General features: G+C 39.1%; 5 protein-coding genes across 5 annotated transcripts; 1 reads left to right on the plus strand and 4 right to left on the minus strand.

The window, feature by feature from the left end:
• Window positions 1-3,504: 3,504 nt before the first annotated feature.
• On the minus strand, window positions 3,505-4,446 carry LOC113642738 (odorant receptor 131-2-like). The gene has a single exon (XM_027146354.1). The coding sequence runs from the start codon at window positions 4,444-4,446 to the stop codon at window positions 3,505-3,507; it is 942 nt and encodes a 313-aa protein (XP_027002155.1).
• A 10,737-nt stretch (window positions 4,447-15,183) lies between these two features.
• Window positions 15,184-16,734, minus strand: LOC113642736 (odorant receptor 131-2-like). Its single transcript, XM_047814110.1, has 2 exons — window positions 16,465-16,734; window positions 15,184-15,909 (listed from the first exon to the last, which is right to left on the minus strand). The coding sequence occupies exons 1-2, from the start codon at window positions 16,732-16,734 to the stop codon at window positions 15,184-15,186; spliced, it is 996 nt and encodes a 331-aa protein (XP_047670066.1).
• Window positions 16,735-25,455: 8,721 nt separating this feature from the next.
• LOC113642735 (odorant receptor 131-2-like) lies at window positions 25,456-27,691 on the minus strand. Its single transcript, XM_027146350.2, has one exon. The coding sequence runs from the start codon at window positions 26,905-26,907 to the stop codon at window positions 25,909-25,911; it is 999 nt and encodes a 332-aa protein (XP_027002151.1). The 5' UTR covers window positions 26,908-27,691; the 3' UTR covers window positions 25,456-25,908.
• Window positions 27,692-40,694: 13,003 nt separating this feature from the next.
• LOC113643164 (uncharacterized protein K02A2.6-like) lies at window positions 40,695-46,084 on the plus strand. Its single transcript, XM_027147264.2, has one exon. It carries the CDS (start codon window positions 41,982-41,984, stop codon window positions 45,276-45,278), a length of 3,297 nt encoding a protein of 1,098 aa, XP_027003065.2. The 5' UTR covers window positions 40,695-41,981; the 3' UTR covers window positions 45,279-46,084.
• Window positions 46,085-50,046: 3,962 nt separating this feature from the next.
• Window positions 50,047-50,940, minus strand: LOC113642734 (odorant receptor 131-2-like). Its single transcript, XM_027146349.2, has one exon. It carries the CDS (start codon window positions 50,902-50,904, stop codon window positions 50,047-50,049), a length of 858 nt encoding a protein of 285 aa, XP_027002150.2. The 5' UTR covers window positions 50,905-50,940.
• Between the last annotated feature and the right edge of the window lie 242 nt (window positions 50,941-51,182).

Here is a 51,182-nt window from a genome sequence, read left to right on the forward strand (position 1 = left end):
AGTGAGTTTAGTAAGTCCAAAAATGTGAATGAAGAATCAAGAGAGTAACAGTAGTATACTTCAGTTGGGTGTATTAAAATTTCAGTACAGTATGTCATATCATTGTTCTTTTGTGATTTTATCCCTAAATGTCACTAGAATACTCATGCCAATATATACCTATTTTTCTCCTTCATCTGCATTTCCATGTTGAAAATGCACCTTGGCTTCCAAGCCATGCTGACATAGATAAGGGATTAGAACCTAAGTCGGTAAAGTAAATTGGTCAAATCATCGATTTAGCCCTTTGTTCCACTAATCAAATGGCCCATGCTATAAGTTCCATACTGGCTATGATTGTAACAGAGAGGTGTTGGTGGCTCAGTCTCACAGGGATTAAGGAGAAGGATAATGCATTCTTCCTGGAAGCCACAATTTGGCTTCTATTTGGCTTCAAAAGTATCAGGAGGCTAATCAGCAGTTTGTGGTGGTCAAATAGCTAAAAATCCCACTTTCTGATTTAGCTGAAGAGATACCATGTGTTGGTACATGGACAACACTACATCAGGGTCTCTTACATCAACCAGGAAATTGTGGCTCCACCCGCACGCAAAGATATGGAATCTTTACTGTAAGTCCTAGTGGAAGTGTACTGTATTCTCTGGTTTTGCTTTGCATGTTGCATTTGTAGCTAAGAGTTTTTATGCCTTCCATGTGGATGGACATAGATAGCTCTGTTCCCAGAGTGTGAAGTGCTCAGAATAGCCGGTTTTCTGGTTATCTTGAAGGCCTACTGTCCGCTACACTTGCTTTGCCAGGTAAGGGCACTGAGAAATTATGTCCACTGCTCGAGCTTGTGGTGTCAGTCCTCCTCCCTGCTTGTCTGCTTTGGGAGATGGAACAGGGGCAATAAGGTCTCCCAGCAGCACTGGGTACTGGGGCACTGGTTAATAGAGGCTCAGTCCACTAGTGGTATTGCCTTGTCCAGTGCCCTAGCCAGGTTTGTTCCCCTCCAAGAAATTTGTGATGTGGCAGGTGGGTCCTTTATGCAAATCTTTGCCAGGTTCTATAAACTGGGCCTAAACCCCACTCCAGTGACCCAGGTCCTTTAGAGCTATTGATGTTCTGTTCCAAGTCTGCTTGTGCTCTCTAATGGCCTCTGGCACAGTCATGGACTGGTGTGTGGCAGCATGGGTATTGACGTTTCCATAGCATCAGCCATGATATAGCATAGAGTTCCCTCAAAAGGAAACTACACCAGGTTAGGTATGTAACTTGGGTCCCTGTCCAAGCCATTAAATTGGCGTCTGTGCAGACAGAGCTTCAGACACAACTTCCTCAATGAAGTATTCCCATATCACCCATTATGTAGCATTTCATTCTATTCTCAGGGAAGCCGTTTCCCGAAGAAGAACTATTATCAGGCAATGTTGAGCAGTCTGCACTGAATTGCTTCCTGAAACAGACAGTGGCATCCATGCTGGTGAATGTAATTATTTAAAAAAAATTGCATTATCGCTAAGCTAAATTAGTGCTTGTTTTGCTGTATTCCAGCCAAGTGCTTGGTTTTAACCCCACTGGCTCGGCTTCCAGAGCTCACATGGTGATTTCTGTGGGTTCAATAGTGGGTTCTGGATAATGTGGGAAAAGGCTACAAAATCCAGTTTGCCTTCCGTACTCCTCCTTCAGGTTGTGCTGCCCACTGTTGTTGGTACAGACTGAACCTCGTTCCTCCAAGAGGAACTTCTCTCACTTCTGAGGAAAGGGGACCTGCAGGTTCTGAATTGCACTCATAGTGAAGTTCAGGATTCTCACACTCAAGGTTATTGCATCCAAGATCAGGTCAGAGGAGTGGTTTGTGATGATAGACCTCAAAGATGCCTATTTCCACATAGACATTTTCCCAGAGCACAGGAGGTCCTTCAGGTTTGCTTTCGGGGGCAAAGTTTACCAGTATTGTGTTGTTCCTTTTGTGCTATCCCTTTCACTACGAACATTTTCAAATTGCATGAATTTGAATAGGGTCTACAGAAGGGCCCTTATCTCTCATGGCACATAAATTGCTTGGAGATAAGGGTCATGTTTCTAGCATTAAAACACTTTCTCCTACATCTCAGGACCTGTCATGTCTTAGTGCACACATACAGTGCTATGATGATTTCTTATATCAGTCATCAGGGCAGTCTGCTTTCTTTATGTGATGTAGATGCCCTTATATGGACTTGCTGGTGCAGAATTAATTCGTCACATGTCCTTCCCGGGCCATTAATTTGGCATGTGTGCACACAGAGCTTCAGACACACTTCCTCAAAACTGGTGTAGTTCTCCATTTATTTGGATCATTTGACAGGTCTCTTCAGGGGACAATAGCTAATTCATTAAAGTCATAGTCAGTGTTGACCATGTCATGTAAAAGGTATAGAGATTTGTCAATAAACCATTTTATATCATTGCAACAAACAGCTGTTTATGTAATTGTCCATATTTTTCTGATTGATGCCTATTTGGCAGAGGTACTGCAGCACCAACAAATGTTTACATTTAGGAAAATATTTGTATATATTGAAATCTGTTGTGTTTCTGTTGTCACAGTTGTTATTTAGGCCCTAATGAAAAACAAAACTGTAGAGGAGTGTATTATTCCCATGATTGTAATATATACCTTAAATATACCAGTGACTAGAGTAGACATAAACTGTAATTGTTGTGTTACACTTACTGTTTATACTTTATTTTATTGACAATACACTTTTTTATTCATCTAAACATCATATGCATTGACATGTAAAACATCTACATCTAAAACATATTCTTTTCTGTCAGAAAGTAAATAGAAAGTGGATGTTTATTGGTTAAATCTGCGTATGTTACATTCTTTTATCCTTGATGATGATTAACTAGAAGCTAAAATCCTCTTTAACCAGATTTATCTGTAAGTTTAGAGATAAGAATAAAACAACAACAACAACAACATAGTGTGATACCCATTTAAACACTGTAACAATAGCATCACAGAAAATTGTATGTGTATAACTCATTTTTGACTAAACGCCACAAAGAACCTTAAATTGAGGTCAGAATACCTATAAGAATAATTGTATTAGAATACAGCTAACACCAGGAAAAATATTTGTCCAAATCCTCAAAGAGGAAAAGTCAAGCTTGAAAGTAGCTGTTTAAAAAAAATGATGAAAAACTTATCCATATAGCTTGAGAAATCTTCAGTATAAAAATTCTAATTGTAAATACAGATATATATTTACTTATATATTCACAATCAGCTTGTTAGATGCACAACAGTGAATTCACTCAATAAAACATCTATTCTCCATTAAACATTCTCCTTCAACTCGTTTATTTAAAAACTGTTTCACCTTAGATTGCCATGTGTATGTAATGTTTTTGTATCAGAATATATAAAATCACATGAATCCATAATTACAATGCAGACTTTTAAAAATTAATGAAAAGGCTGAGTCTGTTATTAGAGATATTGATGCTTTTTTATTTTTATCCAGTTCATATCTAATTCATATTCGTTAATCTAACCTTTACAAGGACTATGTTACAGGAAAAGTAGCCTTTAATGTGTCTCACAAATTTCTGATCTCGAATTCCATAAATTAGAGGACTCAGAAGTCTTGGTACAATGTTTGTAAGCAGATAGTTAAAGAAGGTGATCTTAGTTCGATGAGATGGAAAAAATGGAATTAATAGCATATCCAAGACAGGTGTTATGTAAGACATCATGCAGAGTAGTAACTGGCAACCATGCAAAAGGATTGTATTTCGGGCCTTCTTAGCTGAATTTTGATGATGGCTAGATGAGGCAACTTTGGCTATAAAAAGAACTTTAAAGTAAGTATAGATTAAAGTTATCCATACAACAGACATGTATAGAGCCTGTGTAACAATGGTCTTTTGTGCATAATAAGCTGTGTTATACACAATAATTGGTTGGCAGAACGTAAGAGAATAAAAAAAAGTACTGGGTTGCATTGCAGTGATAATTACAATGTCTATTATTGCAGGGAAAGCTCCAATTCCCCAAAGCAAACAGATTAACATATAGGTCTTTTTCACAGTGCAGATCTGTGTATGATGCAGTGGTTTACAGATAGCAATGTAACGTTCTACTGCCATACCAGCTAAATTCAAAGGAGTATTTGTAAAAGTAGTTGATGCTATTGCTAATAGTGTACAACAAACTGAAACATTTATGTAAGGCCATGCATAAGTCAATACATACAAAGTTACAGATATGAAAATCATGAGAATGTCATTTATTACAAGGTTAATGTATAAAATGTATCTGGACTCACCATGAAATACAGTGTTACAGAAGAAAGTTACCACTAACATTCCATTTATGAAAATAATGATTATAGCAAGAGAAACAATGACAATATTTTTTGCAAAAGCTTCCTGATAATTGTCTGGAATTCTAAGTTGGTCTGTTATGTTCATTGCCACACTCTTCAGAAGACAATATCTCTGAGGAAAAATCAGGGGCATGTAATATGTAAATATCAATTAAAATTTTAACTTTTATAATATTAATTAATATTTTTTTTCAATAGAAGATGTAATCACCATTCTACCTTTTAGAAACAAGCTTTAGAACATTAACAGTTAAGTTCCATTTTCTTGTAGTTTCCTTATCCAGTTGGATGACTTCGGGTTGTGATAAGCACTGTTAGATTTCTAAAGCTCACTATTGTTTTATAATGTATGAGCATCTCGGGAATAAAGAGGTGTGCCCATGTGAAACATTCAGTTTCAGTACAGACTAATAACCTATTTAGCTTTTGACTGAATGGTTCAAAGTTTGACATGATTGCTGTTGGTTTCACATGTTTGAAAAAGACAAACTGCTTATATCTATATCTATAATAAACAGCTTATATAAGAATGTATTTTAAATCTGTCACAGGGTGTGATCATAAAGCCTTAGGGGATTTTATTAGATGGTTTCATATAAATGTGACTAACACATGAAAAACAATTAAACTTATGAAGTATACTAGAGCATGTTTCCAAAAATGTTGATGTCACTTATTGCTGCATAATATTAGATAATCAGTTCTGTCTAGTCAAGTGACTAGCTTCTTTATTAAATTTTCTCTAACATATAAAAAAAACTACAGGTGTATCTAGATATTATATCCACAGTAAATGCAAATCATAAAAATAGAGCATTGCTGAAGTGAACATTTATAGGCAAAATAGTAGCTGCACTGAGCTATTAAATCCACAGTGCATGAAATAGAACTTCCATACATCAAATAGCACAAACTGTAAGGGAATGGTGTTAAATTACTACTGTATGTAGTTTAAAATAATGTGGAAAAATAGAAATGTTAATATTATGTTATTATTGTTTTTTAAATAATGATCATTTAAACAAATGACAGAAGGCTAAAATGTATGTAATAAAGCTGCTTTCTCTTAGTTGTTCTCAGATTTAAATTATAGGTTTTAAGAGGAGGCAGTCTTAGTGACAGAAGGTTCCAGGCAGTTAATTTTCTTCTGTCTCCATAAGATGGCAGGGTAGCATTGTGTTAGCAGTGGAACTACAATATGGTATGGCAGCTGGCAAATTAAATTAATAAGACTTTCCCCAGATAGAACAAAATTCAGCTTGATATATGTTTTATGCAGTCTTTTCACCTCATCAAGTTTGTTTGAGTAAATGTGGCCTTCCTGTAAGCTTGAACCTGTCTCGATTCTGGGCAGTTGTACTCTGGCCCATATTATCAGCAAGCCATTTCTACTAACAGAATTGTATTTATTTGTTTTCCCACAATTCTGTGTAAACTCTAGAGACTGTTGTGTGTGAAAAAAACAGGACATCAGCAATTAGCTTTCAAGGTAACTCAACGCTGCTGATGCTATGGAAATCTTTGCTCAAGTCTGAAGCTCTGTGTGAATTCATGCTGGTTTATATGTTAGATCGTGTGACAAAGCGGAGAACGCAAGCAAGTCCATAAATGGTTATCTACAATATATCACATTAGTCCACATTCTTTGTCTTTAGGAAGCACTTTGTGTATGTATGTGTCTATTGTTTTACTGGTCTGTCTAAACTAGGGAAAAAGTACATATTAGGAGAGAGCAAGTTCAGTGCATCTGTGCTTCTGATATATTAAGGGGGACAACTCGCACTTTCTCTGTGTTAGATGAGCATGCACATGACTGCATGCATTGTGGAACCTTTCCTCTCTGTAAGCGTGTAACAGAATTAGGTGGATAATGATTGACAGTCGTGTTTACCTACTAGCAGTCGCAATTCCTATTTAAAAGTCGGGGACGTGTCACATCTGGATTATTTCCTTTCTGTTTGGCGGGGGGTAGCTGCAGCTTGCCTTTTGCCACTTTGGCTGGCTTGTTTTCCTTCAGTGTGCTCCAGTAGTGAATTGAACCACAATCGGTGGCTTATATGAATACTGCAAGTCAAGCAGAATGGTGTCCGTCGTAATGTACATTTGTTATTTACGGCATTTAGCAGACACCCTTATCCAGAGTGACTTACAACTGAGCAACTGAGGGTTAAGGGCCTTGCTCAGGGGCCCAGCAGTGGCAGCTTGGTGGACCTGGGGTTCGAACCCATGACCTTTTGATCAGTAGCGCAACACCTTAACCACTGAGCTACCACATCCATCCACATCCATGTAATGTCTGGGGGCATGTGTATTCTTCCTCTCTTCTTTTACAATTGTTACCTCCTATGCTTACAACATTGTGACAATTGGCTCATACTATTGTGAGACACATTTGCCATTGTTGCAGCCTTGCCCAGGTGTTTCTCACTCATTGTGAGGACGCCGTCACCTGTTGCTGCTATAACAGTGTTTCTGTTCTTCAATATCATGGCAATGTTGTTGTCTTCACAAAATTTGTAAGAGGGTTGTTGTCTGGTTTCTTAAAAGGTTTAATTTATTTTGTATTGTCTTTGGGAGTGTTCGGCAATTTATCTAAATTCCCGGAGTACGATCTGGGTTAGTGCTCATTACAACCTGTTTAACTCATTTGGAAGGTAATTTACTGGGTTGGCTTCTTTTCTAATGGTTATATTACTTGGGAAAGTAATATAACCATTATATTACTTGGGAAAGTCTGTTTAAGGGGATTTTTATGTTTTTCCATATTTGGTGTATTGTTGTCTTTAGTTGTCTTTAATTGAAGGAGTATGTTATTTTATTTGCTGATTAATCTCTTATTTGGTTTAGTGACTGGAGGCTCCCATAGGTGGAAGGATCATCTCTCCCTTTTAAGGTGGTGGTTTCTTCAGTGTGTGTTGCATACACTGTGTGTGCTAGCTTGATGTGAGTGCATGGGGACCTGTGTGAGGTGTACGTTTGCCTAGATGAACATGGGTATGTGGCAATGCCAATGGTTGAAAAGACACTTGCGAGCAATCTCTTCCCTTAAAAGCCTACATGGCCATCGACCAAGCTGGTGCAAAGCATGCTGAGAATGATAGTTTTGCAGGTGTACCAGGCTGGCCTGGTAAAGGAGCTCATCTGCAGTGAAAGGCTCACCAATAATGTCTGAACTCGATCAAGTCACAGAATTAGCCCTCTATGCCACAAAGCACCGGCCAAGCACCTATGCCATCGGCCATTCCATGGCTGCGCTGGTTACCATAGAAGGCAGCTAAAATCTGATGCCCCCAAAATTAGACACCCTAATTTCTCCTAAGGGTCTGTTCATATCTTGCCACATTGAGGAGCTAGAGCTATCAACCAGTAGGCACTGACCCCAGTCTGGCCTGCTGAGCCATTAAAAGCTCGCCCTGTAAAATCTGGGTGGCCCGGCAGCATTTGGGGTTAATCTGCACTTGGCAGCTGGGCACTGAGATGCAGTGCTTGCCCACATGAGCTCCATATGCCTTAGATGCAACTCAGTTTTCTTTTTCTCTGGGGATTGTTTGGGATTCAGCCAGATTGCGGGCCTGAAAGTCTCCCACTAAGGGGGATTCCATCCTTTTTGCCATAAGGTACATCTGGCTAGGCGAATGCCTTTCTGCCGCCCAGGCACAGAGGGCGTTCGGCTCATCCGCCTATTCCTTTGGGTCTGCTATGCATGAGACATTTTAACTCTGGCTGTGGAGCAAGGTTTTTTAACTCCTGCAGAGAAAAGTTCTCTTAATAATCTTATCATAATTAAAACTAATATATATATATATATATATATATATATATATATATATATATATATATATATATATATATATATATATATATATTTTAGCAAACTCATAGAAAATAACCAAAACAATCCCAGGTTTTATCACATTAGCCAGTTAATAGTGAGCACTTTATGAGATTCTTCACTGATAAAACTGAAAGAATCAGGAACAAAATAGTGGATGTTCAACCTGTGACAGCATCATGTGATCCAGTCACACCGAAAGTTCTACACTCACAACTACAGTGATTTACAAGTATAGGACAGATAGAGCCTTATAAACTTATTACTACAGCTAAATCAACAAAAAGATTGTTAGATCAAATTCCAACTAAATTACTGAAAGAAGTGAGTAGGTGAGTCTCTTCTTAATAATATTAACTCGCGTTAATTTTTGGTCCCTAAATCCTGTTGGCAGTTATCAAGCACCTTATTAAGAAACCTAATTTAGATCCTAATGAATTATCAAATTGCAGACCCATTTCAAACCTTCTGTTTAAGTCTAAAATAATAAACATACTATTTTAGACATATTAAGAAGGAGAACAATATCTTTGAAAGTTTCAGTCAGGTTTCAAGCCCCATCATAGCACAGAAACTGCACTTAAAGTTACAAATGACTTAACGTCGGACCAAGACTGCATCTCACAATTAGTCATACTTGATCTTACTGCTGCATTCAACACTATAGATCATCAAATTGTACAAGACCACTTGCAAAATTACAGGCTTTAAGATGGTTTAGATCCTACCTATCTGATCAATACCATTTCGTAGATTTAAATGGAGAATCCTCCAGTTTATTGTGAGCTAATCATGTGGTCCCTAAAGGATCAGTTTTAGGACCTCTGCTTTTCTCAATATACATGCTTCCCTTGGGAAACATCATTAGAAGGCATGGGATTAGTTTCCATTGTTATGCTGCTGATACCCAGTTACATATCTCATCAAAACCAGATGAAATATCTAAATTGTCAAGGTTAACCAAGTGTGTTCAAGATATAAAAGATAGGATGACCTGTAATTTTCTTTTATTAAATTCAGATAAGATGGAAATACTACTTATCGGTCCAAAAACCAGTACACAGAAGCTCTCACAATTCAACTTCCATTAATAGGAATGTAGTGTTACTACTAGCTTGACAGTGAATGACATGAGTGTTATATTAGACAACAACTTGTCTTTTGAACATCATACCGCCCATATTAAAAAACAGCCTTCTTCCAGCTTAGAAATATTGCCAAGCTAAGAAACATCCTATCTGTATCTGTTGCTGAGAAGCTCGTTCATGCATTCATGACCTCTATCCATTATTAGGTGGTTGTCCTGCATCTTCAATAAATATGCTACAGTTAGTCCAAAGATCGAGAAAATATGATCATATAACCCCAATTTTTTCATATGTACACTGGCTACCTGTTAAGTTTAGAATTGATTACAAACTGCTGCTACTTGTGTACAAGGCTCTGAATCATAGGTCACTAACAGGCGGACTGCGGTCCGGGTCCGGACTCAGAAGCTGTACAATCCAGACCCGGACCTACAGCCAAAACAAAAGGTTCTCTTTCATCATCTTGTGTTTGAGATCCACCTATGGGAAAGGCATCCGTTCCTGACCTCTACAGAAGCATCCAATTGCACCAAGTCTGGCTTGACAGACAGGAGCGCGTGCCAAAGGCAGGTAAGGTAACGCCCCTTATCCGAGTGCTTAATGCATATCGCTTGATCAGCCACCGCCGGACGTGCTTGTCCTCAGCCAGGTTAGCCTCATGAGCCGCCCATGCTCGCACAACCCTTTTTTTCTGTAGGCTGCCCGCCTGCTTTTTTGCCTTTTTTTCCTCCCTATGGTGCTCTCCCTACGGGCGTACATGAACAGGACGAACTCTTTTCGGGGGAGCAATCAGCACTTCATCTCTTGGGCCCTGCCGAACACGGGAAAACCCATGTCTAAGCAACACCTCTCTCGCTGGATTGTAGAAGCTAACTCCTTAGCGTATGAGTCTAGGGGTGTGCAGCCTCCAGATGGCTATGGTAGTCAATACAATAATGGTAGTGGAAACGCACAGACCAATTGCATGCGAGTTAAGTCATCCCACGTGATACCACTTAGCCAATCAAATCTGTGCATTCCTGAAGTAAACACTGTGACTCAACAGCACAAGACAGATGAGAGAGAATTAGACAAAGTTACACATGAAAGAAAGATAGCGATACATGTAGAAAACAATGGGACAGAAACAGACGAGTGAGACAGAAAAAGGGAGAGAAACAGACGAGTGAGACGGAGAAAGGGAGAGAAACAGACGAGTGAGACGGAGAAAGGGAGAGAAACAGACGAGAGACGGCGCAAGGGCGAGAAACAGACGAGTGAGATGAAGAAAGGAAGAGAAACATACGAGAGACGGAGAAAGAAAGAATAAAGAACAAATTACGCTCTCCAAAAAAAGAAAAGTGGACAGCGAAAACATTTACTCCAGAATGGACAGACTCATGGCCGTGGCACTTATTAAAAGTGGCAATGTGAAACAACATTATGAGACAAAACATAAAGGTTTTGAACAAACATATCTACTCAAATCTGAAGACAGCGTCCCTGAGACAGCTTTCCCAGGTCTGAGGAAAGTAGCCCTATACATCCTGACCATGTTTCGCTCTACATACAACTGCGAGGGAGCTTTCTCTACAATGAACATAATCAAATCTAAATAGGGTCACTAATGAGTACCTCCACATGTGTATGAGAAGGCCCTGACTCCATTCAAGCCCAGGTTAAACCCTAACCCAAGCCAAGCTAGAGCTCAGTTCTCTCACTGAGATATAAAAGGGAATGTTAAGCACTTTATTTAAATATTTTCACATTTTATTTATTTTCTCTTATTTTGAAATGTAGCCCTACTTATATTTATTTAATGAGAGAACTTTATACATATCTCCAATCATACATATGTTCAGTTATATGTTACGATCTGGGCTACAGCTAAATAGGAGCATCAGTCATCCATCTGTTCCTCGTTCGATGCTTTTTCTGTGGGATTCCACAAGGTGTTTGACTCCACTTTACCTAAAATATATGCCATTTAAGCAATATTTGAGTCATCCCAGGAGACCCGCTCGGTGGCTGAGTATGCTGTGGACTTCCTCATGGCTGTCGGGGGCAGTGGGTGGAGCCCCACAACCCTCTATGATGCCTTCTATCAAGGCCTAGATCCACAGGTGAAGGATGAAATCACTGCATGTGAACTTCCCTACGAGCTTGATGACCTGATTTATTTGGCTACCCGGTTCGATCACCGAATTTGTGAACAACGAAAGGAGGGACACTCAGCAGGGCACTTCACCATTTCCTGTCTAGCAAAAGGCAGGGCTCACCTATGAAGGAGAAGCCAGCAGTAAGCCTCTGGTGCTCAGCCTCTCCCAAGCCATTTCTCAAATCCCAATTTCATATAAAGGACCAGGACCACAAACTTGCTGTCTTTCTAGACCCTGGAGCCAACGGCGAGTTCCTTAATGAGGAATTAGTATGTCAACTGGGTGTTGAGACCAGACCTCTACCGGCCGTTCTCCAGGTATAGGCCTTAGACAGCCATGTTCTCTACTGGGCTAACCACTGCAATAAACCCCTGTTGGTATCTAGCCCCAGTAAACACAACGAGTGCATCTCCTTCCTTGTCATTCCCTTGCCACACGCTCCTGTCATGTTTGGATTGCCTTGGCTTCAAATGCATAACCGCATCCAATCATTTGTGTCAACTAGGACCCACAAATTCAGGAAAAAGCAGATAGCCCGCAACTGTTGGCCCATGGCCAGAATTTCAGCCATATTTCCTGGAAAGGATGGCCATGTAAGAAAGGTTGAAGTCACAACGACTGACCAAGGCAATATAAAAACCTTTCTAAGGCCAATTGTAGAAATTGTTGTTTTTCTACCGAAAGACTGATCTAGAGACTAAGGTTTAGCACACTTACTGTACAAGTTCATAGGTCAGATGGGGAGTGTGTTGTCCTTTAAGGACTTTAATATTCAAATATCTGCTTTAAATATTTTTGGTAAATATTCTCATGTAAAAATGTGAAGTTCATTATTACTTGTCTTTTATCTAACTCATTTGTAATAAAGTATATTATTTGTTTTATGTGATAAGCCACTTCCTGTGTGGTCACATCCTGTTAGTGCTCTGTTCTCCATGAAAGCAATGAGACAGACATGGTGTACTCTCTATAATAATCGCATCCAATAAAAAGCATCATAGAGGCAATGCCGTAAGTTCATTAATATGACATTGGACATGTTAAATATCATATACAGTATTATTTATGATTTGTTAAAAAGGTGATGTTTTGCTAAAGGTGAGGTTGCTAAAAATGTTTGTTTACCATTGTGTCCAAGCTTTCAGCGATGCAAATAGCTAATGGTAGTTTGTGTTTTTTAGTCATGTGTAATGCAATTTTAGCCAAGACACTGGACACTGAATATTGTTGTATTGTTTTATTACAGTGTTAACTGCAAACGTTAATGCGAAAGAGTGACAGTAAATGTTCCATCTTACTACAACTCTGTCTTCATTGGCTACGGTTTAACTTGGTGTTTAGTCAGAGTTTCAAGACACTCCACGAGAACACTACAACACCAGTAATGACTGGTATCATCTGCAAACTCTATTATCTTGGTATTATATTCATCTTTGTATAAAGATATGTATCGTTAATTGAATTGTATTGAAGATGGAAGTGCTGAAACACTCCCTCCAAAAACTCAGAGGCTACCTTTGGTGTTACCCTTCATCAATCATTAGGGCTGTCTGTGTTTGCACTCTCTGTTTAGGTTGGTAGAACCACATCTGGCCCTAGGTAGAGACCAGATTTCTTTTGTTGATCACAATTTATACTCGTGTAGCAAGCTTCCTGCTGAAGCAGGGGCTGTCAGTTGTCCTGAAGGGGTACTCTAAGCCCCCTTTAAGCCACTGGTGTCAGCCTCTGTGGGGTTTCTGACCCTGTAAATGGCTCTGCTACTAGCCAGGTGTCCAGTCTTTCTGTAGACCTTTCGCCCTCTGTCCCACGAGTTGGCAGAGCAGGAGAGACTGCACCTGATTTGCCCAGTTCATTTTCTCTGCACTGCATTGCTTGAGCATGTGGTGTATTTCCTTTCCCTTTTTGTCCACTTTGGCAGCCTAAACAATAGCAAACTGGTCTCCAACCCTTATCAGGTTCTGCAACCTGGACCTGGACCCCACTCCTGGGTCCTGGGTTTTACTGGGCTAATGGACTTCCAGGAAAGACATTTGAGGTGTAACAGCAATTGTACTGGCATTTCAATAGCGTTAAGTTCCCTCGAACTGTGAACGAGATTCTGCTTTGCTGGCCACACTCTGGGCATCCAATCATGCTTCCTTCATACATAGAAGCTGGAATTTTGCTGGTGTTAGATTTCATACATTTAACATGGCAAGCGGTGAAAACAGGCATTACAAGCACACCCTTTTTAAAATGTGTATGGTATGGGGAAATTTTGGCCTTTTTGTTGTTTCCTGTATATGATAACCGTATGGTGCAGCTGGCTTTATTTGTCTCAAAAATCTTTATTACTGTGTACACTTCTTTGCAGTTTAGTTTATTTTAGGAGAAACTAAGTGCACTTGTAAATAATGTGAAGTGAGATGTTTAAAGCACAATAATGCTTTTTTAAAAAAAAACAAACATTACTATGCTTTTTAAATACTTTTAAACCGTTTAGATGTTTAGGCATGTTATCTGCCCATTGTAATTAGTTGTAAACTTTTATAGGAACCTTGGCATAATTGTAAACATTAAAAAAAATATTTTAAAACAAGTGCATTTTTTAAATAAAAAATTTCAAGCGTATTTATCTTAAAGTTATGTAAGTCTAACATGCTATAATATTTAATATACTATAATATTATTACATAATATTAGTATGTTTAGGAGCCAATGTTGTGAATGCATTTCGGGCTGTCACCAGGTGGGGTCAGTGTGTGCACAGAGGGTTTTTAAACGAGTGTTTCTTACAGGTAGAGGAAGTTGGCTTGGTACACGTACAGTTTTTTAGCACACAAACTATAAGAGCAACACACTGGATATCCACTTTCATCTTCAAAGATTGTAAATATATGTTTGCATTATGATCAATACATTAGTCAAGTTAAAATCTACTACAAAGGTCTTTTGGTGTGCGTAAAGCGTGCGTTGTTTATCCAAGCCATCAGCAACTATAGGAGCTGTTTGGAACAGACAAAATTCAGTATGGTTTATATTCAGTAAAATACAAGGCAAAGAAATGCACATATGCAAATTAAAGACAGCCTGTTTAATAGCAGTTGCAAAATATATAAGAATTAGGATATATGAAATAGTGCATAATACAGTATTAATGGATGGTATATTAGTGAAAACATGTACAATACAAACCTTTTGGATCTCTGGATCCAGCAAATTATACTCAAGTTTCTCATCTGAGCATTGGTTTATTTTATTTTATTACAATTTTATTTTATTACTATTGATATTAATAAACCCAGTAGCCGAACCTTATAATAAATCGATTTTAAAAGGTACAGTAATGTTTAATCTTGACGTTGCCTTTACTAATATTTAAGTACATATTCACACCAGATTCATTACTCAATGTGACACTGCACTAGTTTCAGTAACAGGAAACATTAGTGACCATTAGTGACCCTTATTAGAAAGAAGCTTATTACACACATTTTTTATGCAAACCTTTTTTCAAATGAGCTCTCTGCTCTGAAGGTTTCAATCACAGGCCACCGTTCGTTATGACGTCCATTTACTTGATCGGATGATGGAAACTAAGCAAGTTTGTGTTTCTAAAACCAAGAAGGGTCTGTAGATCATTATTATTTACTAATACTAATAATAATAATAATAATAATAATAATAATAATATAGTTTTACTATTTCACAATCCTTTTACAGTATCCTTACTTCCCCTGTTCGTAATGATGTTCAATATATTGGATATAGAGTATCAATGACATTTATACCCTAAAATTCAGTTTTTGGGGCAAGTGTTCAGTAGTTTTCACTCTGTTGACCCTATAAAGATACCTGATCCAGTATTTTCTAAATTTCTCATCTCTGACCCCATAGATTATCGGGCTCAAGAACCGTGGGATGATGTAAACCAGCAGAAAGTTGATGTATCGTATCTCCAGTCCATATTGTGGAAACAACTGGATTAGAGGTGCCTGCATGGATGGCACCACAAAAGCCAGCATGCAGAGCAACAGTTGCACACCATGGAGCAGCACCGTGTTCCGTGCCTTTTTCACAGAAACCAGGTCAGTGGATGCTGCTCGTGCTGTCAACATGATTTTACAATATGTGTAGAGCAAGGCCAAAAAGACAAAGGAAAAATAGACACTGTCAAAAGCACAATTCTTGTAGTAGATGGAGTGGTCACGGAAGAGCATTGAGTGGTCACAAAATATAAAGCTTTTAAAAAAAGATGCTGGCTCTTTAGTAAGAGTTATAAAGAGGTCTGTGAGAGGTGGTGTAATGCTTAGAACAAGGATAATCCCAATGATCCAGATGGTGCGTGGCACTGTGCACATGTGGCTATAATGGAGGGGAAAGCAAATGGAAACGTAGCGTTCAATGGCCATCCCAGCAAGGATGAGCGGTGTAGATCGTGTTGTTAGAACAGCTATCATGATGAGTGGGCAACAGGCAGACACCAGGATCTTGGAGAAAGCATAACTCACCTGGGTAAATGACATTTTGAAAAGGAATAACACTTTTTATGTAAGTACAATAGCACAGCACATTCAGTAACAAACAGATTTTGTACACAGGACTGAGACTGAACATCATAATAAAAATAAATTTGGACTTTATTTTGAAATACACACAATGATTTTGACAGAATGGAAAACATAATAAAAACTTTTTTTTTTTAAAAAAAAAAGCAAATTGCACAGCTTCAGATTTAGTTTGCTTTCTTTGAATACTCCCATGTATTCTTTATAATGTCATGTCTCATATTATTAATGCAATATTAATTATATCGGTGTAGCAAAGATCATAAATCAAAAAACTATAAAGAATATATAATTTTCAACAATATAATTTATTTTTTATTTGCTCATACATTTGGTCACTTGTATGCAGGTTTGCAATCTCTTGTTACTCAAATATTTCGGATAAATAGTTTATTATTTTTTACAATAAAAGGCACATTAATTTTTCTGACCGTATACACATTTATATTGGTTTACTTGAACTAGAGGAGTTGAGGGAAAATTGGTTTATACACTTACCACATACAGACCTGTTACAACTGTCAGCTGGACTGCATCATTAATGACCATGTAAATAAACATTATGTAGCGTGGGTCCTCATAGAAAAAGTTGTGTCTAAAGAAGGTTGATGTCATGGTACCATTGAGGATGCTGAGGGCCAGCCACACTAGCATGGAGATTATGTTTTTGGTAAGTAAACTGCTAAAGCTTTCCCTTGGACTAACATTCTGTGGCAGGCTGAGGTTGAAGTTTTCAAAGCCAGCAGAAAAGCCAGCAGAAAGGTTCATGATCTGAAAGTTTTATGATAAATCATGAGACGTCACTATAAATCTGTTACTCAGAATATATGTATTTTTTCTGCGGAATGAGGAATATGTATCTATCCACTACTTGTTTTAATGGATCTGTAAACTTACCCTTTGTGTTATTGGTCTGTCCTGTCTACAGGCACAAACTTGCTCTTATACACTGTAGCACTGTAATTGATTAACATGGTTGATGGGTGAGCAGTGTAAGAATTCTATGGGGAACATTTCAACCTTGCTCAGAGGAAGAGACATAGTTCCTCCATCTTTCCATATGGTGGAAAATTTTTAAACTTGGAAATTTTAAGACTAAATTACATTTACAGCATTTGGCAGAAGCCCTTATCCAGAGTGACTAACATCTATTTTTTTTATACAGCTGAGCAACTGAGGCTTAAGGGCGTAAGGGCGTTGCTCAGGGGCCTAACAATAGCAGCTTGGTGGACCTGGGAACGAACTTGCAACCTTCCGATTGGTAGCCCAACACCTTAACCACTAGGCTACGACATGCCCAAAATAACAATCAAGAAAGAGTTAGAAAGATTACAGAAGGGATCACTGCTAAACATAAGACAGCACATAACAGACAATCCTATCTGTCATTCTTGTTTGGACACAGACTGATTCAATATGACAAAAGAAAACTGTAATTTTTGCACAAACAATTACAAAAACAAAAACAATTTTTTAAAAAATGCTTTAAGTTGCTAACTAAATTATTTCTGGTTAATATGAAGCTAAAATCCAAAGTGCACATTTTACCTAATTTGCTAGTAATTATGTTGGCTTTGTAGAAGCCAACATTCTGTTTTCCATTATAAGCTTATTATTATTATTATTATTATTATTATTATTATTATTATTATTATTATTATTATTATTATTATGTTGGCTTTGTAGACATGGACATGTGACATATCAAAACACTCAGCACAATGAGGGGAACTGCCCCACGGTTATTCTGGTCAAGTCACGTGACGTCATGTGAAAATTAAAAATTTGCACAACATGGACATGTGATATATCAAAACACTCAGCACAATGAGGGGATCTGCCCCATGGGTATTCTGGTCACGTCATGTGGGGCAGTTCATGTGGGGTCACGTCATGTGGGGCAGACACGTGACGTCGTGAAAATTAAAAATTTGCACAACATGGACATGTCATATATCACTCAGCACAATGAGGGGAACTGCCCCACGGGTATTCTGGTCACGTGAAAATTAATAATTTGCACAACATGGACATGTGACATATCAAAACACTCAGCACAATGAAGGGAACTGCCTCACGGGTATTCGGATCACGTCACGTGCTCATGTCGCTTTCCTCCAAAAGTATTGGCACCCTAGCTGTCCAGTAGCTGTCAAAATCTTTCTGTCCACTCGCCTCCAAAAAACAACAGCCTTTGCGAATACTTGCACCGTCAAAGCCAACATCGAAGGTAGTTGCGATGAAATTTACAAATCTAGTTTAATTTATTTTATTTTATTTATTTGACATAAATTTACTATTATTTTTTTCAAGTGCTCACAAAAATAGAAAAAATTAGCAAAGTTTACTTTGTTACTGTGGGGTATGGCTTGTGAACAATGAAATTTGCATTTGTACTGTATTTAATGTGAGTGTTACAGTTTTTGCTAAGGATATTACATTATCACATATGTGATATATTAAAAACAAGATTTTAAATAAACATGTTGTCCGTGAAATGCAACCTTTTTTTTTTTTTAACAATTTCTGTTATATATTACATACAATGTATTATAATGTTCAATGTACAATGTATTAAATGGCCTAACTCATATATAGTCTTCTGTTAATGTCCAAACCTATGAGCTAAAAAATCCATTCAGTGGTGAATTTGCAGTATGAATGCCATAACATTTAAAAATACTGTAAATATATAGCTCTTTTGCTGCAGAACCAATAACCATTATCTACAAATATGGTTTCTTAATATAATTCACGACGCATGGGGAAGGCAGTTTGTTTTCTTCAAACTCATTAAAGCAGTGTACAAGGAAAATCTAAAATAAGGCCATCCTTAAAAATATTCTTGTTTGCCATAACTCGACTGACTCTTTCAATTTAGGACTGATTCAAATTTTTATTTTTATTTTTTGCTTTAAGTCCGACCGACTCGCCGGTTGTAAATTTGCGTTAACACCAACCAATTTTCTTCTACTCTTCAAACAACTACTGTAATACAAAAGCAATAAAATAATATTAATTATATTTTAGTAAGTATTGTAAATATATAAATTGCCCAGGCCTACATACAAACGAAGGCTACGTTCTTTCTTTTAAATAAAAACCCATGACGTCATCTATGTTTACATTATTGGTTAACGGATGTCACACTATGGCCTGTGCGTTCGCTTCGTCTCATCCTCTCATCCACTGTCAGTCAACGGTTCGCGCTTGGTAATGATGGCTGCGGCTGAAGTAAACAAAATGTTCGCGGTCACCGTTCAAAGTCATACGGGTTCAGGCACCATAATACATCTAAAAAATTCATTAAAACAGCACAACACCGCTTTAACTTGGCACGAAGTTCTGGAAAAACTGGGCCCAGCATCAAAATAAGGTTTGCAATGATGCGCCCGAAGGCACGGGTTGAAGACCCAGTCAGTGACGTCATGATATGCTAATTTGTTTAAAGTCATACCTATATAATCACCATCAACAAAATTGTACTTTTTTTTATATTGAAACTTGAAAAACAAATATAGAACTACCTACCAAACCTTTTTTTTTTTTTACTGTTACTGCAAACCAAAATATTTTTAAGGATGGCCTAAGTGTGCTTACCTGATTATCTTATTGGTTGGTGGGTGGTACATATATTTAGAAAGTTTTTACGAGTGCCACCATTTTAATTTCACTTGTTAAGATTGCAACAGCCACATGCAATTTACAGATTTTCGATAACAGGTAGCTTGTTGACAAATTCTAAGTGTGTGTTTCTCACAGTTAATTAATAAATGTGTCTGCTTCTATTTAGAGTAGAATATAAAAAAGAAAAAAATATATTTAAAAAAATACCCTTCTTTTAACACACTCATTTAATTTTAATTGAATTTTAAATTTCATATTGGCTTGACAACAGCTCCAAGGTATTCCCAAAGGATATTAGTGTTTACATTACATAAGAAACTTATGAGAATATTATTAAAACGTTTTCTTTATGATATTACTTTTTACTCATGGTTACACTTGCATTAACAAAGTTTACATTCTTGACATTTTCTGAAAACTGAAAGAGCTCTGGTTATAAGAGACTCCATCTTAAAGCATGTGAAATTAGCTAGGACTTTAGGGGCTCAAGCAGCACTGGTTAGGTGTATTCCAGGAGCCAGGGTGCCAGAAATAGCAATTATGGTCTTAGGCAAGCATAGGTATGTGAAGATAGTTTTCCATGTAGGAGCTAACAATATACGCCTTTGCCAGTCAGAGATTACTAAGAGTAATATTGTAGAGGTGTGTAAATTAGTGAAAGCGATATCCGATGCTGTAGTATGCTCTGGCCCCATCCCAATGCGGCATGGCGATGTAGCTTAGAGTAGGTTATGGTCACTGAACTGCTGGATGTCCTGGTGGTGATCCAAAAACAATATGGGCTTCATAGATAATTGGAGCACTTTTGAGGGAAAAGCTGGCCTGTTAGGATGGGATGGTGTCCATTCCACTCGGGAAGTAGTAGTTTAAGAACAGGCCTAGTTAATAGGTGACAATCCAGAGCCGGGGCTAGAGACCAGAGAAGCAGGCTAATCCGACCGTCTGCTAGCTGCATTGAGTCGCCAAACTGGGTTCACAATATAGAGACTGTGTCTGTTTCCTGAGCTAAACAAAAAACTATAAATACTCAGAAAATTTGTTTTGGTAACCTTATTAGCATAAAATTTGATAAGAGTGAATGCACAGCCAGCACCTTTGATCTGAAGCTACCGTAGGACTGTTAAAAATAAGATCTCTTGCATCTAAAGCCCTTATGGCTAGTGAATTGATTACTGATCAGAACTTTAGTGTTCTGTGTTTAACAGAAACATGGGTCAAACCAAACAAGTTTGTCGCATTAAACGAAGCTTGTCCTCCTGGTTATAGTCATATACATCATGATAAGCTTGATGTCAACCAAGAATCTAGACATGTTTAACTCCTTCGAAGTACTTTATACTAACATTTATGTAGCCACACAAAATAAATCTACAGAGTCAGTACCTCTTATTGTTATTTACAGACCTCCTTGACCATATTCTGAATTCCTCTGTGATTTTGCAGATTTCATTTCAAACCTAGCTGTTTCTTTAGACAAAGAAGTAATTGTTGGAGACTTTAATATTCATTTTGAAAAGATAGAAGATCCCCTGATAACAGCAGCTGTTTTTATCTTAGATTCAGTAGGGGTGAATCAGAACATAATAGGACCCAATCATAATGGAGGTCACACTCTTGTATTGACTCCAGCCTTATTAAAGATAATAAAAATAATGCAAATTTTTTTTATTTAACTAGGAATAAAAACAATGTCAAAGTGCACACCAGCTATTTGTTGATTCTCAACCTGCATACTGGATCCCTTACCAACATGTTTCTTTAAACAGATATTACCAGTAGCCATTCTAAAGAGAATAAATTCTTCCCTTAGCACTGGCTATGTGCCGAAATATTTTAAGCTAGCAGTTATCAAACCTTTGATTAAAAAACCTGACCTTGACCCAACTCAGCTGTCCAACTATAGTTCAATATCAAACCTCCCCTTTATCTCCAAGATCCTAAAAAAGGTTCTTGCTCAGCAGTTATGCTCGTACCTACATATTCATAAAATGTATCAGTCAGGATTTAGGCCTCATAATAGCACAGAGACAGGCCTCTGATCAGGGATGTGTCTCTAGTTTTACGTGATCTTAGTGCATCTTTTGATACCACTGACCATACTATTCTACTTGATAGGTAAGAACATGTTGTTTGTGTTAAAGGGACAGCCCTCTCCTGGATCGGGTCTTATTTGACAGATCGACATCAGTTCGTAGATCTAAATGGTGATCACTCAAAACAACTAAGGTAATGTTTGGTGTTCTGCAAGGTTTGTTTTAGGCCCATTGCTTTTCCCCCTATATATGCTACCCATTGGTGCAATTATTCGTAGACATGGTATTAGCTTTCACTGTTATGCTGATGATACCCAGCTATATGTTTCAGCTAAGTCAGATGTGAATCACCAGCTTAATAAGATTGAAGATTGTGTGAAGGACATTAGACAGTGTATGCTTAGTAAATTCCTCTTGCTTAACTCTGACAAGACAGATGTGCTTTTACAAGGACCTATCTATTACATCATGTGCAGCAGTAAAAGACCTTGGTGTGATTATTGATACCGGTTTCTCATTTGAAGCTTACATAAATAATTCCACAAGAGTAGCCTTTTTTCATCTTAGAAATATTATGAAGATAAGAAATATGATGTCATTACATGATGCAGAAACACTAGTTCATGCATTTGTTACCTCTAGGTTGGATTATTGTTATGCTGTCTGGATGTTCCAGTAGGAGCATAAACAAGCTCCAGTTAGTCCAGAATGCAGCAACTAAAGTGCTAACTAGAACTAGAAAATAGAAACATATCATCCCTATCTTATCCTCATTGCATAGGCCTCCAGTCAAGTTTCGCATTAATTATAAAATGCTGTTAAACTACAGAGCACATAATGGTCTCGTGCCACAATACCTGAGAGATCTTTTGTTTTTTTATGATCCGTCACACCTACTTCAATCAAAAGGTTTGGACTATTTGGTAGTACCTTAATTACAAAAGGCTACAGCAGGGGGCAGAGCCCCACAGTTATGGAACAGACTTCCAATTATTGTTTGGGACTCAGACACAGTCTCAGTATGTAAGTCCAGGATAAAAACACATTTTTTTAGTCTAGCTTTTTATGAATAGCTGTTCTTAGGTAAATCAGTAGATCTGGAGTAGTTTTTGGTGAACTGGGATGTCTGGATGCTGTTGGCTAACCACCCCCCGCAAGTCGCTCAGGTTTGCGGACTGTGGAGTGGTGGGACACTTTACATCCTAGAACCCCTGATGTCTTCCATGCCTTCTGGCTCTAGCCTTTTAGTTAGGCTGTCATAGCTAGTCTTGCCAGAGTCCCTGTCTGCATTTTGCACATAATTTACATTGTCCATACCCCGATTACAGTTTTTTCTCTCTGTCAAGCTATATATACCACTCCTGAGCTCCTGGTGTTCTGAGTTCCTAGCCTGATTGTCTCTTCTTACGGAGCTACTTCATCAATCATGATGTTCCACCACTGGCTGGAGTCTCGTCATCCGGTAGTCACCTTGCCAGGGATTGATCTGCATGGTCAGCCAGTGTCTAATGGGATTGTTGTGTATTTAGCCAGGAGACTGTCATGCTTTCTTTTGAACCAGTGTTTTGTCAGTCAGCTGTATGGTCTGGTCTTTATCAGCAATCAGGTCTGCACTAAACTCAGAGTTTACGATGACACATTGGTTCCTCAGGAGCTCTCGGTTGCACTATTATAAACTGTTGTAGAAAGGACAATATTTACATTTATACTATTTACCATGTGTCTATTGAGTGTGTCACGCAAATGAGGATGGTTTCCCTTCTGTGCCTGGTTTTTCTCAAGGTTTCTTCCTCATATCATCTCAGGGAGTTTTTGCTTGCCGCCGTCCCCATCGGCTTGCTCATTAGGGAGAGGGATAGATATATAGTAAATAAATTAAATTTTAAGTTAATCTTTTTTAAATTTATTTAAAAAAAATTATTTAAACTTTTATTGTATATATTCATTTATTTGTTTGTTTGTTTGTTTGTTTATTATTATTATTAATTTATTTATTTATTCATTCATTCATCCATTCGTTCATTTTTCTCTCTCTTCTGTTTCCATACTTTTGTAAAGCTGCTTGAGACAATGGGGAATTAACTGTTAAAAACTACACAAATAAATTTAATTGAATTTGTAAGTGACTATGTTCTAAGGGAACATACACCCCAAACACATTCTAAATCATAGTCAGCTTACACTGAGGCTAAGGCACACAAATACAGCTATCAAATGCCAAATCGATTTGGGGTTAAATGGTCAAATAAATGTTGTTTTATAAGATACACCCTCTCAAATTTTCTTATTTTCTTCTTTTTAAAATGCCTTTTCTGTGTATTTGCTGCCAAATGTAATACAGCAATGTCAAGTACAATGTGTATTTGTGTACAGATTGTAGATATTGATATTAAAACATGATTTAACTGACATACTTAAACTATAAATACTTAATATAGGATTTTTATATTTTAGATATTTAATAAAGGATTTTTTTACACCGCCAGAAACCCTGCTGCCATTGTTTAACTGCTATTTTATGGTTACATTTTTATACTACATGACGAGTGTTTCTCTTGACCCAAATTATGCTGTTGTCTTTTTTTACACTAGGATAAGGCTTAATTTACATGCACAGGTTGTATGGTATGACTTTTATTTTGTCTGTAACACATGTAAATATCATGTATCTTATGTCTGATATAATTAATAATCTTTATTATTAATATAATATATAAATAATTATTGTAATCATGACAGATTTTGTTTTCTTTTTTAAACATTTTAGTTATCATGTGACATGTTTAATATAGCCTTAGCTATGTTGTTCTAATTCTTCACTTTAGTTTCATTAGATCAGGGGTGGCCAACTTTGCCCGGTTTCATGTGGCTCTTATGTTCATCCCGAAGTATTTTCGTCAAACGCGCATGAGTGGGATAAAAATACCTTAACATGTCCCAGTAGACGCAAGATCAATTGAGTAAACAATTTGTGTCAAGTTCGCTCTCAAAATGACAGGGAAAAAAGATGATGTTCAAGTGTGGCCATGTGTATGATGCAGTGTTGTAACAACTTACAGTAGAAATTTCACATATCTGTACTTTACTTCGCTATTTAAATTTGTCAACTTTCACTTTTACTCCACTACATTTCTTAGATAAAATGTATACTTTTACTCCAATATATTTCCACTAAGCATCTTCGTTACTCGTTACTACAAAATAAAATCAGAAGAAATGTGTGCGACTGCAATAAGGGAGGTTTGGCCAATCACTGCTCCTAGATTGCATTACGCTCCGCACGCTCTATTTCAGCGTAATGTTGCCAAAGGAGGAGGAAGCCGCCATGGAAACACCTACTGTTATTGTAGACGACCAACCCGACGATAGTCCAAGAAGAGTAAGAATGAATGAATTCTTAGAAAACCAGCTTCTTTTGAAGATGAACAGACACCTTTTCAGTTTCCACTAATGACTGGCGTATTAGTAGCAGCTGGACATAATGTAGGTGGCGCGTGTGTGTGTGTGTGTGTCTGTGTCTGTGTCTGTGTCTGTGTCTGTCTGTGTGTCTGTCTGTGTCTGTCTGTGTCTGTCTGTGTGTGTGTGTGTGAGATGGTGACCTTTTTTTTTCATAAAACTTTAACAAATGAATAAATGTTGTTCAGCAAGTATTTCAGAGTAGCATTTTCCTACCAGCTAAAACCCCTAAATGTCCCAATAGACAAAGCATAATTTGGCTTGTCACAAACAGGTGAATGGAAATAGAATCGAACTGAAAATGTGAAAGTTCAAAATTAATAATAAATTAACTGGAAAAAAGTAAGTTGGCCTAGCATACTTAGAGTACCCGTAAACAGAATATTATAAAATGTTATCAATCATATGCATTCTTATGTTGGAATATGTTTGGATCTGTTCATTCTACTGAAGGGAAATTATAATTGTCCATCAGACAAAGACAACTTGTCCCAATATTATATTATTTTGACATATTTGTTCATTAGCATAGTGCATTATTATATTCATTTGCTTTTGCGTTGTCACTGGGTTTATAATGAACCTTACTGTAAAGAGTTACAGAAACATAACTACATTCACAAAATAAGAACAAACTCTTTCAGAGAAGTACTGCTAATTTTAAGCTATTTATTTATTTTTAATTCATTTATTTTTTGTACAAAAATGTCACAAATTTTCACACATTATACATACTCACTGCATGATTTTTTATAATTTGGTGAATTTTATTATTATTTTGTTAAATGGAGTGCATAAAGCATCTTTCTTAAAAGCATATAACATTTTAATTATCTTCTTTTCTGTCTACTATTTTGCTGGATTTGCACTGAACAATTGTAAAATGCCTCTTCATATACTTGAAAAACTTTTGATCTCGAACTCCATATATGATTGGACCTAGAAAACGTGGCATGATGTAAACAATGATATATGTGGCATTGCGGATCTCCAGAACACGACCAGGGAAGATAATGTCTAGGAAGACCTCAAAACTGGGAGAAATATAGGAGAGCATACACATGAGAAGTTGAACTCCATGAAGCAAAATAGTGTTTCTTGCCTTCTGGGCTGATGTGTTATCAGTAGAGATGGCCCGGGCTGCAAACAGAACCTTCAGGTAAGTATAGACTAGTGTGAGGAAGACTAAAGAGAAATATAACGCATCAAAGGCTTGCCTCTTGTAAAGAAGCACTTGGTCTTTGAAGACATTCCGGCGCATACACATTACAGAACTACGGAAGAAGCTAATGTGTTCTATTGCCAGAGTTATAAAAAGGTCAGTGATATCTGGGACTATGCAGATAACCCAGATAAAGCCAATAAGTTTATAGGTGCGCTGTACAGTGCATATCTGGGTATGTCGTAGTGGTTTGCAAATGGCAATGTAGCGCTCAATAGCCATCCCAGCCAGGCTTATGGGTGTGTTGCGTGTTGTAAAGACAGCCACAAGAACAATGATACAGCAGACAGATACATTAATGGTGTAGGAAATGTAGCTCACTACAAACAAGATTACTGTAACAGTCAGTTGCACTGCATCATTGATGACCATGTGAATGAAAAGAATATATCGTGGATCCTCATAAAATATCTGGTTTCTAAAGAAGGTAGCCACCATAATAAAATTGATATAGCTCATGCCAAGCCATACTGCAATTAAAATGAAATTTCTTGCAAATGCATTGCTGAATGTTTCTCGTACTAGAGTTCCAGTCGAGTTCATACCATTGGACTTTAGGACTTTATTCCTAGAATAGAACAGCATTAAAATAGTTAAAGCCATACAAAACTTGTAAAGATGTCGTGACAGAATAGTGATTCTTTTTCAAATTGTTTACATTTCTATGTATGTTAGATAGAATAGGATTTTATAAAACTATTTAATTACAATATACAAAATATTATTAAATAAATTGTATGTTAACGAATAAATATGTTAAACCATTATAAGTTTATCTTATGCATGTAATTTAACTTAATCAAGAACAATGCCACTATGACATTGATTGTAAAAGTCTATATTTTATTAAACAAGTATGAACAGTCATTAAGTGTTCATTGCATTAACAAATCAGACACAGTTTTATGGTACAAAGAGTCAATAGAAATTCAACCAGTATGTAGGTGTCCTGTATGTTTACAATTGATGCAAAAATATTTATAAAAGCTCGAATTAATATAGTATATATACATATATAAAATTGGATTTGCAGGTAAAATGTTGCTCCTATTAATCAGCCAGGTATCCATCAGTGAAGTGTTACTCACCTCAGTCCTTTTTACTTGTATTTGTTTTGAACACTGATTTTTATAGATGTAGTCAATACAAAATGGGTAGGTTTAGTGATGTCACAGATTACTGTCATAATATTTCTAAACCTAGCAAGTGGAAATGCCAAAGGATCTGACGTATGGTTACTAACTTTGTCTTCTTTACTGTATACATCTTAATCTAATATACTAGTATTATAGACTAGAATACAGTAATTAGAACACAGACTGATATCATTATACAGTATGACATGCCTTTGCACCCTTTTAACATCCATCTAGTGCACTCTGTCACATTCATGAATGTACTTCATTGTAGTGTATCTGTAATGCTATTTAGTGGTCTGCAAGACAGGTCAGTAACCAGACCTGCTGTGGGTATGTCATCTAGAAGTGGTAATAGTCTAATACTAAAACAAGATTTTAAATAACCATGCTGTCCGTGAAATGCAACCATTTCTTCTGTTAAAAGAAGTTCTTCTGTTATATATTACATACAATGTATTATAATGTTCAAATGGCCTAACTCATATATAGTCTACTGTTAATGTCCAGACCTATGAGCTAAAAAAAAATCCATTTAGAATAAAGCTCACAATGGTGAATTTGCAGTGAAAAAACTGAAAAAAATACTGTAAATATATAGCACTTTTGCTGCAGAACTATTAACCATTATCTAAAAATATGGTTTCTTACTATAATTAACCACACAAGGGAAAGGCATGGTGAAGGCACTTTGTTTTCTTCAAACTCATTAAAGCAGTGTACAAGGAAAATCTAAAATAAGTGTGTTGATTATCTTGTTGTTGGGTGGTACATATTAGAGGCTGACATATTTTTGGGATTCCCGCGGGTCTCCCGCACTGTAAGAAATGATTCTGTGGTCATGTAGATTTTAATTAATGTTTTTGGTTAAAATGTATTCAATATAATTGTGTTTTTGATTTTGAGGCAAATATTTAATTAAATTTCAAATAAAAATGTTTGGAATAAAATCTACCCGTTGCAGTTAAATAAAACTTAAGCATTATATTTATTTAATCCCAAATGGAGAGAATATTGAGTGAATTCAAATTAATGTAATCAGGAAAATTTTAATTGAAAAGCACTTCCTGTCAAAATGCGCCTTTTTTAAAAAAAAAGAAAAGAAAAGAAAAGAAATGCAGCAGGCCTACAAGAAGACATTTGAAGAGAGTAGGCTACAGACAGTGAATATTCATTTTCTTCCACATTGCTCATCTTGCAAAATTTAACTAGTTGACTTAGGTAAGAAAACTTCTTTTGTTATCACTGGACTAGTAAGAAGAACACATGTAGTGATATATATTACAATATAAAATGAGTTATCACAGAAAAAGAGACTCCGCAGCAACACAAAGTTAGCTTGTGTTGGAAGGCTATAGTGTGATGTTACGCTATAATATGAACACAGCATCATACATTTTGGAAGAATTCTTACTGTATGTATCGAAGTCAAACTTTTATTTTGAAGGATGTGGGTTAGAATTTTCACTATCATGGTTCCTAGGTCTTTTGCGTGTTAATATCATATCCTCAATATGTTTTTATGAAATTGCGTAAATGAGTACATTGGGTTTTATTTTAAGGTCCCGAGCAATATTTGGGGTTATCGCTGGAAAAGCATCTTATATTTCAGACGGCACTTGGCGCACTTCCGTTGGCTTTACTTCTCGTGTGTGGAGATCGTCTTCCCGAGACAGGTAATGTAACTTCTCTCTGTTGTTTCACTGTTTTATTGCAACTTGCAAATGTGAAATTAACATAGCTAAATCCACGTGAAGTAACTCAGTCTATTAGCAGCTAGCACTCAAGTTAGTTAGCTAACGTAGCAGGAGGGGAGGAATTCAAATTCAAATGGCACAAACACTCTCATTTTACAGCTAAACCGTACACTAAAAGTATCTGAAAACATTTTAGTAACAGAATACTATTTCATATCTGATTAGCGGTGTTTAGTTTGATATTTGGAGTTTCGTGAGCCGGTGTTGTGTCGAAGTCTGTTCCCCTATGTTTCCATTCTAATGGAAATACACTTAAAAAGGCATTGCAGCACAAATTATAGTTGTGTTTACTGTAAGTACATTTTGTGCATACACTAAATGTATACTTTTAAAAAGTACATATTAAATGTATTTTCTAGTAATGTGATATGCTTGCAATATATTTCTGACAGTTTTATACTAAGACAATAACAATTTCATGTTGCAGGACACTGGGAACTTGGAGGAACTTGAACAAGTCATAATGGCCATTACCCCAAAGCCTGGAGCTTCTACAAGCAACAGCCCAAAGAACATTGGGATCGTCATAGAGGGCGTGGAAGAGTCAACACAGGACTTGGAGATATTGCAAGGGCTTGCTCTGTCCTCCTTGGCTTGACCTACGCGCTGAATCTCGATTATCCCAGACAGCTGAAGTACAACTTTTGAGGTGTTCCAAAAACTTGACTGGATTATTCAAAACTTTCAAACAAAGTCCAGTCCCTTAAGAGTAAAACTTCAGGCTTGAATTGAGACTGTATTGCAGTGTAGACTTTTGTGCTACACAATGTTCATCTTCTACAGAGCTTGAGAATTGCACATTTGAAAGTGCTATGTTTGTAAGTAAGCACTGATTTGGACTCTTATCCCACGAATGTCAGTGAGATTTCTAGTTCAAAGTACGAAATGTTTTTTACTCCGTACAAATTACACTTTTCTGCTTTTGTTTTGGTACATGCACCTCTGGAGGATTTTTCTTTTAATATCATTATTGACCCAATTTAGTGGATAAGCATGGAATCAGGTTTATGGACTCATCACCATTCTGTATGTCATTTATTTTTGTTTTTACAAAATAGTTTAAAGTCAGCATTCTGTCTGGTTTGAAATGCAAGATCCAACTTCTGGCTTGAAATGAGACTGTGGTTACAGTGTACAATGATGTGCTACAATGTGTCTAAAGCAAAAAAGTGAATAAAATTGTTAAGAAAATTCTTATTTGAGTATTTAAGTTCTGTACTTTCGGGGCTATATTATTCATAAGAAAGGAATATTTAGATTTAATTAATTACATTGATTAAAAATCAATGTGCAGATTAATGTAGATGATTACTCAATTATGATATGTAGAATTAAATTAATTTTTATTAGTACTATTTACACATTAGGGAGTTTCTTTTTCAAATCTACTCAATATTTTTGTTTAGATTATAATTAATTCTGTACTGTTTTCTATTCAAATCTACTCATAATAAATGGATAACTATTAAGGGTCTCTTTTAATTAATATTTACTCAATACAAAACCTTGTGAAATTTAATAATGTTGCTTGTAATCTGTTGCCTCATTTTTATTGAGTAGATATGGTGTATCTTTTATTACAGTGTGTGGGATGGGAAACAAAATCACTATTAATCACGTGACTGGGACGGGACAGGAAAAAATGTCAGCGGGAGTGGACGGGACCGGGAATACACAAATATACCTTTGATATAAATAAAATATAATCTGTTTGCTTTGGTATTGCTGGTTAAATGAATGACGTGCTCCACACACTCGTGACAGTTGGTGGCAGTAATGTATGCCAACCAGGGGCGGCTCTAGGTTTTCCTCTTTAGGGGGGCTTAGCTCTCAGTGAGAATTTAAAACAAGAGTTTTATATTATATATTATATGACTACATAGTAAGCCAAAAGTTATGGTATTATTTAAAATGGCAAAAGTGAACACGGGTCACGGGAGTGGGAGGGAATGGGAGTCATTCTTCTGGGATTGGGACGGGATGGTTTTTTTCTGCAGTTTTTTTTTTTTGCGGGATTGAGATGGGACGGGAATTTTCTTTTTGGGGAGTGAGACGGGAGATGTTTGAAAATCCACTCCCGTGTCACCTTCTAGTACATATATTTAGAAAGTTTAATTTCACTTGTTAAGATTGCAACAGCCACATGCAATTTACAGATTTTCGATAACAGGTAGCTTGTTGACAAATTGTTATTATGTGTTTCTCACAGTTAATTAATAAATGTGTCTGCTTCTATTTAGAGTAGAATATAAAAAAGAAAAAAATATATTTAAAAAAAAAATACCCTTCTTTTAACTTCTTCTTCTTCTTCTACCGCTTATCCGGGGCCGGGTCGCGGGGGCAGCAGTCTAAGCAGGGATGCCCAGACTTCCCTCTCCCCAGACACTTCCTCCAGCTCTTCTGGGGGAATACCGAGGCGTTCCCAGGCCAGCCGAGAGACATAGTCCCTCCAGCGTGTCCTAGGTCTTCCCCGGGGCCTCCTCCCGGTTGGACATGCCCGGAACACCTCCCCAGGGAGGCGTCCAGGAGGCATCGGAAACAGATGCCCGAGCCACCTCAGCTGACTCCTCTCGATGTGGAGGAGCAGCGGCTCTACTCTGAGCTCCTCCCGAGTGACCAACCTCCTCACCCTATCTCTAAGGGAGCGCCCAGCCACCCTGCGGAGGAAACTCATTTCGGCCGCCTGTATCTGGGATCTCGTCCTTTCGGTCATGACCCAAAGCTCGTGACCATAGGTGAGGGTAGGAACGTAGATTGACTGGTAAATAGAGAGCTTTGCCTTGTGGCTCAGCTCTTTCTTCACCACAACAGATCGGTATATCGACCGCATCACTGCAGAAGATACACCAATCCGCCTGTCGATCTCCCGCTCCATCCTTCCCTCACTCGTAAACGAGACCCCAAGATACTTAAACTCCTCCACTTGAGGGAGGAGCTCTCCACCAACCTGAAGGGGGCAAGCCACCCTTTTCCGACTGAGAACCATGGCCTCGGACTTGGAGGTGCTGATTCTCATCCCCGCCGCTTCACAATCCGCTGCAAACCGTCCCAAAGCACGCTGAAGGTCCTGGTTTGAGGAAGCCAACAGGACAACATCATCTGCAAAAAGCAGAGACGAAATCCTGTGGTCCCCAAACCGGCCCCCCTCCAGCCCCATACTGCGCCTAGAAATCCTGTCCATATAAGTAATGAACAGGACCGGTGACAAAGGGCAGCCCTGCCAGAGTCCAACATGCACCGGGAATAAGTCTGACTTACTGCCGGCAATGCGAACCAAACTCCTGCTCCGGTCATATAGGGACCGGACAGCCCTTAACAGAGGGCCCCGGACCCCATACTCCCAGAGCACCCCCCACAGGTCACCATGAGGGACACAGTCGAAAGCCTTCTCCAAATCCACAAAACACATGTGAACTGGTTGGGCAAACTCCCATGAACCCTCCAGCAACCTGGCGAGGGTATAGAGATGGTCCAGTGTTCCACGACCGGGACGAAACCCGCATTGTTCCTCCTGAATCCGAGGTTCGACTATCGGCCGAATTCTCCTCTCTAGTACCCTGGCATAGACTTTTCCGGGGAGGCTGAGGAGTGTGATCCCCCTATTGTTGGAACACACCCTCTGGTCCCCCTTCTTAAACAGAGGGACCACCACCCCAGTCTGCCAGTCCAGAGGCACTGTCCCCAACCTCCATGCGATGTTGCAGAGGCGTGTCAACCAAAACAGCCCCACAACATCCAGAGACTTGAGGTACTCAGGGCGGATCTCTGCCTTGCCACTGAGGAGCTTCTCAACTACCTCAGTGACCTCAGCTTGGGGAATCGACGAGTCCACAACTGAGCCCCCGCCCTCTGCTTCCTCAGTGGAAGACATGTCGGTGGGGTTGAGGAGATCCTCGAAGTATTCCTTCCACCATCCGAGGATGTCCCCAGTCGAAGTCAGCAGATTCCCACTCCCACTGTAAACAGTGTGAGCAGGGCACTGCTTCCCCCTCCTGAGGCGCCGGACGGTTTGCCAGAATTTCTTCGAGGCCAACTGATAGTCCTTCTCCATGGCCTCACCGAACTCCTCCCAGACCCGAGTTTTTGCCTCCGTAACCACCCGGGCTGAAGCTCGCTTGGCCTTTCGGTACCTATCAGCTGCCTGCGGAGTCCCCCGAGCCAACCAGGCTCGATAGGACTCCTTCTTCAGCTTGACAGCATCCCTTACTTCTGGGGTCCACCACCGGGTTCGGGGATTGCCACCACGACAGGCACCGGAGACCTTACGGCCACAGCTCCGAGCAGCCGCGTCGACAATGGAGGTGGAGAACATGGTCCACTCGGACTCAATGTCTCCAACCTTCCTCGGGATCTGATTGAAGGTCTGCTGGAGGTGGGAGTTGAAGATCTCTCTGACCGGAGACTCTATCAAACGTTCCCAGCAGACCCTCACAGTACGTTTGGGTCTGCCAAGTCTGTCCAACTTCCTCCCCCGCCATCGGATCCAACTCACCACCAGGTGGTGATCAGTTGACAGCTCCGCCCCTCTCTTTACCCGAGTGTCCAAGACATACGGCCGGAGGTCAGATGAAACAACCACAAAGTCAATCATCGACTTCCGACCTAGGGTGTCCTGGTGCCATGTGTACTGATGGACACCCTTATGCTTGAACATGGTGTTCGTTATGGACAAACTGTGACTAGCACAGAAGTCCAATAACAAAACACCACTCGGGTTCAGGTCGGGGGGGGGGGCGTTCCTCCCAATCACGCCCCTCCAGGTGTCACTGTCACTGCCCACGTGAGCGTTGAAGTCCCCCAGTAGAACGACGGAGTCCCCGGTCGGAGCACTTTCCAGCACCCCTTCCAGACACGCCAAGAAGGTCGGGTACTCTACACTGCCATTTGGCCCATAAGCACAAATGACCATGAGAGACCTATCCTCGACCCGAAGGCGCAGGGAAACGACCCTCTCGTTCACCGGGGTGAACTCCAACACATGGTTGCTGAGCTGGGGGGCTATGAGCAAGCCCACACCAGCCCGCCGCCTCTCACCATGGGCAACTCCAGAGTAGTAGAGAGTCCAGCCTCTCTCAAGGAGTTGGATTCCAGAGCCCAAGCTGTGTGTGGAGGTGAGCCCAACTATATCTAGTCGGTATCTCTCAACCTCCCGCACCAGCTCAGGCTCCTTCCTCCCCAGCGAGGTGACATTCCATGTCCCTAGTGCCAGATTCCGTGTCTGGGGATTGGGTCGCCCAGGCCCCCGCCTTCGACTGCCACCCAATCCACATTGCACCGACCCCTTACGGTTTCTCATGCAGGTGGTGGGCCTACGGGAGGTCACCTGGTAAGGCGCAACCGGGGCCCCGCCCTGCAGCCAGGCCCGGATTTGGGGCTCGCATGCGAGCGCCTGGTGGCCGGGTCTTGCCCCACGGGGCCCGGCCCGAAAGAGCGACGTGGGGCCGATCTCCTTCTTTTAACACTCAGTTCATTTTAATTGAATTTAAATGTTCATCAACTTCATCATAATTATCATAATTGTTTTTTGGCAATATTTACTTAATGTTTTCTTTTCAATGTTTACCTTTCAGACTTGGAGATATTACTTTTTACTCATGGTTTTACTTGCATTAACAAAGTTTACATTCTTGACATTTTCTGAAACCTGAAAGAGCTCTGGTTATAAGATACTCCATCTTAAATTAAGGCATGTGAAATTAGGCCTTTAGGGGCTCAAGCAGCACTGGTGACAGTAGGTGTATTCCAGGAGCTAGGGTGCCGGAAATAGCAGGTAATCTTAGGGTCTTATGCAAGCGTAGGTACTCAAAGATAGTTTTCCATGTAGGAGCTAATGATATACACCTTTGTCAGTCAGAGATTACTAAGAGTAATATCGTAGAGGTGTGTAAATTATCAAAGGTGATGCCCGATGCTGTAGTATGCTCTGGCCCTATCCCAATGCACGTGGCAATGTAGCTTACACAGGGCTGTCAAGTGTCACGCATTGAAAGTGACAGTCATGCATTTGGGTCTTTTGTCACGCTCTCCTGCCACACATCGTATTTCTCACACAGAAAAACTTTTTGACTATTTATCATATATTTAATATGCTGCTGCACCCAAAATGTATCAGTTTGCACCGCTGTCTCTATGGAACTGGGCAGGAATCAACCGCGTCTCCCCTGAAGTTCTTAGTTGAGCCACACAGTTATCAGCCAATCAAAAAAAGAGGCTACACAATAGCCAATCAGAAAATAGCACTATTGTATATGGGTAAGATTTAACGCAACAACCAATGAAAAAAAAACATATTCATTAGAGAGGGTATTTTCGATGGTCGATTTGAACAAAACCTCAACACGAAACAGCTTGTCTCTGGACGGGACATTGTCCTCAATCATGACCCTAAAAATGGCCAGGCTTGAGCCGAACTGTTTTAAATGGGAGCAACATTACAAATGATAAAGGAGTCTAAAAAGGCAACAAACACTTACAATAAACAACACCAGTCATAATCTCTGTCACACTTGCCTGTCTTCAAAACTTGATAGCCCTGCTTAGGTGGTGCTCTGAAAACGATGTGGGCTTCATAGATAATTGGCACTTTTAAGGGAAAAGCTGGCCTGTTAGTACGGGAGGGTGTCCATCCCACTCGGGAAGGTGCTGTTCTTATTTCTTGCAGCATAGCACATAAGTTTAAGAACAGGCCTAGTTAATCTGTGACAATCCGGAGCCAGGGCCAGGGAGCAGAGAAGCAGGCTAATCCGACTGTCTGCTAGCTGCATTGTGTCGTCACCCAGGGTTCACAATATAGAGACTGTGTCTGTTTCCTGAGCTAAACAAAAAACTAGAAAATTTGTTTTGGTAACCTTATTAGCATAAAATATGATAATAGTGAGTGCACAGCCAGCACTTTTGATCTGAAGCTAGTACTGTTAAAAATAAGATCTCTTGCATTTAAAGCCCTTATGGCTAGTGAATTGATTACTGATCAGAAGTTTAGTGTTCTGTGTTTAACAGAAACATGGGTCAAACCAAACAAGTCTGTCACATTAAACGAAGCTTGTCCTCCCAGTTATAGTTATATACATCATGATAAGCTTGATGTCAAACAAGAATCTAGACATGTTTAACTTATTCAAAGTACTTTATAATAACATATGTACAGTAGCCACACAAAATAAATCTACTGAGTCAGTGCCTCTTATTGTTATTTACAGACTTCCTGTACCATATTCTGAATTCCTCTGTGAATTTGCATATTTAATTTCAAACCCAGCTGTTTCTTTAGACAAAGAAGTAATTGTTGGAGACTTTAATATTCATTTTGATAAGTTAAAAGATCCTCTGATAACAGCAGCTGTTTTTATCTTAGATTCAGTAGGGGTGAATCAGAACGTAATAGGACCCACTCATAATGGAGGTCACACTCTTGCATTGACTCCAGCCTTATTAAAGATAACAAAAATAATCCTATTTTTTTATTTAATACTGTAGCAAAATTAACTAGGAATAAAAACACACTAAAAGTGCACACCATCTATTTGTAGCAGTAATGACTTCATTAATTATTTCAATGGAAAAAATTATAACATCAGTCATAAAATTCAGACCATTATACCAAACAAATTGATAGATAATGCCGTAGATAATATTTATACCATTTTAATCTCCTTCTAGAGACTGACTTATTTTCACTGATTTCTTCTTCAAAACTCTCAACCTGCATACTGGATCCCTTACCAACGTGTTTCCTTAAACAGATATTACCAGTGGCTATCCGACCCATTCTAAAGAAAAATAAATTCTTCCCTTAGCACTGGCTATGTGCCAAAATATTTAAGCTAGCAGTTATCAAATCTTTGATTAAAAAACCTGACCTCAACACAACCCAGCTCTCCAACTATAGTCCAATATCAAACCTCCCCTTTATCTCCGAGATCCTAGAAAAGGTTGTTGCTTAGCAGTTATGCTCAAACCTACATATGAATAATAGTCATGAAATGTGTCGGTCAGGATTTAGGCCTCATAATAGCACAGGGACAGTGCTTGTTAAAATTATAAATCACCTGTAACTGGCCTCTGATCAGGGTTGTGTCTCTTTGCTAGTATTACTTGATCTTAGTGCAGCTTTTGATACCATTGACCATGCTATTCTACTTTATAAGTTAGAACATGTTGTTTGTGTTAAAGGAACAGCCCTCTCCTGGATCGGATCTTATTTGACAGATTGATATCAGTTCGTAGATCTAAATGGCGATCACTCAAAACAACTAAGGTAATGTTCGGTGTTCTGCAAGGTTCTGTTTTAGGCCCATTGCTTTTCCCCATATATATGCTACCCATTGGTGCAATTATTTGTAGACATTGTATTAGCATTCACTGTTATGCTGATGACACACAGCTACTGTATATGTTTCAGGTAAGTCAGATGTGAGTCACCAGCTTAACCCCTTTATGCCTCGCCCCCCCTTTTGCAAGTTTTTCGCCTACATGACCTACCCAACAAAAAGTGGTACAGCTCCCACATACTTTGACACACACTGGTCTCATTGGAAAGAAGAGATTCTCTAGTTTCAGAAACTAGTTTCAGATTGATTCTAGGCCTTACTGGCACAAAGTTACAGGGGTTTGAATGCAGGTTTTCATTTCCGCCTGGGTTGTTTAACTGATAAACTGATTAATCTTATTTTTCTGGAACATGTTAGAGACAAAACAACAACTGAGAGTCATAGCCACATGTCTTGGCTTTCACCAAAGAAAAATTTCAAGCCAAAAATGGCTTCAATAAAAATATTTTTCTACGGACATGGTTGTCTGGTGCAGCGTTTTTGTGTACTTGTTTACTATATAACTTTGAAATAAAAGGCTGCAGGCTCAGTCTGAAAAGCCATAAACAAGCCTAGACTATTTCTCTATCACTCTGGTGTGAAAACAGGCCTGTAACTTGACACCCTGAGCTGTGAGAGGGACAAAAGGTCAGGGATTACGCAAGAATTCTTCTGCGCATCCAGTTCACGCAGACACAGTCAAAGAATGTAAGGCATGTCGCATACCGTTGGAATCGTCTGCTTATTGGCTAAACAGCTGTATAGGTCCCAGTCCATTTCATTGCTATTGGAAGGAGTAATTGTCAGTCAAAGGCGGGTTCCCAAAAATGAGGTCATGCCACCATTGGCTTCTCAGCCATCTATCTCTGCCATACAAGCACCGATTGGCTCAAATGAGGGCTTATTTGATTCGTTAGGACCTGGGCTATAAGCATGATGTAGACTTTGAATTTTTGAATATCCCAATTAGGAGTTAGAGCGGCAAAACGAGATGATGGCGCACTTCTGTTTCCAGTTTTCAGAACACTAACGGAATACTTGCGGCGCGACCAGAGCGTTTTGGATTAAAAGGCTTACAGATTTCAATTCCTTGGACCTGTGTGGATTTTTGTGGATTATTTGTGTTGGAATATATTACCCCAGTGAAGAAAGAGACGCGTCTAAAGGTAAGGGAAAAACCGGTATAGCGCCACCTAGGTCAGTTTTGTCCAAAAATTTTTTCTAATTGTATGAAGGCTGTGAATCATATTGTGATTTGTGTGTGGGCTTAAAAAAATATTGAGAGTATAAACTTTACTAGGTAAATAGGTTTTTTCGTGTTTTTGGAGGATTTGATGCTTTAAAGTTGAATTGAAGCTTGTTTCTGGGTCATCCCCTAGTGGTCACTTCTACTTCCGTGCCGTGCACGGCACAGCGACCAGTAAGATTGAAGATTGTGTGAAGGACATTAGACAGTGGATGCTTAGTAAATTCCTCCTGCTTAACTCTGACAAGACAGAAGTGATTTTACTAGGACCTATCCATTACATCATGTGCAGCAGTAAAAGACCTTGGTGTGATTATTGTCAGTTTCTCATTTGAAGCTCACGTAAATAAAACCACAAGGATAGCCTTCTTTCATCTCAGAAATATTGCTAAATAAGAAATATGATGTCATTACATGATGCAGAAACTCTAGTTCATGCATTTCTTACCTCTAGTTTGGATTATTTTAATTCTTTACTGTCTGGATGTTCCAGTAGGAGCATAAACAAGCTCCAGTTAGTCCAGAACGCAGCAGCTAGTGTCCTAACTAGAACCAGAAGATAAAAATATACAATCCCTATCTTATCCTCATTGCATAGGCTTCCAGTCAAATTTCGCATTAATTATAAAATACTATTATTAAACTACAGAGCACATAATGGTCTTGCGCCATAGTACCTGAGAGATCTTTTGTTTTTTTATGATCTGTCACACCTACTTCAATCAACAGGTGTGAGCTATTTGGTAGTACCTCAAGTACAAAAGGCTATAGCAGGGGGCAGAGCACCACAGTTATGGAACAGACTTCCAATTAGTGTTCAGGACTCAGACACAGTCTCAGTATTTTAGTCCAGGATAACAACACATTTTTTAGTCTAGCTTTTTATGAATAACTTTATGAAACTTTACATCCCAGGAAGCCCTCATGTCTTTCACACCTTCTGACTCTATAATTTACATTGTCCATACCCCGACTACAGTCATACCTACTGTAATAATTTTTCTCTCTCACTGTGAAGCTAAATATGCCACTCCTGAGTTCCTAGCCTGATTGTTTCTTCTTACAGAGCTACTTCATCAAGCCTGATGTTCTACCACTGGCTGGAGTCTCGTCGCCCGTCGTCACCTTGCCAGGGATTGATCTGCATGGTCAGCCAGTGTCTATGGGATTGTGGTGGATTTAGCCACCGGGAGACTGTCATGCCTTCGTTTGAACCAATGTTGTGTCAGTCGGCTGTATGGCCTGGGGTCTCATTTATAAAGCGTGCGTACGCACAAAACGGGGCTGGAAACGTGTGTACGCCAGTTTTCACGCAAAGGTTGTGATCTATAAAAAACAAACTTGACGGGAAAATGTGCGCACCTTTAAGGAAACTTTGAGACGTGCGTACGCACATTCTGGAGACAAAGGGAATTGGCAACACAGATGGTGAGGTCGTGAACTGAAGTTAGATTGTAGAAAATTCACGTGAGAAGAACAATTATAAGAATTAATGACATTTAATTTTCACCCCATTCCATAAGTTATATCCACATTATCATGAAGATTAAATCCAACAGTGTTATTTGTGCCGATTGTTTTAGGCTATATACATCTAGTAAAAGCCAAACGTAATTCAAAATGTATTAAAAATAAAAATAAAGTATTAAATAAAAAAATAAATAGCAAAGTCTGCAAATACAGCCATGAAGCACAATCGCTACTCATCATCGGTCCTAACTATTATGGTGTTCATTACAAAACCGTCATGAAGAAGCATGTGTACACTATAACATTTTCGTCTTAAATTTTCGCCCACAAAATAATTCTGTGATTTTGTCAAGTTGTTAACGGTCAGTCTAATTGCTAGAAACATATAAATCCTCCAGTGACCCGGGTATGTAATGCTTCATGATGGCACTGCTGGCACTGTTGGAGGATTACGCCAATGGCAGAATAAGGAGAGAACGAGTTTTCAGGGACCATGATGATTTCCTTGCCCATTATGATGACTGGCTAATAAACCGATTTATATTCCCTATAGAGCTGTGCTCTTACAGTAGATCTATGTGTTGAATTGGGTCCAGTCTTAGAGAGGGCAACAACCCGGAAGCATGCCAGTCCAAATGCAAGTCCTCACCACTCTGGGGCTCTTGGCAACCGGCTATTTCCAGCGGGAATTGGCAGACAGATAAATTATTTATATTAAAAAAAAAAACTATAAGTAATCTTCCACTTTGTGTCTAAGACCTTTTTGTATATGAAATAATTCTATTGGAATCTATCATCTCACCCTATATGTCTGGTATATCAGAGCCATCCCTGAGTGCCATAATATCTGTCGTTTTGAATGGTATACTTAATATGGGTAGTCGATACATCAGGCTACCCTACACTGGGCGAGAACAGGCCAAAATAAAAATGCAATTTGCAGCAATGTCTGGTTTCCCAAATGTAATCGGCGCAATTGACTGCGCTCATGTTGCTATAAGGGCACCATCTGAAAATGATTTTGCTTATGTTAATATAAAGCATGTGCAGTCTGTTAATGTGCAAATCATATGTGACTCCAACATGACCCTCACAAACATTGTGGCAAGCTGGCCTGGTTCAACACATGTTCCTTTACACATAGCAGTATAAGGAACAGACGAAATGCAGGCGCAGTACGTGATGGCTGGCTTCTTGGTGAGTTTAATGTAGTATTATGTTACTTACGGTAATGTTATGAGGCATGCAGTATGCTTGGGAACCTATATTGGGGGTGTTACGGGATTGGGGGAGGAGAATAAAAGTTCGTTTAAGAAGTTATGGTCGGCTGTCGCGTGGTTCATTATGAAAGGTTTATGTTGTACCTATTAAACGACAGAACATGGTGTCAGAAGTATAGCGGGTGTGCGTTATGCACAGGTTTGTTAGCAAACTTGCATTCTGTATATTTGTAGTTTCGTTTGTGCCGTCAGCGTGAAGGATTGGCGAGACGAGTTAGCACGGTGAATGCCTTGATCTATACGATGGGGGGGAAGTCGAGGATATACTCACCTCCCTGCATTTAAGTCCTCAAGCGGCGAGTGACTATGAAGTAGTAAAGAACAGATTGAATGATCACTTCGTAGCTCGAAGGAACGTGATTTTTGAGAGGGCGAAGTTTAATCAGCGGCAGCAAGAAGTGGGCGAGTCCGTGGATCACTTCATAACGGCGTTGCACTGTTTAGCCGAGCACTGTGGATACAGCGATCTGCACGATGAGATGGTAAGAGATAGACTCGTCGTGGGTCTGACAGATAAAAGGCTGTCAGAACAGCTACAGCTGGACCCTGAATTGACACTTGAGAAGGCTGTCGTTCGAGTTCGACAGAGTGAACTAGTAAAAAAACAACAGGAACAGCTCAAATCAAACTTCAAGTGGGACATGGCAAACGAACAGCTGGATAGTGTACAAACTAAACAGTACAGTAATGTGAAAACAAAACCAGTAAAGCCACTTTTTGGACAGCTGGCAAGGAAAACACCTCAAATAAAGCCTAAAAAGCAGATGCTATGTATGAGATGTGACAATAAGGGGCATAATTTGCAGCGATGCCCTGAGGGAGAGGCAATATGTCACCTCTGTCATAAGAAGGGACATTATGCTAGAGCATGTAAGTCAAAGACGGAACATGAGGTGAATATAGCAACTTCAGATACAATGGAGGACATTGCATTTCTTGGTTCACTGACATCTGATGTAACAGGAAGGCCCTGGATGACTGAAATACAAATTGACAATCTCAAGACAATGTTCAAAATTGACACTGGGGCTGATGTAACAGCAGTCCCAGTTACACTGTACAACCGGGGCCAGTTCCAAAAACTGAAACCTCCCAGGAGAGTCCTGCAGGGACCAGGTGGAACATCACTGAAGGTAAAAGGGAAATTCTCAGCAACCCTTGGCAAGCATAACAAACATACGACTCAGGAAATCTATGTGGTGGATGGGTTGTACATGCCTTTGTTAGGTAGACCAGCAGTAACTGCACTTCAACTAGTAGCTAGGCTTGATGTTGTTAGCTTAACTTCTAAAGAAAGGGTAGAAAAGGAGTTTCCACAACTCTTCAGTGGCTTAGGCAAAATGGACGGTGAGTACAGCATTGTGCTGAAACCAGGTGCAATACCCTTCTCCATATCGACTCCAAGACGCATTTCCCTCCCTCTCTTACCAAAGGTGAAGGAAGAATTGAGGCGTATGGAACAGCAGGGTGTAATTTCAAAGGTGGAGGAGCCAACTGAATGGTGTGCTCCCATGGTTGTGGTGCCGAAGAGTTCAGGTAAAGTGAGAATTTGCACAGATCTCACGGAATTGAACAAATCGGTTATGAGAGAAAAACACCCTCTCCCTTCAGTAGAAAGCACATTAGGACAACTTGCAGGAGCCAAAGTGTTTTCCAAACTTGACGCCAATGCAGGGTTTTGGCAGATTCCACTTTCGAAGGAATCCTCTTTGCTCACCACATTTATAACTCCATTTGGCCGGTACTGCTATAACCGTCTATGCTTTGGAATCTCTTCTGCACCTGAGCATTTCCAAAAGCGCATGTCCAGGATTCTTGAGGGACTGGAAGGTGTTGTTTGTCAAATGGATGATGTGCTCGTATGGGGATCATCACAGAGTGAACATGATGAGAGGCTGAGAAGGGTGCTCTCAAAGCTTCAGGAATCTGGAGTCACACTCAATGAGAAATGTGAGTTTTCAAAGACAAAAATCAAGTTCCTTGGACAGATCGTTGAGGCATCCGGGGTAAGCGCAGATCCGGATAAGCTGGAAGCAGTAAAAGCAATGAGACAGCCATGTAATGTCAGTGAAGTAAGGCGGTTTTTGGGAATGGTAAACCACCTCGGTAAATTCTTACCACATTTGGCAGCAAAAACGCAGCCACTCAGAGACTTACTGAAAAAGTCCAATATGTGGGTTTGGGGGTCGAATCAGCAAGAAGCCTTTGAGAAAATCAAAGAGGAACTGACAACACCTCCAGGTTTGGCGCTGTATGATCCGAATAAGGATACAGTTGTTTCTGCAGATGCCTCATCATATGGACTAGGTGCTGTTCTCCTCCAGAAGCAAGCAGACAATGTATGTAAACCTGTGGCATATGCTTCCAAGGCTCTCAGTAACACAGAGCAACGTTATGCACAAATAGAGAAGGAGGCATTGGCCTCCACATGGGCGTGTGAGCGGTTTGCAGAGTTTCTCATTGGGAAGCGTTTCCACATTGAAACCGATCATAAACCTCTTGTTCCTCTGCTTGGCTCCAAGACATTGGACGAACTCCCTCCACGCATTCAGCGTCTTCGCATGCGTCTTCTGAGGTTCTCATACACCATATCACATGTGGCTGGCAAAAACATTGCGACAGCAGATGTGTTGCCTAGAGCTCCCGTGAATAGTACAGCGGAAGGGCTTTCTGAAAAGGATATTGACCTGTATGCTGACTCTGTAATGGCGAGCCTTCCAGCTACTGCAATGAGGCTCAAAGAGATCCGGGAGCACCAAGAAAAAGATTTTATACTCCAGCAGCTAAAGAAGTACTGTGAGGAAGGTTGGCCAAGTAAGTTCTCGGTTGACCAAACTATCCGGCCTTACATGGCTTTCTCAGGGTCCTTTTGTATGCATGATGGGCTCTTATTGAATGGACTCAGGATTGTCATTCCGAAATCGCTCCGAGCAGATATCCTGGGAAAGTTGCATGAGGGGCATCTGGGCATAACTAAGTGCAGAGAAAGAGCTAAGCAGTCAGTTTGGTGGCCAGGTCTCAGCAAAGACCTTACACAAATGATTGAGAACTGTGACACCTGTGCTCGGGAAAAAATTAACTTTAATGAGACATTGATGCCTACTGAGTTCCCAACGAGGCCTTGGTCTATAGTGGGAGCAGATTTGTTCCAGAAAGACAACATGCACTACTTGGTCATTGTGGACTACTTTTCTAGGTTTTTTGAAGTTTCCAAACTGTCCTCGACATCAGCGGAAGCTGTAATTGAGCACTTCAAATCCATCTTCGCACGTCATGGAATTCCTGAGGTGGTGCGCTCGGACAACGGGCCACAGTTTGCTTCTGAGGGTTTCCAAGCCTTTGCACGGGGCTGGGGTTTTGACCATGTGACTTCAAGTCCTCGCTTTCCACAGAGTAATGGGGAGGCAGAGCGTGCTGTAAGGACCATCAAAAATCTCCCCAAGAAGAAGTCTGCGGACCCCTACCTCGCACTTATGGCTTACCGAGTGGCCCCTCTCGCCAACGGTTACAGTCCTGCCGAGCTCCTAATGGGAAGAAAGCTCCGAACGCGAGTTCCGGTGATTCCGTCTCAGCTCATTCCAGAGACTGCAGATTTGGAAAAGCTAACACAGAAAGAACTGACATATAGACTGAAACAGAAACAATGTTTTAACCAAAGACACAAAGCACGTGACATGACGTTTTTGCGTCCAGGTGAAAATGTGTGGGTCAGAGACACTTCTGAAAAGACACTTCTGTTGTGTCTAACACTGGCTCTCCCCGGTCTTACCTTATAGAGACACCCAGAGGTACCTTAAGGAGAAACAGGTTTCATCTCTCACCATCTCCAATAGCTCCTGTGACTTCTGACCTTCCTGACTCGGTGGAGATGCAGGCATCTCCGCTCATTGAAGATTCATCCAACACGGCAGAAGTTCAGTTGGGTTCCCAACCGAACTCTCCATGTACCAGTCGGTACCCTTCCAGGATTAGAACTCCCCCGGGTATCTAAAGGACTTTGTTTGTACTTAGAGAGAAGCACCGTGTGGTCAATGGGGCAGAGTAATCCCCACACTCGGTTGAAGGTTTTGGGTAGTCCACCCCATCCTTCTAGGCAGAGAAACTCCTCTCTTGCGAAAGTGTAAAAAAAAAAAGAAAAGAAAAAAAAAAGGAAGATTGTTGAAAATTGTTGCCTTTATATTTACATGTTCAGTGTCTAATAAGAAGGTCAAGTATAGTCATTGTTGGTTTGTTTGCTTCCCCGTGTGTTAAATAAAGAAAAGAAAAGTAAGAATCTTATTTGTGAAAGGGGGATGTAGTATTATGTTACTTACGGTAATGTTATGAGGCATGCAGTATGCTTGGGAACCTATATTGGGGGTGTTACGGGACTGGGGGAGGAGAATAAAAGTTCGTTTAAGAAGTTATGGTCGGCTGTCGCGTGGTTCATTATGAAAGGTTTATGTTGTACCTATTAAACGACAGAACATTTAACAATATTAAAGAGTAGAAACTGTAACAATTTTGTTTTTAATATAATTATAACAATGTTGCTTTTAATACAATTATAATCTGCAGGCGACAGTGGCTACCCCTGAGACGCTGGCTCCTCTATGGGGTCAGAATTGTTTCGTTATTCTGAATAAATACACTATGATCCACAAATAAATATAAAGAGTTTCACAAATATTTTTACAAATTTCACAAAAAGAAATGAAATTCACAAATAAATAAAATGGGATTTGCAAATAAAAAAAAATATTTATAAATTGTATTTATTTGCGAATTGCTTCCTGCTCATTTGTGAATCACGGCACGCATTTGTGAATCGCGTTCTGTGCATTTGTGGATTTGAAACATTTCTAACGTCAAGACATGCAAGAATCCACAAATAGGTGGACTCCGCCCACCGTCTACTCCAGCCAATCACGTTCTGATTTACTCGCTCTTCACACTACCCCTGGACCCATTGATGATGATGAAATCGTTTCCAAAGAAAGCAGAATTGAACTAACCCTTAGTGCTGGCTACGTGATTGGTTTGAGGTAGACCGTGCCACGATTGGTCAGCGCCACGAGACCGTTGTCCGATTGGCTGGAGTAGACGGTGGGCGGAGTCCACCTATTTGTGGATTCTTGTGCACGTCTCGACGTTAGAAATGTTTCAAATCCACAAATGCACAGAACGCGATTCACAAATGCGTGCCGTGATTCACAATTGCACAGAACACGATTCATAAATGAGCAGGAAGCAATTCGCAAATAAATACAATTTATAAATATTTTTTTTATTTGCAAATCCCATTTTATTTATTTGTGAATTTCATTTCTTTTTGTGAAATTTGTAAAAATATTTGTGAAACTCTTTATATTTATTTGTGGATCATAGTGTATTTATTCAGAATAACGAAACAATTCTGACCCCATACTCCTCACCCCATTTTTAAACTCGCAGAGCGCAGAGGAAACTCATAACAACGTCCACTCTCGTGCCCGCGCAGTGATTTGCATTGACTATTTATGGTTAAAAATGGGCGTGTACAGGGCGGGATTTGAGGCTGGTTCACGTACCCACATCTGAGAGTGATCTGTGATTTATAAAGGGAACATTGCTTACAGGTGTGCGTACGCACGGTTTTATAAATCGGAATTTTTTTTTTTTTTTGGCGTCGCTTTGAGAATCGCTTTAATTAAAGTGAATAAAATACCCTACTTAATGGAGTTTCTACTTACACAATTATTTAGGTATACATACATATATTTTTCATAATAGAGAGTGCGATATTTTTAAATAATTTTTTGGGGGGGATTTTATATATATATATATATATATATATATATATATATATATATATATATATATATCTTCTGCTTCCATACTTTTGTAAAGCTGCTTTGAGACAATGGGAATTAAAAGCCATACAAATAAATTGAACTGAATTGAATTTAATTTGTAAGTGACTATTTTCTAAGGGAACATACACCCCAAACACATTCACATTCACATAAATCATATTTAACTTACACTCAGACTAAGGCACACAAATACAGCTGTCAAATGCTAAATTGATTTGGGGTTAAATGGACAACCTCCAAGATCCCAAACAGTCTGGCTTTAAAGCAGCTCACTCTACAGAGACAGCCCTTTTGGATGTCTCTGAGAAGCTACATACTGCTAGATCAGCCAAACTGTCATCCGTCCTTATCCTCCTTGACCTTTCAGCAGCGTTTGATACGGTCAACCACAAGACTCTCTTATCCACCCTCAAGAGTCTTGGGATTTGCGGATCAGCTTAGGAATGGTTTGCCTCCTACCTGGAAGGACTCTCATATCAGGTAACATGGAGGGGAGTGACATCTGCTCCACGCAGACTCTCCACTGGTGTTTCACAGGGCTCAGTACTTGGTCCTCTTCTTTTCTCCCTGTATACTCACTCTCTTGGGGAAGTTATTTCATCACATGGGTTCTCTTACCACTGCTATGCTGATGATACACAACTTATCTTCTCTTTCCCACCCTCAGATGCCACAGCTTCTGACCGGATCTCAGCATGTCTGGCAGAAATTTCATCATGGATGACTGCTCATCAGTTAATGCTCAATCCTAGCAAAACTGAACTGCTGTTCATCCCAGGTGATTCATCCTCAGGTCATGATCTTGCTATATCCTTGTACAACGATCTGATCTCCCCTTCAGCCACAGCTCGCAACCTTGGGGTAACCATGGACAATCAACTATCCTTTTCCTCTCATGTTGCTAATGTGACTCGCTCATGTCGGTTTCTTCTCTACAACATTAGAAGGATTCGGCCATTTTTGTCCACACAGACTGCTCAGGTACTTGTTCAGTCTCTTGTCATTTCTAGACTGGATTACTGCAATGCACTGCTGGCAGGTCTAACTATGAACGCAATCCGTCCTCTGTAAATGATCCAATATGCAGCTGCCCGGCTTGTTTTCAACCTGCCAAAGTTCTCGCATACCACCCCCCTGCTGCGATCCCTCCACTGGCTTCCTGTAGCTGCACGCATCCGATTCAAAACACTGATGCTGGCCTACAAAGCCAAAAATGGACCAGCTCCCTCTTACCTCAAAGCCTTCATCATTCCTCGCACTGCACCCCGCACCCTCCGATCTACCAGCACTGCTCGACTGGTTCCACCATCTCTCAGAGTAAGAGGCATGTATACTACAAGACTCTTCTCTGTTCTGGCACCAAGGTGGTGTAATGAACTTCCCCTAGAGGTCCGGACAGCTGAGTCACTGGCTATATTCAAGCGGCGGTTGAAGACCTACTTATTCAGGAAACACTTCAACTAGCACTTCTTTCCTTATCTTTTGCATTTATAAAAATAAAAAAATAAAAAAACCTTTGAAACTTTTTCATTGTAACTTTGAACAAATGTTTTAAACTCATGGTATCTTGTCATATATATATATATATATATATATATACTATATTTAATTAGACTGTGTTTTATTTAATCTCTTTCAATTTCTTAGATAAGCACACAAAGTCTGATTCTTGAATTATACTCATTTTGAATAATTTTTTCTTTGTAAAAACATTTGCTTTATATGAATGGTAATGTCAAGAAACAGTGTTTTATAAGATACACAATCTCAAATATTCTTATTTTCTTCTTTTTAAAATGCCTTTTCTGTGTATTTGCTGCCAAATATAATATAACAATAGTCACGTACAATGTGTATTTGTGTACAGATCGTAGATATTGAAACTAAAACATGATTTAACTTACACAATTAAACTGTAAATACTTAATATACTGTTTAAGTAAAGTTTTTAGAAGTTTTAGAACTTAGAATTATATTAATATAGAATACAGTAATGAAAGTGTAGGATTTTTTACACAGCCAGAAACCCTGCTGCCATTATTTAACTGCTAATTTATGGATTTTTTTATACTACATGGCTTTGAGTGTTTCTCTTGACCCAGATTATGCTGTTGCTTTTTACACCAGAATAAAGCTTAATTTACATGCACAGGTTGTATGGTATGACTTTTATTTTGTCTGGAACACATGTAAACACCATGTATCTTATGTCTCATATAATTAATAATCTTTATTATTAATATTCTAATTAATAATTATTGTGCCAATGACAGATTTTTTTTCTTCTTTAAACATTTTAATTAACATGTGACATGTTTAATAGCTTTAGTTATGCTGTCATAATGCTTCACTTTAGTTTCATTAGATGATGTGAAAGAATAGGGGCATTGCAAATACTAGGGCATTCTACATTTGATTATAAACTAAATATATTGGATTTATTTCTATTTCACTATTGCACACAATTATCTCACAATTGCTTAACTGTCACTTTTATTTTGCAAACCATGCATGTTATCTTTTTGGTAAATATTTATATATGTAACCTTTTTTTATAATAATTAACTATCACATATCCCATAGGTACATGAAGCCATAGCTGACTTTTGTTTAATAATAATGTAGTCACCCTTTTGTTTTGAATTGTCCTAAGCATCTTTATTTTGTATAACAATAGCGACTTTATATATTATATATAAGCACATAATAATTATGTGTTATGTGTGGTTTTTATTTGACTTTTCTTCTTATAACACAAGAACTTCCTTTTCAGATATGATGACAACATTTGGTCTCTCCACCCATATATAATGGGACTTAAAAATCTGGGTAAAACCTGAACAAACAGAAAATTGATATATCTTATTTCAGATGTAAATGTAGGGAAAAGGGTGGTGAAGAAGCTTTCAAGTGGTGGGCCAATATATGTGAACATACACAGCACAAGTTGCAATCCATGTAAGATGATTGTGTTGCGAGCCTTTTTGACCTGTGAGCCAGCAGCTTTGGCAGCAAACATGATCCTAAAGTATGTATACACCAAAGTAAGCCAGACAAATGAAAGGTAGATCAGATGTGAGATGTTCCTTTTTTCCACCAAATATGGATGCCGAAACACAGAGTCTCGAGTGCAGATGACTGGCGAATAAAAAAATTCTGATGGCTCAGTGGCTACAAGAATGAACAGATCTGGCAAAATGGGGATTGAACCCAGAAACCAGATGAGACTAATCAAGATATATGTTCTTCGCATCGTACAGATCTGGCTGTGATATAATGGGTTACAGATTGCTATATAACGTTCTATGGCCATACCAGCAAGATTTAGTGGAGTGTTGAGTGTTGTGAATACCGCAATTATTAAAAGGACACAACATAAAGAGACATTAATCCTATAGAAAATGTATACTATAAGGTGAAGCATCACAGAAATTGTCAGCTGAATCATGTCATTCACAACCATATGAATGAAGAGTATGTAGCGAGGATTCTCATTAATAATCTCATGACTGACAAAGGTGTGGACAAGTGTACCATTAATATAGTTGATGAAGACATACAAAAGCATAAGTATCACATTCTTGGACACAGCTGTGATGTATCCATCCCTTGCCTTTGTTTGGGTGATGTTGCTATATATGTAGGAGTCCATCCCTTACTGCTGTTTTTGAAGTACCCTACAAAAAATACAAAAGAGACATTTCTTTATCCAATACTACATCAATAATATCCTAATATTAGATATTTTTTTACTGTATCAATTGAGAAAGATCAAAGGATATAGCATTCTATTCAATTTGCCAAACAACAGTATATGATTCTTTATATTATTAAAATCAATAGAAA

Source organism: Tachysurus fulvidraco, chromosome 5, assembly GCF_022655615.1.
Source record: "Tachysurus fulvidraco isolate hzauxx_2018 chromosome 5, HZAU_PFXX_2.0, whole genome shotgun sequence".
In the NCBI taxonomy this organism is placed as follows: Eukaryota; Metazoa; Chordata; class Actinopteri; order Siluriformes; family Bagridae; genus Tachysurus; species Tachysurus fulvidraco.

What these genes read in the sequence shown, in the direction of transcription:
- LOC113642738 (XM_027146354.1), bottom strand. Translation starts at nt 4,446, where the DNA reads ATGAACATAACAGACCAACTTAGAATTCCAGACAATTATCAGGAAGCT.
- LOC113642736 (XM_047814110.1), bottom strand. Translation starts at nt 16,734, where the DNA reads ATGAACCTTTCTGCTGGCTTTTCTGCTGGCTTTGAAAACTTCAACCTC. An exon ending in TTGTAACAGGTCTGTATGTG is followed by an intron (nt 15,910 to 16,464) that starts GTAAGTGTATAA and finishes TCATTTACCCAG; the next exon opens with GTGAGTTATGCTTTCTCCAA.
- LOC113642735 (XM_027146350.2), bottom strand. Translation starts at nt 26,907, where the DNA reads ATGGCTTTAACTATTTTAATGCTGTTCTATTCTAGGAATAAAGTCCTA.
- LOC113643164 (XM_027147264.2), top strand. Translation starts at nt 41,982, where the DNA reads ATGGTAAGAGATAGACTCGTCGTGGGTCTGACAGATAAAAGGCTGTCA.
- LOC113642734 (XM_027146349.2), bottom strand. Translation starts at nt 50,904, where the DNA reads ATGCTTTTGTATGTCTTCATCAACTATATTAATGGTACACTTGTCCAC.